The 72,089-nt window shown below is 44.3% G+C and overlaps 2 pseudogenes; both read left to right on the top strand.

The window, feature by feature from the left end:
• The first annotated feature begins 40,283 nt into the window (after positions 1-40,283).
• On the top strand, positions 40,284-45,832 carry LOC130682694 (putative olfactory receptor 3A4; annotated as a pseudogene).
• A 6,287-nt stretch (positions 45,833-52,119) lies between these two features.
• LOC118935791 (olfactory receptor 139-like) lies at positions 52,120-53,056 on the top strand (annotated as a pseudogene).
• The last annotated feature ends 19,033 nt before the right edge of the window (positions 53,057-72,089 follow it).

Raw genomic sequence — 72,089 nt, 5'->3', positions numbered from 1 at the left:
TTTATGTGTATGTGGTTTTGCTTGCGTAGTGTGCCTCATGTGGTGTGTGTTGCGTACGTGGTTAAACGTGGTTTGTGAGAATTGGGTGCCTTTATGTCCTGTGATGTTTGTGGTGTACATTGCTTCATAGGTTGTGCCGTTTGCGTGTTGAGTTCGTGTGTGTTCTCGATATCTTTGTGTTTGTGGGCGTTTCCCTGTGTTTGTTGTGGTTATTCCTTGAGTGTGTGTTGTGTGTGGCTTTATGTGTGGTATGTAGCGGTTGCGTCGGCCTGTGCGTTGGTTGTTAATGCAGGGTTCTTGTGGGCGCTATGAGTTGTGATGTTTAATTTGTGTGTGATGCTTGTGTGTGTTTATGTGATGTATCTGTTCCGTGATTTGTGTACTATTTTGTGTGTTGTGGTAATGTATTGATGTGTCTCTTTTAATGTGTGTGCGATGTTAGTGTTGTGCGTCTTTTTTGTGATGAGTTTTGTGTTTGCTGGGTTTTGTGTTATGTGTGAAGTGCGTTGTTGGTCTTTTGTGTATATGGGAGGGCGTGTTTTGCGGTGGTGCGTGGTTGTGTGTGGATTCTTTCTGTGTTGTGTGACATTTTGCATGCTGTTATTGTGTGCTTTTTGCTTTGAAGTCTGTGATTTGCTGGTTTAGTGCGTGTGGCGGTGTTTATGCGGGTGTGTGTGTGTGTGTGTGTGTGTGTGTGTCCTGTGTGTTGTGTTCTTTCTGTGCTGTGACTGTTGCGTATGTGATTTGTGCAGTTTGGGTAGTTTGTTGTTTGTAGTGTGCGCTCTGTGTGTATTTCTCTGTGGAGTGCTGTGTGACCGGTGTGGTTCTGTGTTGGGTGTTGTGTGCTTGGTTGTGCGTCTTCGTGTGCTGCATGTTTGGTGTCTTTTGTGTAGCGTGTTGTGTTCACGGTTGGGAATGTTATGTGGTCTGCGAAGGGTTTTCTGTTTCATGTTTAACGTGCGATGTGACCGCACGTGTGTTGCGTGATGTGCAATGTATTGTGTTCTCAGTTGCATGTGTGTTGAGTGTATTCTTATCGGTTTTGCGTATTGTGTGTGTGTGGTGTCACCTGTGTACTTTAAGGGTGGTGTGGGATATTATTGTGTGTTGTGTCTGACATGCTTTGTATATATGTTGTGTGCTCTGCATTGGGTGTTCTGTGAGGCTCTGTGTGCTGTACGTTTTATGTGTGCTTTGTGTGATGTGCGTAGTGTGTGAAACGTGTGTTTCATAATTTCGGTGTTCTTTATGATGTGGCTTGTGTGTTTCTTGCATGTCATTTTGTATGTGCTGTGTGCGGTGTGTGTTTTGTGTGTGTGATCGTGAACTGTGTGTGGTTGTGTTTGAGTGGTTGTGTGGGTGTTTGCTTGTTATGAGTGTGATGTGAAATGTGTCGTGTGCGTGTGGTTGTGCTTGTTTAGCGTGCCTCATTGTGTGTGCTGTGTGTACTCTGTGAAATGCGGTTCATGTGTTTTGTGGGCCATTATGTGCTTTGATGTGTCTGGTGTGTGTCTTGCGACTTGTGACATTTTGGGATTTGGGTGTGTGCGTTTTGCGTAGTGCAGCCCGTGCGTGGATATGAGTGTGGGGTGTCTGTGCGTGATTGTGTGCGTGGCGTGTAGTGGGTGAAATGTGCGCAATGTGGGTTTTTGTTGGTTGTGTGTTTTGCATGTGGGTTCGTACGTGGCGTGCCTGTTTGGCGTGTGTGATTGTGATTTGTGTTTGGCTGTGTTTGAGGGGCTGTGTGTGGGTTTGGTTGAGTTACGTGTGTGATGTGAGATGTGTTGTCTGTGTGTGCTTGTGCTTGTGTCGTGTGCCTCATTGTGGGTGTTGCGTGCACTCGCTGAACTGTGGTTTGTGTGAATTGTGTGCTTTTATGTCCTGTGATGTCTGCGGTGTGTGTCGTTCTCTATGTTCTGCTGTGTGCATGCTGAGAGGTTCGGTGCGTTGTGTACGTATGTGTTCGTGGGTGTGCTCTTGTGTGTGTTGTGGCCGTTCCTTCAGTGTGTGTTGTGTGTGGCTTTTATGTGTGGTACGTAGTGGTTGCATTGTCCTGTGCGTGTTGCCTTTTTAATGCAGGGTGTTGTGTGTGTTATGAGTTGTGATGCTAGTTTCTGTGTGTGATGCGTGTGCGTGTTGTGCGATGTGTTGTCCTGTGATGTGTGTCTGTGTTGAGTGTATTCTTCTCTGTGCGTTGCACATTGTGTGTGTGTTGTGTGTGTGGTCTGTGTGTTTTGCAAGTTGTGTGAGATATTAAATGTGTGTTCTGACTGACATGCTTTGTGTATATGTTGTGTGTCTGGCACTGCGCATTCTGTGAGGCTCTGTGTGCTGTATGTTTTATGCGTGTTTGGAATGATGTGTGTAGTGTGCGAAAATGTGTGCTGCACAAACTCGGTGTTCCTTCTGTTGTGGTCTGTGTGTGTGTGTGTGTGTGTGTGTTGCATGTGGCTTTGTACGTGTTGTATGTGTGGTGTTCGTTTTGCACGTGTGACTGTGACTTGTGTGTGGTTGTGTCTGACAGGTTGTATGTGTGGCTGGCTGTTGGAGTAACGGGTGTAATTTGTGACGTGTGTACTGTGTGTGGTCATGCTTGGTCAGTGAGCCTCACTGGGTGTGTTGTGTTTACTCTGAGAACCGTGTTTCATGCGTCTAGTGTGCAGTTATGTTCTGTGGGGGGGGGGTTCGATGTTCAGTGTGACGTGCTGTTTGTGCGTTGAGAGACTTCTGCGTTCAAGTGCACTGAAGACAGACTCGCCTGCCCGTCCGTTTTCTCCACAGGTTTGTAGTCCTCTGGGAGGGCCTTGTTTCCCGAGGGCGCTGCAAGAGGACGCAAAGAGCCACCTCGTCCCTTTCATAGCAATGCCCTGAGGATGCCTTGGTAGCAAAGTGTCAGAAACTGCCACAGGAGAGCCTTATGCCAGGCTTTGCCGGGGAAAGTATCCACCGTGCACTGAGGAGACCCTCCCTGAGAGAACACCAGGCTGCTTTCGCCTTGCATGCAGTTTGCTCCTATGTGATAATGGAAAACAGTGAACATTGCGGTAGAAGGCAGTTTTCTCTGTACGCCCCCCCCCATCTCAGAGACGTAAGTGGGCTTCGAATAGGCCTTAGCACTAGCCACACGGGAAGTTGCAGAACAAGATGCTTTGATATAACAGCAGTGGAGGCCTGTCAGCTTTGGATTCAGCTTACGTGGGTGAAAGGAAAGCAGTGCAGGATGCCCCATTCAAGGAATCATCGAAGTCGCTGCAGTGGATGCTGAAACTGAGCTAGCAGTGTGCTTTCTGTGTCCGTCCTGTGGGCCTGCACTTTAAGCGCCTGAGTGAAGTCTGCCGTGTAGAGCTCTCTTTTGCTGAGCGGCGGACGCTCACTTGCGTGTCCATTGACGTGAGGCCTTGCTGAGGAATCCTGGCTGTCAGGAAAATGCCTGCATATATTGAATTTGGCTTGGAAGTTTAAAAAGTCGCTTTTTTTCCTGCTACTACCTGGCTGCTTCAGAGAGGCCCAGGTAGGTCTGTGGGGTACGTAAGCCGGACTCCCGTGCCACAGTCTGAGCTCTGAAAGCGAAGCGCACATTGGCTTTCAGTGCCCCAGCATCATGACAGCAAGAGGTGCGCACAAGCTTCTGCAAAGCCTGGTGGCGGCTGGGCCCTAAAGCCTCAGAGCTGTTGTCCTGCAGAGAAGGCTCTGAGGCTGTCTCAGTCCAGGTGCTTTGCTGCTCAGACATATCCAGACTGACAGCCAAACACAGCTGTGTCAAGGCGAGCTTCTTATATATACTTGAACTCCCAGACACAAGGATACTGTACAGAAGAGGTCTTCTGCCCAGCCTCGGGGGAAGAGGCAGAGCAAGTGGCTTTCTGCACAGCATTGGAAGCAGGACGGATGGGCGTTCTGTTCAACAGGTGAAAAGCAGGCAGCACCAGGAGCCTGTGTCATGTAAGCTCCTCTTTTATGGCTAGTGAAGCTGAATTCAAACCTGCAACGGAAATTGTTCTGGGGTAACTGAGCTCCAACTTCACGATCTAACACTTTCAGTTACTTTCTCCTCACTCATACAGAGTGCAGTGGTGGCCAAACGTAGGTGTGCATGCTGTCTCCTCTGTGAATGCACCTTAAGTCCAAGAGATACGTGTGCTGTGAATAGGACTTGCAGCTAGGTTTAAGGGAAGATGCTGTTGGGACTCCTTCAGCTGATCATCCTTTCATCAGAACAAAGCTCTTCTCTGGGCCAGAACGCCATCAGCCTGAACTAACCATGTGCAGCACAGCTCTCCCTTTGTGATCTGCTGGGAGAAAGAATCCTTTGCTCTGATTCCAAAGCCAAATGCTTAAGGGCAGTCCTAAGACTTCTGCATTCCAGCACACTGAAGAAAGCCTTTCGTGCTTGGCTGTTTTCCCCACAGGTCTGGAATCATCCGGGACGTCCTTGTTTCCCTGGGGTGCTAGAAGAGGACGCACAGAACCGGAGTGTCCTGGGGAGTCAAAGCAATGCCCTGAAGATGCCTTTGTCGTAAAGTGTCAGAAAGTGCTGCGGAAGAGCCTTTTGTCAAACTCTGCTGGGGAAACAATCCACCGTGCACCGAGGACACCCTCCCTGAGAGAATGCTGCGCTGATTTCCCCTTGCATGCAATTCGCTCCTATGTGACACAGAAAACGTAGTAAACATTGCGCTACAAGGCTATACACTTGGCCTCTTTTGTGTTTTGTGGGTATGTTGTGTTTGCAGTGAGCTAGCTGTATGTGTGGTTGGTATATGGTAGTGAGTGATGTGTGGTGTTCTTCTGTGATTCGGTGTGTACTCTCTGCTGTCCGCTCTGTGTGCTGTGTTCTTGTGCGTTTTGCGTTGTGTTGTCTACGGTCTGCGGGTCTCGCTTGTTTTCTGTGTGTTGCGTGTTGTCTGTGCTGTGTGTTCTCTGTAATGTAATATGTGAGGTTCCTTACTGCTTGTTGAGTACACTGTTCTGTGTATTTTTCACTGTGTGGCGTGTTATCTGTGCGATGCCGGTATTTGTGTGTTGTGTTGTGCGTGTTGAGTGGTTCTTTGTGCAATGTATATTTTGCCTTCTATGATGAGTTACCTGTCGGCGGTTGTATATGTCGTGTGTTTGGTGTGTGGCTTCCAGTCTAATGTTTAGTGTGAAATGTGTCTGGTCTTTCTTGGGTCTGTTGTGTTCTGTACTGTGCTCTGGGTTGTGGGAGTGCTGTCTATATGCTTCCTGTGTGCTCCATAGTGGGTAGATGTTGGGTGGTCTGTGTAATTGGAGTGTTGTGTGTGATGTTGACTTAGCCTTGTGTCGGACGTGCTGTGTGCCTGTGCTTGTGGTGTGTGTGGTGGGGGGCTTTCGGTCGTGCTGTCTGCGTGTGCGCCTGTGTGTGCTCTGTACTGTACTGTATGCCTGTGGTTGTGTGTTGCTGCGTGTAGTGCGTTATACGTGTGTTGCATGTGTTTCCGTCAGCTGTGTGTGGATATGTCTGTGTTGTGACAGTTTTGCGTGTGTGATCGTGATTTGTGTGTTATTGTGTTAGAGAGCTTGTGTGTGTGTGCGTGTGGCTGAGCTATTCACATGATGTGCAATGTGTTGACTGTGTGTGGTTGTGCTTGTTTAGTATGTCTCTTGGTGTGTGCAGTACGTAGTCTGTGCAATGTTTCTCTTCTGCATTGTGAGCAGTTACGTGCCTTGGAGGGTGTGGTGTGTGTACTATTGGGTTGCGTGTTTCTGTGTTGTGTGGGTGTTCTGCGTTGTGCTCCTGTGTGAGGACGTACGTGTGGTGTGTCTGGTTGTGTGTGTAGCATGTAGTGTGTGACATGTGTGCCATTCGTCCTCTTTGTTGGTTACGTGTGCTTTGTCTGTGGGTTTGGGAGTGCTGTGTGTGTTTTGCGTGTGTGATTGTGATTTTCGTGTGGTTGTGTTTGAGTGGTTGAGTGTGTGTGTGAGGTGAGACGTGTTTTATGTGTATGTGGTTTTGCTTGCGTAGTGTGCCTCATGTGGTGTGTGTTGCGTACGTGGTTAAACGTGGTTTGTGAGAATTGGGTGCCTTTATGTCCTGTGATGTTTGTGGTGTACATTGCTTCATAGGTTGTGCCGTTTGCGTGTTGAGTTCGTGTGTGTTCTCGATATCTTTGTGTTTGTGGGCGTTTCCCTGTGTTTGTTGTGGTTATTCCTTGAGTGTGTGTTGTGTGTGGCTTTATGTGTGGTATGTAGCGGTTGCGTCGGCCTGTGCGTTGGTTGTTAATGCAGGGTTCTTGTGGGCGCTATGAGTTGTGATGTTTAATTTGTGTGTGATGCTTGTGTGTGTTTATGTGATGTATCTGTTCCGTGATTTGTGTACTATTTTGTGTGTTGTGGTAATGTATTGATGTGTCTCTTTTAATGTGTGTGCGATGTTAGTGTTGTGCGTCTTTTTTGTGATGAGTTTTGTGTTTGCTGGGTTTTGTGTTATGTGTGAAGTGCGTTGTTGGTCTTTTGTGTATATGGGAGGGCGTGTTTTGCGGTGGTGCGTGGTTGTGTGTGGATTCTTTCTGTGTTGTGTGACATTTTGCATGCTGTTATTGTGTGCTTTTTGCTTTGAAGTCTGTGATTTGCTGGTTTAGTGCGTGTGGCGGTGTTTATGCGGGTGTGTGTGTGTGTGTGTGTGTGTCCTGTGTGTTGTGTTCTTTCTGTGCTGTGACTGTTGCGTATGTGATTTGTGCAGTTTGGGTAGTTTGTTGTTTGTAGTGTGCGCTCTGTGTGTATTTCTCTGTGGAGTGCTGTGTGACCGGTGTGGTTCTGTGTTGGGTGTTGTGTGCTTGGTTGTGCGTCTTCGTGTGCTGCATGTTTGGTGTCTTTTGTGTAGCGTGTTGTGTTCACGGTTGGGAATGTTATGTGGTCTGCGAAGGGTTTTCTGTTTCATGTTTAACGTGCGATGTGACCGCACGTGTGTTGCGTGATGTGCAATGTATTGTGTTCTCAGTTGCATGTGTGTTGAGTGTATTCTTATCGGTTTTGCGTATTGTGTGTGTGTGGTGTCACCTGTGTACTTTAAGGGTGGTGTGGGATATTATTGTGTGTTGTGTCTGACATGCTTTGTATATATGTTGTGTGCTCTGCATTGGGTGTTCTGTGAGGCTCTGTGTGCTGTACGTTTTATGTGTGCTTTGTGTGATGTGCGTAGTGTGTGAAACGTGTGTTTCATAATTTCGGTGTTCTTTATGATGTGGCTTGTGTGTTTCTTGCATGTCATTTTGCATGTGCTGTGTGCGGTGTGTGTTTTGTGTGTGTGATCGTGAACTGTGTGTGGTTGTGTTTGAGTGGTTGTGTGGGTGTTTGCTTGTTATGAGTGTGATGTGAAATGTGTCGTGTGCGTGTGGTTGTGCTTGTTTAGCGTGCCTCATTGTGTGTGCTGTGTGTACTCTGTGAAATGCGGTTCATGTGTTTTGTGGGCCATTATGTGCTTTGATGTGTCTGGTGTGTGTCTTGCGACTTGTGACATTTTGGGATTTGGGTGTGTGCGTTTTGCGTAGTGCAGCCCGTGCGTGGATATGAGTGTGGGGTGTCTGTGCGTGATTGTGTGCGTGGCGTGTAGTGGGTGAAATGTGCGCAATGTGGGTTTTTGTTGGTTGTGTGTTTTGCATGTGGGTTCGTACGTGGCGTGCCTGTTTGGCGTGTGTGATTGTGATTTGTGTTTGGCTGTGTTTGAGGGGCTGTGTGTGGGTTTGGTTGAGTTACGTGTGTGATGTGAGATGTGTTGTCTGTGTGTGCTTGTGCTTGTGTCGTGTGCCTCATTGTGGGTGTTGCGTGCACTCGCTGAACTGTGGTTTGTGTGAATTGTGTGCTTTTATGTCCTGTGATGTCTGCGGTGTGTGTCGTTCTCTATGTTCTGCTGTGTGCATGCTGAGAGGTTCGGTGCGTTGTGTACGTATGTGTTCGTGGGTGTGCTCTTGTGTGTGTTGTGGCCGTTCCTTCAGTGTGTGTTGTGTGTGGCTTTTATGTGTGGTACGTAGTGGTTGCATTGTCCTGTGCGTGTTGCCTTTTTAATGCAGGGTGTTGTGTGTGTTATGAGTTGTGATGCTAGTTTCTGTGGGTGATGCGTGTGCGTGTTGTGCGATGTGTTGTCCTGTGATGTGTGTCTGTGTTGAGTGTATTCTTCTCTGTGCGTTGCACATTGTGTGTGTGTTGTGTGTGTGGTCTGTGTGTTTTGCAAGTTGTGTGAGATATTAAATGTGTGTTCTGACTGACATGCTTTGTGTATATGTTGTGTGTCTGGCACTGCGCATTCTGTGAGGCTCTGTGTGCTGTATGTTTTATGCGTGTTTGGAATGATGTGTGTAGTGTGCGAAAATGTGTGCTGCACAAACTCGGTGTTCCTTCTGTTGTGGTCTGTGTGTGTGTGTGTGTGTGTGTGTGTTGCATGTGGCTTTGTACGTGTTGTATGTGTGGTGTTCGTTTTGCACGTGTGACTGTGACTTGTGTGTGGTTGTGTCTGACAGGTTGTATGTGTGGCTGGCTGTTGGAGTAACGGGTGTAATTTGTGACGTGTGTACTGTGTGTGGTCATGCTTGGTCAGTGAGCCTCACTGGGTGTGTTGTGTTTACTCTGAGAACCGTGTTTCATGCGTCTAGTGTGCAGTTATGTTCTGTGGGGGGGGGGTTCGATGTTCAGTGTGACGTGCTGTTTGTGCGTTGAGAGACTTCTGCGTTCAAGTGCACTGAAGACAGACTCGCCTGCCCGTCCGTTTTCTCCACAGGTTTGTAGTCCTCTGGGAGGGCCTTGTTTCCCGAGGGCACTGCAAGAGGACGCAAAGAGCCACCTCGTCCCTTTCATAGCAATGCCCTGAGGATGCCTTGGTAGCAAAGTGTCAGAAACTGCCACAGGAGAGCCTTATGCCAGGCTTTGCCGGGGAAAGTATCCACCGTGCACTGAGGAGACCCTCCCTGAGAGAACACCAGGCTGCTTTCGCCTTGCATGCAGTTTGCTCCTATGTGATAATGGAAAACAGTGAACATTGCGGTAGAAGGCAGTCTTCTCTGTACGCCCCCCCCCATCTCAGAGACGTAAGTGGGCTTCGAATAGGCCTTAGCACTAGCCACACGGGAAGTTGCAGAACAAGATGCTTTGATATAACAGCAGTGGAGGCCTGTCAGCTTTGGATTCAGCTTACGTGGGTGAAAGGAAAGCAGTGCAGGATGCCCCATTCAAGGAATCATCGAAGTCGCTGCAGTGGATGCTGAAACTGAGCTAGCAGTGTGCTTTCTGTGTCCGTCCTGTGGGCCTGCACTTTAAGCGCCTGAGTGAAGTCTGCCGTGTAGAGCTCTCTTTTGCTGAGCGGCGGACGCTCACTTGCGTGTCCATTGACGTGAGGCCTTGCTGAGGAATCCTGGCTGTCAGGAAAATGCCTGCATATATTGAATTTGGCTTGGAAGTTTAAAAAGTCGCTTTTTTTCCTGCTACTACCTGGCTGCTTCAGAGAGGCCCAGGTAGGTCTGTGGGGTACGTAAGCCGGACTCCCGTGCCACAGTCTGAGCTCTGAAAGCGAAGCGCACATTGGCTTTCAGTGCCCCAGCATCATGACAGCAAGAGGTGCGCACAAGCTTCTGCAAAGCCTGGTGGCGGCTGGGCCCTAAAGCCTCAGAGCTGTTGTCCTGCAGAGAAGGCTCTGAGGCTGTCTCAGTCCAGGTGCTTTGCTGCTCAGACATATCCAGACTGACAGCCAAACACAGCTGTGTCAAGGCGAGCTTCTTATATATACTTGAACTCCCAGACACAAGGATACTGTACAGAAGAGGTCTTCTGCCCAGCCTCGGGGGAAGAGGCAGAGCAAGTGGCTTTCTGCACAGCATTGGAAGCAGGACGGATGGGCGTTCTGTTCAACAGGTGAAAAGCAGGCAGCACCAGGAGCCTGTGTCATGTAAGCTCCTCTTTTATGGCTAGTGAAGCTGAATTCAAACCTGCAACGGAAATTGTTCTGGGGTAACTGAGCTCCAACTTCACGATCTAACACTTTCAGTTACTTTCTCCTCACTCATACAGAGTGCAGTGGTGGCCAAACGTAGGTGTGCATGCTGTCTCCTCTGTGAATGCACCTTAAGTCCAAGAGATACGTGTGCTGTGAATAGGACTTGCAGCTAGGTTTAAGGGAAGATGCTGTTGGGACTCCTTCAGCTGATCATCCTTTCATCAGAACAAAGCTCTTCTCTGGGCCAGAACGCCATCAGCCTGAACTAACCATGTGCAGCACAGCTCTCCCTTTGTGATCTGCTGGGAGAAAGAATCCTTTGCTCTGATTCCAAAGCCAAATGCTTAAGGGCAGTCCTAAGACTTCTGCATTCCAGCACACTGAAGAAAGCCTTTCGTGCTTGGCTGTTTTCCCCACAGGTCTGGAATCATCCGGGACGTCCTTGTTTCCCTGGGGTGCTAGAAGAGGACGCACAGAACCGGAGTGTCCTGGGGAGTCAAAGCAATGCCCTGAAGATGCCTTTGTCGTAAAGTGTCAGAAAGTGCTGCGGAAGAGCCTTTTGTCAAACTCTGCTGGGGAAACAATCCACCGTGCACCGAGGACACCCTCCCTGAGAGAATGCTGCGCTGATTTCCCCTTGCATGCAATTCGCTCCTATGTGACACAGAAAACGTAGTAAACATTGCGCTACAAGGCTATACACTTGACCTCTTTTGTGTTTTGTGGGTATGTTGTGTTTGCAGTGAGCTAGCTGTATGTGTGGTTGGTATATGGTAGTGAGTGATGTGTGGTGTTCTTCTGTGATTCGGTGTGTACTCTCTGCTGTCCGCTCTGTGTGCTGTGTTCTTGTGCGTTTTGCGTTGTGTTGTCTACGGTCTGCGGGTCTCGCTTGTTTTCTGTGTGTTGCGTGTTGTCTGTGCTGTGTGTTCTCTGTAATGTAATATGTGAGGTTCCTTACTGCTTGTTGAGTACACTGTTCTGTGTATTTTTCACTGTGTGGCGTGTTATCTGTGCGATGCCGGTATTTGTGTGTTGTGTTGTGCGTGTTGAGTGGTTCTTTGTGCAATGTATATTTTGCCTTCTATGATGAGTTACCTGTCGGCGGTTGTATATGTCGTGTGTTTGGTGTGTGGCTTCCAGTCTAATGTTTAGTGTGAAATGTGTCTGGTCTTTCTTGGGTCTGTTGTGTTATGTACTGTGCTCTGGGTTGTGGGAGTGCTGTCTATATGCTTCCTGTGTGCTCCATAGTGGGTAGATGTTGGGTGGTCTGTGTAATTGGAGTGTTGTGTGTGATGTTGACTTAGCCTTGTGTCGGACGTGCTGTGTGCCTGTGCTTGTGGTGTGTGTGGTGGGGGGCTTTCGGTCGTGCTGTCTGCGTGTGCGCCTGTGTGTGCTCTGTACTGTACTGTATGCCTGTGGTTGTGTGTTGCTGCGTGTAGTGCGTTATACGTGTGTTGCATGTGTTTCCGTCAGCTGTGTGTGGATATGTCTGTGTTGTGACAGTTTTGCGTGTGTGATCGTGATTTGTGTGTTATTGTGTTAGAGAGCTTGTGTGTGTGTGCGTGTGGCTGAGCTATTCACATGATGTGCAATGTGTTGACTGTGTGTGGTTGTGCTTGTTTAGTATGTCTCTTGGTGTGTGCAGTACGTAGTCTGTGCAATGTTTCTCTTCTGCATTGTGAGCAGTTACGTGCCTTGGAGGGTGTGGTGTGTGTACTATTGGGTTGCGTGTTTCTGTGTTGTGTGGGTGTTCTGCGTTGTGCTCCTGTGTGAGGACGTACGTGTGGTGTGTCTGGTTGTGTGTGTAGCATGTAGTGTGTGACATGTGTGCCATTCGTCCTCTTTGTTGGTTACGTGTGCTTTGTCTGTGGGTTTGGGAGTGCTGTGTGTGTTTTGCGTGTGTGATTGTGATTTTCGTGTGGTTGTGTTTGAGTGGTTGAGTGTGTGTGTGAGGTGAGACGTGTTTTATGTGTATGTGGTTTTGCTTGCGTAGTGTGCCTCATGTGGTGTGTGTTGCGTACGTGGTTAAACGTGGTTTGTGAGAATTGGGTGCCTTTATGTCCTGTGATGTTTGTGGTGTACATTGCTTCATAGGTTGTGCCGTTTGCGTGTTGAGTTCGTGTGTGTTCTCGATATCTTTGTGTTTGTGGGCGTTTCCCTGTGTTTGTTGTGGTTATTCCTTGAGTGTGTGTTGTGTGTGGCTTTATGTGTGGTATGTAGCGGTTGCGTCGGCCTGTGCGTTGGTTGTTAATGCAGGGTTCTTGTGGGCGCTATGAGTTGTGATGTTTAATTTGTGTGTGATGCTTGTGTGTGTTTATGTGATGTATCTGTTCCGTGATTTGTGTACTATTTTGTGTGTTGTGGTAATGTATTGATGTGTCTCTTTTAATGTGTGTGCGATGTTAGTGTTGTGCGTCTTTTTTGTGATGAGTTTTGTGTTTGCTGGGTTTTGTGTTATGTGTGAAGTGCGTTGTTGGTCTTTTGTGTATATGGGAGGGCGTGTTTTGCGGTGGTGCGTGGTTGTGTGTGGATTCTTTCTGTGTTGTGTGACATTTTGCATGCTGTTATTGTGTGCTTTTTGCTTTGAAGTCTGTGATTTGCTGGTTTAGTGCGTGTGGCGGTGTTTATGCGGGTGTGTGTGTGTGTGTGTGTGTGTGTGTGTCCTGTGTGTTGTGTTCTTTCTGTGCTGTGACTGTTGCGTATGTGATTTGTGCAGTTTGGGTAGTTTGTTGTTTGTAGTGTGCGCTCTGTGTGTATTTCTCTGTGGAGTGCTGTGTGACCGGTGTGGTTCTGTGTTGGGTGTTGTGTGCTTGGTTGTGCGTCTTCGTGTGCTGCATGTTTGGTGTCTTTTGTGTAGCGTGTTGTGTTCACGGTTGGGAATGTTATGTGGTCTGCGAAGGGTTTTCTGTTTCATGTTTAACGTGCGATGTGACCGCACGTGTGTTGCGTGATGTGCAATGTATTGTGTTCTCAGTTGCATGTGTGTTGAGTGTATTCTTATCGGTTTTGCGTATTGTGTGTGTGTGGTGTCACCTGTGTACTTTAAGGGTGGTGTGGGATATTATTGTGTGTTGTGTCTGACATGCTTTGTATATATGTTGTGTGCTCTGCATTGGGTGTTCTGTGAGGCTCTGTGTGCTGTACGTTTTATGTGTGCTTTGTGTGATGTGCGTAGTGTGTGAAACGTGTGTTTCATAATTTCGGTGTTCTTTATGATGTGGCTTGTGTGTTTCTTGCATGTCATTTTGTATGTGCTGTGTGCGGTGTGTGTTTTGTGTGTGTGATCGTGAACTGTGTGTGGTTGTGTTTGAGTGGTTGTGTGGGTGTTTGCTTGTTATGAGTGTGATGTGAAATGTGTCGTGTGCGTGTGGTTGTGCTTGTTTAGCGTGCCTCATTGTGTGTGCTGTGTGTACTCTGTGAAATGCGGTTCATGTGTTTTGTGGGCCATTATGTGCTTTGATGTGTCTGGTGTGTGTCTTGCGACTTGTGACATTTTGGGATTTGGGTGTGTGCGTTTTGCGTAGTGCAGCCCGTGCGTGGATATGAGTGTGGGGTGTCTGTGCGTGATTGTGTGCGTGGCGTGTAGTGGGTGAAATGTGCGCAATGTGGGTTTTTGTTGGTTGTGTGTTTTGCATGTGGGTTCGTACGTGGCGTGCCTGTTTGGCGTGTGTGATTGTGATTTGTGTTTGGCTGTGTTTGAGGGGCTGTGTGTGGGTTTGGTTGAGTTACGTGTGTGATGTGAGATGTGTTGTCTGTGTGTGCTTGTGCTTGTGTCGTGTGCCTCATTGTGGGTGTTGCGTGCACTCGCTGAACTGTGGTTTGTGTGAATTGTGTGCTTTTATGTCCTGTGATGTCTGCGGTGTGTGTCGTTCTCTATGTTCTGCTGTGTGCATGCTGAGAGGTTCGGTGCGTTGTGTACGTATGTGTTCGTGGGTGTGCTCTTGTGTGTGTTGTGGCCGTTCCTTCAGTGTGTGTTGTGTGTGGCTTTTATGTGTGGTACGTAGTGGTTGCATTGTCCTGTGCGTGTTGCCTTTTTAATGCAGGGTGTTGTGTGTGTTATGAGTTGTGATGCTAGTTTCTGTGTGTGATGCGTGTGCGTGTTGTGCGATGTGTTGTCCTGTGATGTGTGTCTGTGTTGAGTGTATTCTTCTCTGTGCGTTGCACATTGTGTGTGTGTTGTGTGTGTGGTCTGTGTGTTTTGCAAGTTGTGTGAGATATTAAATGTGTGTTCTGACTGACATGCTTTGTGTATATGTTGTGTGTCTGGCACTGCGCATTCTGTGAGGCTCTGTGTGCTGTATGTTTTATGCGTGTTTGGAATGATGTGTGTAGTGTGCGAAAATGTGTGCTGCACAAACTCGGTGTTCCTTCTGTTGTGGTCTGTGTGTGTGTGTGTGTGTGTGTGTTGCATGTGGCTTTGTACGTGTTGTATGTGTGGTGTTCGTTTTGCACGTGTGACTGTGACTTGTGTGTGGTTGTGTCTGACAGGTTGTATGTGTGGCTGGCTGTTGGAGTAACGGGTGTAATTTGTGACGTGTGTACTGTGTGTGGTCATGCTTGGTCAGTGAGCCTCACTGGGTGTGTTGTGTTTACTCTGAGAACCGTGTTTCATGCGTCTAGTGTGCAGTTATGTTCTGTGGGGGGGGGGTTCGATGTTCAGTGTGACGTGCTGTTTGTGCGTTGAGAGACTTCTGCGTTCAAGTGCACTGAAGACAGACTCGCCTGCCCGTCCGTTTTCTCCACAGGTTTGTAGTCCTCTGGGAGGGCCTTGTTTCCCGAGGGCGCTGCAAGAGGACGCAAAGAGCCACCTCGTCCCTTTCATAGCAATGCCCTGAGGATGCCTTGGTAGCAAAGTGTCAGAAACTGCCACAGGAGAGCCTTATGCCAGGCTTTGCCGGGGAAAGTATCCACCGTGCACTGAGGAGACCCTCCCTGAGAGAACACCAGGCTGCTTTCGCCTTGCATGCAGTTTGCTCCTATGTGATAATGGAAAACAGTGAACATTGCGGTAGAAGGCAGTCTTCTCTGTACGCCCCCCCCCATCTCAGAGACGTAAGTGGGCTTCGAATAGGCCTTAGCACTAGCCACACGGGAAGTTGCAGAACAAGATGCTTTGATATAACAGCAGTGGAGGCCTGTCAGCTTTGGATTCAGCTTACGTGGGTGAAAGGAAAGCAGTGCAGGATGCCCCATTCAAGGAATCATCGAAGTCGCTGCAGTGGATGCTGAAACTGAGCTAGCAGTGTGCTTTCTGTGTCCGTCCTGTGGGCCTGCACTTTAAGCGCCTGAGTGAAGTCTGCCGTGTAGAGCTCTCTTTTGCTGAGCGGCGGACGCTCACTTGCGTGTCCATTGACGTGAGGCCTTGCTGAGGAATCCTGGCTGTCAGGAAAATGCCTGCATATATTGAATTTGGCTTGGAAGTTTAAAAAGTCGCTTTTTTTCCTGCTACTACCTGGCTGCTTCAGAGAGGCCCAGGTAGGTCTGTGGGGTACGTAAGCCGGACTCCCGTGCCACAGTCTGAGCTCTGAAAGCGAAGCGCACATTGGCTTTCAGTGCCCCAGCATCATGACAGCAAGAGGTGCGCACAAGCTTCTGCAAAGCCTGGTGGCGGCTGGGCCCTAAAGCCTCAGAGCTGTTGTCCTGCAGAGAAGGCTCTGAGGCTGTCTCAGTCCAGGTGCTTTGCTGCTCAGACATATCCAGACTGACAGCCAAACACAGCTGTGTCAAGGCGAGCTTCTTATATATACTTGAACTCCCAGACACAAGGATACTGTACAGAAGAGGTCTTCTGCCCAGCCTCGGGGGAAGAGGCAGAGCAAGTGGCTTTCTGCACAGCATTGGAAGCAGGACGGATGGGCGTTCTGTTCAACAGGTGAAAAGCAGGCAGCACCAGGAGCCTGTGTCATGTAAGCTCCTCTTTTATGGCTAGTGAAGCTGAATTCAAACCTGCAACGGAAATTGTTCTGGGGTAACTGAGCTCCAACTTCACGATCTAACACTTTCAGTTACTTTCTCCTCACTCATACAGAGTGCAGTGGTGGCCAAACGTAGGTGTGCATGCTGTCTCCTCTGTGAATGCACCTTAAGTCCAAGAGATACGTGTGCTGTGAATAGGACTTGCAGCTAGGTTTAAGGGAAGATGCTGTTGGGACTCCTTCAGCTGATCATCCTTTCATCAGAACAAAGCTCTTCTCTGGGCCAGAACGCCATCAGCCTGAACTAACCATGTGCAGCACAGCTCTCCCTTTGTGATCTGCTGGGAGAAAGAATCCTTTGCTCTGATTCCAAAGCCAAATGCTTAAGGGCAGTCCTAAGACTTCTGCATTCCAGCACACTGAAGAAAGCCTTTCGTGCTTGGCTGTTTTCCCCACAGGTCTGGAATCATCCGGGACGTCCTTGTTTCCCTGGGGTGCTAGAAGAGGACGCACAGAACCGGAGTGTCCTGGGGAGTCAAAGCAATGCCCTGAAGATGCCTTTGTCGTAAAGTGTCAGAAAGTGCTGCGGAAGAGCCTTTTGTCAAACTCTGCTGGGGAAACAATCCACCGTGCACCGAGGACACCCTCCCTGAGAGAATGCTGCGCTGATTTCCCCTTGCATGCAATTCGCTCCTATGTGACACAGAAAACGTAGTAAACATTGCGCTACAAGGCTATACACTTGGCCTCTTTTGTGTTTTGTGGGTATGTTGTGTTTGCAGTGAGCTAGCTGTATGTGTGGTTGGTATATGGTAGTGAGTGATGTGTGGTGTTCTTCTGTGATTCGGTGTGTACTCTCTGCTGTCCGCTCTGTGTGCTGTGTTCTTGTGCGTTTTGCGTTGTGTTGTCTACGGTCTGCGGGTCTCGCTTGTTTTCTGTGTGTTGCGTGTTGTCTGTGCTGTGTGTTCTCTGTAATGTAATATGTGAGGTTCCTTACTGCTTGTTGAGTACACTGTTCTGTGTATTTTTCACTGTGTGGCGTGTTATCTGTGCGATGCCGGTATTTGTGTGTTGTGTTGTGCGTGTTGAGTGGTTCTTTGTGCAATGTATATTTTGCCTTCTATGATGAGTTACCTGTCGGCGGTTGTATATGTCGTGTGTTTGGTGTGTGGCTTCCAGTCTAATGTTTAGTGTGAAATGTGTCTGGTCTTTCTTGGGTCTGTTGTGTTCTGTACTGTGCTCTGGGTTGTGGGAGTGCTGTCTATATGCTTCCTGTGTGCTCCATAGTGGGTAGATGTTGGGTGGTCTGTGTAATTGGAGTGTTGTGTGTGATGTTGACTTAGCCTTGTGTCGGACGTGCTGTGTGCCTGTGCTTGTGGTGTGTGTGGTGGGGGGCTTTCGGTCGTGCTGTCTGCGTGTGCGCCTGTGTGTGCTCTGTATGCCTGTGGTTGTGCGTTGCTGCGTGTAGTGCGTTATACGTGTGTTGCATGTGTTTCCGTCAGCTGTGTGTGGATATGTCTGTGTTGTGACAGTTTTGCGTGTGTGATCGTGATTTGTGTGTTATTGTGTTAGAGAGCTTGTGTGTGTGTGCGTGTGGCTGAGCTATTCACATGATGTGCAATGTGTTGACTGTGTGTGGTTGTGCTTCTTTAGTATGTCTCTTGGTGTGTGCAGTACGTAGTCTGTGCAATGTTTCTCTTCTGCATTGTGAGCAGTTACGTGCCTTGGAGGGTGTGGTGTGTGTACTATTGGGTTGCGTGTTTCTGTGTTGTGTGGGTGTTCTGCGTTGTGCTCCTGTGTGAGGACGTACGTGTGGTGTGTCTGGTTGTGTGTGTAGCATGTAGTGTGTGACATGTGTGCCATTCGTCCTCTTTGTTGGTTACGTGTGCTTTGTCTGTGGGTTTGGGAGTGCTGTGTGTGTTTTGCGTGTGTGATTGTGATTTTCGTGTGGTTGTGTTTGAGTGGTTGAGTGTGTGTGTGAGGTGAGACGTGTTTTATGTGTATGTGGTTTTGCTTGCGTAGTGTGCCTCATGTGGTGTGTGTTGCGTACGTGGTTAAACGTGGTTTGTGAGAATTGGGTGCCTTTATGTCCTGTGATGTTTGTGGTGTACATTGCTTCATAGGTTGTGCCGTTTGCGTGTTGAGTTCGTGTGTGTTCTCGATATCTTTGTGTTTGTGGGCGTTTCCCTGTGTTTGTTGTGGTTATTCCTTGAGTGTGTGTTGTGTGTGGCTTTATGTGTGGTATGTAGCGGTTGCGTCGGCCTGTGCGTTGGTTGTTAATGCAGGGTTCTTGTGGGCGCTATGAGTTGTGATGTTTAATTTGTGTGTGATGCTTGTGTGTGTTTATGTGATGTATCTGTTCCGTGATTTGTGTACTATTTTGTGTGTTGTGGTAATGTATTGATGTGTCTCTTTTAATGTGTGTGCGATGTTAGTGTTGTGCGTCTTTTTTGTGATGAGTTTTGTGTTTGCTGGGTTTTGTGTTATGTGTGAAGTGCGTTGTTGGTCTTTTGTGTATATGGGAGGGCGTGTTTTGCGGTGGTGCGTGGTTGTGTGTGGATTCTTTCTGTGTTGTGTGACATTTTGCATGCTGTTATTGTGTGCTTTTTGCTTTGAAGTCTGTGATTTGCTGGTTTAGTGCGTGTGGCGGTGTTTATGCGGGTGTGTGTGTGTGTGTGTGTGTGTGTGTCCTGTGTGTTGTGTTCTTTCTGTGCTGTGACTGTTGCGTATGTGATTTGTGCAGTTTGGGTAGTTTGTTGTTTGTAGTGTGCGCTCTGTGTGTATTTCTCTGTGGAGTGCTGTGTGACCGGTGTGGTTCTGTGTTGGGTGTTGTGTGCTTGGTTGTGCGTCTTCGTGTGCTGCATGTTTGGTGTCTTTTGTGTAGCGTGTTGTGTTCACGGTTGGGAATGTTATGTGGTCTGCGAAGGGTTTTCTGTTTCATGTTTAACGTGCGATGTGACCGCACGTGTGTTGCGTGATGTGCAATGTATTGTGTTCTCAGTTGCATGTGTGTTGAGTGTATTATCGGTTTTGCGTATTGTGTGTGTGTGGTGTCACCTGTGTACTTTAAGGGTGGTGTGGGATATTATTGTGTGTTGTGTCTGACATGCTTTGTATATATGTTGTGTGCTCTGCATTGGGTGTTCTGTGAGGCTCTGTGTGCTGTACGTTTTATGTGTGCTTTGTGTGATGTGCGTAGTGTGTGAAACGTGTGTTTCATAATTTCGGTGTTCTTTATGATGTGGCTTGTGTGTTTCTTGCATGTCATTTTGCATGTGCTGTGTGCGGTGTGTGTTTTGTGTGTGTGATCGTGAACTGTGTGTGGTTGTGTTTGAGTGGTTGTGTGGGTGTTTGCTTGTTATGAGTGTGATGTGAAATGTGTCGTGTGCGTGTGGTTGTGCTTGTTTAGCGTGCCTCATTGTGTGTGCTGTGTGTACTCTGTGAAATGCGGTTCATGTGTTTTGTGGGCCATTATGTGCTTTGATGTGTCTGGTGTGTGTCTTGCGACTTGTGACATTTTGGGATTTGGGTGTGTGCGTTTTGCGTAGTGCAGCCCGTGCGTGGATATGAGTGTGGGGTGTCTGTGCGTGATTGTGTGCGTGGCGTGTAGTGGGTGAAATGTGCGCAATGTGGGTTTTTGTTGGTTGTGTGTTTTGCATGTGGGTTCATACGTGGCGTGCCTGTTTGGCGTGTGTGATTGTGATTTGTGTTTGGCTGTGTTTGAGGGGCTGTGTGTGGGTTTGGTTGAGTTACGTGTGTGATGTGAGATGTGTTGTCTGTGTGTGCTTGTGCTTGTGTCGTGTGCCTCATTGTGGGTGTTGCGTGCACTCGCTGAACTGTGGTTTGTGTGAATTGTGTGCTTTTATGTCCTGTGATGTCTGCGGTGTGTGTCGTTCTCTATGTTCTGCTGTGTGCATGCTGAGAGGTTCGGTGCGTTGTGTACGTATGTGTTCGTGGGTGTGCTCTTGTGTGTGTTGTGGCCGTTCCTTCAGTGTGTGTTGTGTGTGGCTTTTATGTGTGGTACGTAGTGGTTGCATTGTCCTGTGCGTGTTGCCTTTTTAATGCAGGGTGTTGTGTGTGTTATGAGTTGTGATGCTAGTTTCTGTGTGTGATGCGTGTGCGTGTTGTGCGATGTGTTGTCCTGTGATGTGTGTCTGTGTTGAGTGTATTCTTCTCTGTGCGTTGCACATTGTGTGTGTGTTGTGTGTGTGGTCTGTGTGTTTTGCAAGTTGTGTGAGATATTAAATGTGTGTTCTGACTGACATGCTTTGTGTATATGTTGTGTGTCTGGCACTGCGCATTCTATGAGGCTCTGTGTGCTGTATGTTTTATGCGTGTTTGGAATGATGTGTGTAGTGTGCGAAAATGTGTGCTGCACAAACTCGGTGTTCCTTTTGTTGTGGCCTGTGTGTGTGTGTTGCATGTGGGTTTGTACGTGTTGTATGTGTGGTGTTCGTTTTGCACGTATGACTGTGACTTGTGTGTGGTTGTGTCTGACAGGTTGAATGTGTGGTTGGCTGTTGGAGTAATGAGTGTAATTTTTTATGTGTGTACTGTGTGTGGTCATGCTTGGTCAGTGATCCTCACAGGGTGTGTTGTGTTTTCTCTGAGAACCTTGTTTCATGCGTATAGTGTGCAGTTATGTTCTCGGTGTGTGTGGGATTTGATGTTCAGTGTGATGTGCTGTTTGTGTGTTAAGAGACTTCTGCATTCAAGTGCACTGAAGACAGACTCTCCTGGCTGTCTATTTTATCCACAGGTTTCTAATCCTCTGAGAGGGCCTTGTTTACCGAGGGTGCTGCAAGAGGATGCAAAGAGCCACCTCGTCCCTTTCATAGCAATGCCCTGAGGATGCCTTGCTAGCAAAGTGTCAGAAACTGCCACAGGAAAGCCTTATGCCAGACTTTGCTGGGGAAACTATCCACCATGCACTGAGGAGACCCTCCCTGAGAAAACACCAGGCTGCTTTTGCCTTGCATGCTATTTGCTCCTGTGTGATATGAAAAACAGTAAACATTGCAGTAGAAGGCGGTCTTCTCTGTACGCCCCCTATCTCAAAGACGTAAGGTGGCTTCGAATAGGCCTTAGCACTAGCCACACGGGAAGTTGCAGAACAAGATGCTTTGATATAACAGCAGTGGAGGCCTGTCAGCTTTGGATTCAGCTTACGTGGGTGAAAGGAAAGCAGTGCAGGATGCCCCATTCAAGGAATCATTGAAGTCGTTGCAGTGGATACTGAAACTGAGCTAGCAGTGTGCTTTCCGTGTCCGTCCTGTGTGCCTGCACTTTAAGCGCCTGAGTGAAGTCTGCCGTGTAGAGCTCTCTTTTGCTGAGCGGTGGACGCTCGCTTGCGTGTCCATTAACATGAGGCCTTGCTGAGGAATCCTGGCTGTCAGGAAAATGCCTGTATACAATGAATTTGGCTTGGAAGTTGAAAATGTCTCTTTTTTCTGCTACTGCCTGACTGCTTCAGTGAGGCCCAGGTAGGTCTTTGGGGGTATGTGAGCCGGACTCCCGTGCCACAGGCTGAGTATTGAAAACTAAGTGCACTTTGGCTTCAGGCCGCAAGCAACCTGTCAGCCAGAGGCTCTTCTCAGCCTGGTGGTGGATGGGACCTAAGCTTCAGACCTGCGGTCCTGCAGAAAAATCTCAGAGCCTCTCTCAGTCCCAGTTATTTGCTACTAAGACATATCCAGATTGACATGTAAACACTGCTGCAGGAAGTTGAGCTTCTTATATGTACTTGTACTTCCAGACACAAGGAGACTATGAAGAGTTCTTCTGCCCAGCCTCAGGTAAAAAAGCAGCATTGTAGTGAGGATTAAAGCAGTGACATGGATCTTGCCCTGAAGAAGTGCAGTGGAGGGCACACTGGAGTAGTGTCATGGAGTGAGGACAGACGAAGTGAGTTTAGGTCTCATGGGGGCATTCACAAGTAGGTGCAGTTCAGTGGAAATAGGAGTGGACAATTTCACTGGTGAAAGCACTGTACCATTTCACTGGATGAATGTCTGGAAAAGTGCACTGGAGGATCATGGGCTCAGTGCCATTGAGGGAAGTCTGGGGAGCCATGGAGGCAGGAATGGACCAGTGCATTTTTGCATTAGAACAGTGCCATGGAGGGAGCACTTGATCAGTGCAGCAGTTGAAGCAGTGAAGCCATGGACTAGATGTATGACAGGAGCAGTGCACTGGAAGTACACTGGAAGAGTACCTTGGAGTGTAGACTGGTTAGCAATGGAGGCAGGAATGGAGCAATGCATTGGAGTGAGGACTGTAGCTGTGCAATGAATGGAGCACTTTAGCACTGACACGGAGGTTCCAGGAGCAGTGCAGTGGCATGTGCACTAGTGCAGTGAGCAGGATGGTGCTCTGAAGCAGTTCAGTGGAGTGAGAACTGCAGCAGTGCAAAAGAGGGAGCACCTGGCAAGTGCCCTGGATGTATGTGTGGAGAAGTGCAGTAGAGGATCACTGGGACAGTGCTTTGGATCGGAGTCTGCAGAGCCATGGGGGCAGGAATGGAGCAGTGCATTGGAGGAAGACTGGAGCAGTGCAGTGAAGGGAGCACTGGAGCAGTGCCATTGAGTGAGGCCAGGGGCAGTTCTGGGGGTTATCACTGGAATAGTGCAGCAAGGGAAGCACTGGAGCAGAGCACTGGATGTATGACTGGATCAGTGCACTGGAGGAGCACTGGAACAGTGCCTTGTCTGAAACACTGGACAGCCATGGAGGCGGGAATCGAGGAAGGCATTGGTAGGAGGACAAAAGCATTGCAGTTTAAGAAGCTCTGTAGCAGTCCACTGGGTTAGGTACTGCAGCAGTGCAGTGGAGGCAGCACTGGAGCAGTGATATGGAGGAAAGCCAGGAGCAGTGCCATGGAGGAAGCACTGGAGCAGTGCACTGGGTGAATTACTTCTACACTTCATTGGAGGGAGCCCTGGACCATTGTGATGGAGGGAGTCTAGGTGCAGTGTAGTGGGAGGAGCATTGGAGCAGGGCACTAGGTGAAGTACTGCCTCAGTGCATTTGAGGGAGCACTGGAGCAGTGTGATGGAGGGTGTCCAGGAGCAGTGTAGTGGAGGGTGCTCAGATCAGTGCACTGGAAGTATGACTGGAGAAGTGCAGTCCAGGAGCACTGGAACAGTGCTAGGGAGGGAAGAATAGAGAGCTGCGGACGCGGAAATGGCACAATGATTTGGAGGGAGGACTGGAGTACTGCCGTGGAGGAAGCACTAGAGCAATGCAGAAGATGGGGCACTGGAGAAGTGCATTGTAGAGAGGACTGGAGCTGTGCACTGGAAGGAGCACTGGAACAGTGCCATGGAAGGAGGACATGAGAACTGCAGTTAAGGTTGCATGGGAACTGTGACCAGTAGGGTAGACTGGAACTGTGCAGTTGAAAGAGGAGTGGACAAGTGCACAGGAGGGAGCATTGAATTTGATGCATGTCTGGAGAAGCACACTGGAGGATCACTGGATCAGTGCCATTGAGGTAAGACTGGAGAGCCATGGAGGCAGCATTGGAGTGAGGACTGGGGAAGTGCCATGGAGGGAGCACTGGTGAAATGCAGTGGATGGAGCACTGGAGTAGTGCAGCAGTTGGAGCACTAGAGCAGTGCACTGGATATATGATTTGAGCAGTTCACTGGAGGACCACTGGAACAGTGCCTTGGCAATTAGACTAGGGAGCCATGGAGGCAGGAATGGAGCAATGCTTTGGAGGGAGGACTGGAGCAATGCAGTGGAGGGAGCACTGGAGCAGTGCAATGGAGTCAGGACAGGAGCAGGGCAGATAAGCATGCATGGGAACAGTGACCAGGTGGGTGCACTGGAGCAGTGCAGTGGAGGGATGATAGGAGCAGTGCTGTGGAGGGACAACTGCAAGAATGCCATCAAGGCAGCACTGGAACAGGTCAACAGAGGGAGCACTGGAGCAGTGCACTGGATGTATTACTGGAGCAGTGCACTGGAGGACCACTGGAACAGTGCTTTGGTGATTATACTAGGGAGCAGTGGAGGCAGAAATGGAGCAATGATTTGGAGGCAGGACTGGAGCAGTGCAATGCAGGGAGCACTGGAGCTGTGCCATGGAGGGAGGCCAGGTGCAGGGCAGATAAGGGTGTATGGGAACAGTGACCAGGTGTGTGCACTGGAGCAGTGCCATGGAGGGAGGATAGGAGCGATGCTGTGGAGGGACAATTTTCGCAGTGCCTTTGAAGGAGCAATGGAGCAGGTCAATAGAGGGAGCACTGGAGCAGTGCACTGGATTTATGACTGGAGCTGTGCACTGGAGGGGCACTGGAACAGTGCCTTAGGGGGAACACTGGAGAGCCATGTAGGAAGGAATGGAGGAATGCATTGGAGAAAGGACTGGAGCACTGCAGTAGTGGAGCTCTACAGCAGTGCACTGGGTGAGGTATTGCAGCAGTGCAGTGGAGTAAGCTCTGGAACAATGATATGGAGGAAGACAAGGAGCAGTGAAATGGAGGGAGGCCAGGAGAAGTTCCGTGGATAGAGTACTGGAGCAGTGCAGCAGTTCGAGCACTGGAGCAGTGCACTGGATATATAATGGTAGCAGTGCACTGGTGAAACACTGGAAGAGCACCTTGGAGGGTAGACTGGGGAGCAATGGAGGCAAGAATGGAGAAATCACAGATCAACACATCACACAACACACACAAACATCACACACAAAAATAAACTACACAACACATAACACATGCCACACCTAGCATTAAGAACACAACACAGAATGACACAACCACTGCATACCACACATAAAGCCACACACAACACACACTCAGAGCATAATCACAACACGCACATGGAATCATCCACAAAAGCACAAAAAACAGAGAACATACACAACCACTCACCACGCACACAGCACCACAAATGAAACAAAACACACCACAAATATCACAGGACATAAAAGCACACAATTCACACAAACCAGAGTTCAGGGAGTCACACAACACACACAATGAGGCACATTGCCCAAGCAAAACCACACACAGACAACACGTCCCACATCACACAGATAACTTAACCAGACACACAACCTCTCAAATAGAGCCAAACACATATCACAATCACACATGCAAAACACACACACACATACAAAATGACAGGTGAAACACACAACCAACAATAAATACACATAGCGTGCATTTCACACACTACACACCATGCACACAATCACACAGACACCCCAACACATATCCACACACAGTCAGCACGACGCAAAGCAAACACACATAAAACACAGAAAGTATCAACACAGCAGTCACAAAACACAAACAGGACACAACAAAGCACATGATTGCTCACAACACACACGAACCACATTTCAGAGAGTACGCACAGCACACACAATGAGACACACTAAACAAGTACCACCACACACAGACAACACATCCCGCATCACACACATAACAACCAAACACACACACAAACACTCAAACAGAACCACATGCAAATCACAATCACATACACAAAACACTCACAACATATACAAAACCACACGCAAAACACACAACCAACAAAAACACATATAGCGCACATTTCAGGCACTATACACTACATACACAATCACACACAGATACCCAAACACATATCCACAAGTGGGCAGCACTACACAAAGCACAACCACTCAAACACGACCACAAACAAATCACAATCTCACATGCAAAACACACACAACACACACAAAACCATAGGCAAAACACACATAACTAACAAAGAACACACGTAGCACACATTTCAGACTACACATAACCATGCACAGACACACCACATATACATCCTGATACGGGCAGCACAACACAAAACACACACACAACACACAGTCATACCACACAAGTCACAAGACACACACCACACAACTCAAAGCACATAACTGCTCACAATACACACAAAACATATTTCACAGACTACATACTGCACACACCATGAGGCACGCTAAACAAGCACAACCACACACAGTCAACACATCTCACATCATACACATAACAGCCAAACACAGACACAATGTCTCTAACACAACCACATGCAAATCACAATCACACACGCAAATCACACAGGACACACACAAAATCACACACAAAGAACAAAAACACACATTTAACTACACACAACACATACAACCTCAAACACACAGAACCATACACATACTGCACAACCCAAAACACACAACACATCACACACAACACACAATTAACATCACACACAATGCTCAAAATACACAGACCACCCAACACCTAACCCATTCATAACACACAGAAAAGCATATAGACACCACTCACACAACCCAGGACACAGTGCATAACCCAACACACAACACAAAGAACAGACACATTATACACTAAACATGACACAGGAAACCACACACCAAACACACAGCATATACAACCACCAACAGAAATCCCGTAAAAAAGACAAAATATACAACACACAAAGACCAACTCAATGCACACAACACACAACTCACAAACACACACATCACACACAACACACCACAGAGAAAAACACACAGATCAACATACTCAACAAGCAGAAAAGAACCCACACCACACATTACATACACAACACATACAACACAGACAACACACAACACAAAGGAAACAAAAAGACCCACAGATCACAGACAACCCAAAACATACAATAACACAGAACATATACAACATAACACAAAAGCAAATACATGCAGAATCACAACACAAACACCACAAATTACACAGAACATAATACCAGCAACACAAGCAGCACGCTACACACACAACAAACCCAACGAACACAACAGAGACCAAACACACACAATACACAGAACAAAATTACACAACACACACAACACACAAAACACAGAAACAACATGACACACAGCACACACAACACACCACACACAAAATATACATCACAACACATAACACAAGCAACACACACTACATACAAGACCAATACAATACACACAAAACAACACACACAGCCACACAAGAACACACGGAAACCACCAACACAACACATGCAAACACACATGCAAAACACCCACACCATGCAAAACCAGAGTATACACACAACCTCTCAACACACAACCACCACATCACAGTATACAACACACATCGAGCACATAACTGCACACAATACACATGAAACACAGTTCACACAGTACACACAGCACACACAATGAGACACACTGACTACACACAAACACACACAGTACACACGTCTCAAATTACACTCATTACTCAAACAGCCAAGCACACACACAACCGCTCAAACACAACCATGCACAAATCACAATCACACACAAAAAACACACAACACACACAAAACCATAGGCAAAACACACACAACCAACAAAGAACACACATAGCACACATTTTACACACTACACTCAGCACACACAACAATGCACAGACACATCACACATACATCCTCACACAGGAAGCACAATGCACAACACACATGCAACATACAATCACACAACCCAACAGTCAAAAGACACACACCACATACCCCAAAGCACATAACTGCTCACAATAAACATGAAACACATTTCACAGAATACATACTGCACACACCATGAGGCACACTAAACAATTACCACCAAACACAGTCAACTCATCACACATCATACACATTACTTATCCAAACACACACACAACCTCTCTAACACAACCACACTCAAATCACAATCACACACAAAAATCACATATGACACACACCAAACCACACACAACCAACAAAAATATATGCAACACACATTTAACACACTACAAACAACACACACAATCACAAATGCACAATATAGGAAGCACACAGATCCACACACAGACAGCACAGCCCAAACACACACAACACATCAGCACAATACACAATTAACTTCACACACAGCGCTCAAAATACACACACCACCCAACACTTTCCCCATACATAGCACACAGAAAAGCATATAGATAACACTCACACAACCCAGAACACAGTGCATGATGCAACACAGAACACAAAGAACAGAAACATTACACACTAAACATGACACAGGAAGCCACACACCAAACACACAGCATATACAACCACCAACAGAAAACTCATCTGAAAAGACAAAATATACAACACAAAAAGACCCACTCAATGCAAACAACACACAACTCACAACCACACACATCAAACTCAACACGCCACAGAGAAAAACACACAGAACAAAGTACTCAACAAACAGAAAAGAATGCATACCACATACATTACATACACAACACAGACAACACACAACACACAGAAAACAAGACCCACAGGGTCACAGATAACTCAACAAAACACACAATAACACACAGCACACACAAAGTAGCACAAAAGCAAATACATGCAGAATCACAAAACAAACACCACAAATCACACACAACCATATACCAACAACACAAGCAGCAGACTACACACACAACAAACCCAACGAACACAACAGAGACCAAACACACACAATACACAGAACAAAATCATACAACACACAACATACACAGCAACACACAAAACACAGAAACAACATGACACACAGCACACACAACATACCACACACAAAATATACATCACAATACATAACACAAACAACACACACTACACACAAGACAAATACAATACACACAAAACAACACACACAGCCACACAAGAACACATGGAAACCGCCAACACAACACATGCAAAACACCCACACCATGCAAAACCAGAGTATACACACAACCTGTCAAAACACAACCACCACATCACACTATACAACACACATCAAGCACATAACTGCAAACAATACACATGAACTACAGTTCACACAGTACACACAGCACACACAATGAGGCACACTGACCAAATACAAACACACACAGTACACACATCTCAAATTACACTCATTACTCAGCCACACACACAACCGCTCAAACACAACCACACACAAATCGCAATCATACACGCAAAGCACACACCACACACACAACACATACAAAACCACATGCAAAACACATAAGCCACAACACAAAAAACACCAAATTTATGCAACACACATTTCACACACTACACACATCACACAAAACACACATGAAACATACAACACATGGAGCCTCACAGACCACACAACACAAAAACACACAACACAAACACAAAGCACATTAGACCCAAAACACAATATCTCACACAACATGCAAAACACACAGACCACACAACCCACACATGATATGCAACACACAGATAAGCACACACATAACACACATGCAACTAAGAACACAATACATTGCACATCACACAACACAAAATATGGTCACATCACACACCTACCATGAAACAGAACAACATTCTCAGAACACTCAACATAAACAACCACGAACCCAACACGCTACACAAAAGACACAAAACATGCAATTCACAAAGACACACTCAATGCACAAAACAAAATACACAACCACCCCGAAACTCACCAATCATGTAGCACTCCACAGAGAAATACACACAGAACATACACCTCAAACAACAGAGAACCCAAACCACACACATCATATACACAACACAGAAAAAACACAACATGCAGGAAACACACAACCACATAAAAACCACCATGCACACAAAACCAACAGATCACAAACATCACAACAAGAAAACACACAATAATTCATCAGACACAAAGTAACACAACACGGAATACACACACAATCACACAACAAACATGACAAAACACCCCCTACCGTATACACAGAAGACAAACATTGCACTATAGGCACAACACAAAACACAACAAATGCAAAACAGATCATAAAAAAGACACACAACACACACCATCGCAAACACAACACACACATTAAAATAAACACATCAAAACATTGCCACAACACACACAAACATCACACACAAAAATAAATATCACAACACATAACTCACACAACATGCATTAACAACACAGCACAAACAGAATGACACAACCACTACATACCACATATAAAGCCACACACAACACACACTCAAGTAATAACCACAACACACCCAAGGAAACACCCACAAATGCACAAAGACACCAGAGAACATACACAACCACTCAACAGGCACACAGCACAAAAAATGAAACAACACACACCACAAACATCACAGGGCATAAAAGTACACAATTCACACAAACCACAGTTCACCAAGTACACACAACACACACAATGAGGCACATTGCCCAAGCACAACCACACAGACAACACATCTCACATCACACAGATAACAGCCAAATAGCTACACAACCTATCAAACAGAGCCAAACACATATCACAATCACACACAACACATACAAAATGACAGGCAAAAACACAACCAACAATAAACACACATAGCACACAATTCACACACTATACACCACACACACAATCATGCACAGACACCCCAAACACATATCCACTCACAGTCAGCACGACGCAAAGCAAACACACATAAAACACAGAAAGTATCAACACAGCAGTCACAAGACACAAACAGGACACAACAAAGCACATAACTGCTCACAACACGAACCACATTTCAGAGAGTACGCACAGCACACACAATGAGACACACTAAACAAGTACCACCACACACAGACAACACATCCCGCATCACACACATAACAACCAAACACACACACAAACACTCAAACACAACCGCATGCAAATCACAATCACATACGCAAAACACTCACAACATATAAAAAACCACACACAAAACACACAACCAACAAAAAACACACATAGCGCACATTTCAGGCACTACACACCACACACACAATCACACACAGACATCCCAAACACATATCCACACATGGGCAGCACTACACAAAACACAACCACTCAAACACAACCAGAAACTAATCACAATCTCACATGCAAAACACACACAACACACACAAAACTATAGGCAAAACACACACAACCAACAAAGAACACACATAGCACACATTTCACAGACTACACACAACACACACAACCATGCATAGACACACCACATATACATCCTGACACAGGCAGCACAACACACAACACACAATCACACCACACAAGTCACAAGACACACACCACACACCTCAAAGCACATAACTGCTCACAATACACATGAAATACATTTCACAGACTACATACTGCATGCACCATGAGGTACACTAAACAAGCACAACCACACACAGTCAACACATCACACATCATACACATTACTCATCCAAACACACATACAACCTCTCTAACACAACCACACTCAAATCACGATCACACATGCCAAACCACACACAAACAACAAAAACACACTCAACACACATTTAACACACTACACACACCACAATCACAGACATACAATATAGGAAACACACAGATCCACACACAGACAGCACAGCCCAAACTCACACAACACACAAATAGCACATCAGACGCAACACACAATTAATGTCACACACAACACTTAAAATACACAGACCACTCAACAGCTACCCCCATATGTAACACACAGAAAAGCTTATAGACATCACTCACACAACCCAGAACACAGTGCATGATGCATCACAAAACATAAAGAACAGACACATTACACACTAAACATGACACCGGAAGCCACAAACCAAACACACAGCATATACAATCACCAACAGAAATCCCATAAAAAAAGACAAATATACAACACACAAAAACCCACTCAACACACACAACACACAACTCACAAACACACACATCACACACAACACCTGGATTTACTGATAATTTATCAAGCTCTCTCCCTTTCTCATCCCTGATGGCCACTGCATATGAAGGGTCACAGTGCAACTACAGACGCCATAGGGAAGTGGAAATAGAAGAATTTGCCAATCCTATATCAATATACAAAACATGCAAACATCAAAACCAAAGGAAGGTAAAGTAGAAGCTAGTCGTTTACCCTTTCACAAAAGGTCTCCAGGTGGTTGCTGCAGACAACGAACTTTCTGCAATGGTTTGTAACACCAGCTACCCTGAGTGCAGCCAAACTTCACTGGTGAGGGGTACAGGACTCCACAAGGCTGCCCCCCCCTTCAGAAACCCACTGCAAGTTTAGGGTCCCCAGAACCAACACTCTCACTTCTGATGATCTGGCTATAGAATTAGGGGTTCCTATGAATTTCCTTAGATTCAATAATTCATTAGAATGACTCAGAACTCAGGAAAGCATTATACTTAAAATTACAACTTTATGATAGCAAAAGGATGCAAGTCAGAACAAGCCAAAGGGAGAGAGAGGTAGAGTGCGTTCTGGGAGGGTCTGAAACATGAAGCTTCCTATCATGGTCCACAGAGTCCCTGATAGCACTGCCTCTTCCTGACTCTGATATGTGAAGACCCCAGAGAGTATTGCCTACCAGGTAGGCTCATGCATCCTTAGTATACAACGTTTTTTACTGCATAGGCATGATTGAATCATCAGCTAGGTGATTGAGCTCCGTGTTCAGCCCCCTCCCCTCCCTGGAGGTTGAGCTGGTATAACACAGCTCAAAGCCCCAGCCCTCTAACTCCAGGTTGGTCTTTCCTGTGGGGCCGGCCCCAGTCATCTCTTAGCACAGGCTATCCGACTTCTAGGGTCCCACCCGGAGTCATCTCACTGGCTTAAGATGTTGGGATTGATCTGAGTCCCCCCATGAATGATAAAGACACTATTGTCACTTGGTGATATCACAAGGATTTAGGGGTTCCCTCCTAGGAATGGAGGACAAAGGCCAGTCAAATCGTTTATTATATATTCATTTACACATACAATTCATCTAAGATGGGAAGAATAACAATGCCCCCTACAGGAAAGTTTTATAGGGGTTAAATAAAGAAACATGTTTCTGCTGTATAGTGCTCATTTAGTGAGTGCTAGCATTGTTACTTGTAACTCCAAGGGGAAAGTTCCAGGCAAATACCTTTGAAACTGAAATCAGTCAAAGGGAAAAATAGTTTATTTCTTACAGGCAGTTGTCCACTTCTGCTCCCCCATGTCTCTCATGACCAAGCTGCTGAGGAAGAGGCCCCCACCAACTCCAGTCCAGATAAGCCCTCCTCACCCTTGTAATTACCTTTTCATATGGAGATGGACTACTTCTCTCCACCCGCTGAAAGTGCCTATTGTATGGAGATACACTAAAGCCAGGCAAGAGATTCTGGAAATATTGCAATTTTACCCACACTCTTATTCTACTGAATTTGTGGCTCTGAGTGTCTTGAAAACACATCCACTCTTAACTCCACTCTGTACCTCAAAGGCAAGGGGAACGTTTCATTATTTGGCAATATTACACAATAACTGTGTCTTAAGAAAAATACTTCCAATCCATATTTACTGGTTTATTCTAAAGAATCCATCAATCCTTCTTTAAGGATTAATATCTATTTGACCTTAGTTGATTTAAATACCAGAAGTCCTTCATTAGAGGGATCAGAGGAACAGCAGGAAATGCACTGAAGACAATTAGAGCAAGAGGGAACCCCCAAGATGACTGCAGGGTTGCTGGGGAGAGAAGACCAACTTGTTGTGAAAAAATGTTTGTGTGCATTTGTGCTCTTCAGGCTTTGAGACATGTCCTCAGCATTGAAAGAAGTATTCTTCACAGTGGAAATTTCTGCGATGAAAAAAGAAGTAGTCTCTTCCTATATACTTGCAAAACACAATTGAAAAAATATACCATTACAACAGTGACAAAACTATAAAGCACGTTGAATAAATTTTATCAAGATGTGCAAGACCCTCTTAGAGAAAGCTACAGAATATTACTAAAGATTCTTTCTTGTTGGGTATGAGAAGTTTTGATATTTATAAACATTCAATTTTCCACAGATTAATCTGTAAATTCAATGCAATCCTACTGAAAATTGCCAAGTTATTTTTTACATATCTTGGCAAGATCAGACTGAAAGTCATATGAATGAGTAAATGCACAGCAGTTACCAAGGATTTTGGAAATTAAGAACAAATTCTGGGACTTTTCATTTCTAATATCCAACTTCATTGTAAGCTACAGTAACCTAAACAATATAGCATTGGAACAGGAATAAAATGGCTCTTTGGACTAGAACAGAAATTCCACATATATATGGAAATTTAGTATATACTAAAGATGGCATTTCAAATCAGTGAATGCATTATTTAATAAATGGTGTTAGGTCAACTAGATATACGTTGGAAAAAAAGATATATCTTTATGTCATGCTAGTTACAAAATAAATTCCAACTGGATTAAAGAAAGTCCTTAAGATAAGATTAAAATGCATAGAAGTATTCAAAATGAATAAATGAAAAATCATACATGACCTTGGCTAGAGAGGTTGTTCTTATAAAACACAAAATCCTAAGGGAAAGGACTGATAAGGTTAGCTACTTATGATGCCCGGGTTCTTGCCAGTGAGGCACTGAGAAAAAGAATGAATTTAGCAAACAGTCAAGGTAGGAGAGCCAGGGAGACTTTTAATGAGAGACACAGTGAGATGACAGATACAGCTCCCTGCTCATGCCAGGAAGGGACAAGAGAGCCCATAGTGGTGTGTTGTCTAGGGGTTTTATAGGTAGTTGAGGATTTGGGGAACTGGATAAAAGTCTTAGGGGTGTGGACTTGTAAAGTGGTCCCTGAATATTAAAAATTAACAGCACAAGAAATTTACTTCTCTGATTTCTCCCTGGGATGCTGGCATCTTGGTCTAGGAGCACATCAAAAGGCCATCTGCAAATAGTACTTTCATCAGTTAATAGTTGCTAAATAAATGAATGGCATATTCCCATCTCCTCTAAGCAGTGTGAGAAGGAGACTCTGGTTTGGAAGATGAAGAGATCTGGATCCTCATTTCCTCCTCCCTTTCTGTAGCTTGGCAAGAAGTTGGTTCAGCAGCTCAATAGAAGAACAGGCTGACAACCCAGGCTGAGCTTCACTGGACGCACCCCTTTTAACAAGCTTATTTCCTCATCTGAGAGTTACTGGCTGTTAGGTGGTTGCCTAGATGTTTCCACTCCCACTTCCAAGTCCTATAAATATATATAGTGTTTGTGTGGGATGGAGTGCCCCCTGCTGAAAAGCTGCCATTATGTGTGCAGTCTAGTGATGCTCACTCTCAACCCCACCCATGTGGGACAGGGACAAGTCAGGGGATCACCCTGCTCTACTGCTTCTCTGCTTGTAACCTTCCCACAATAAGCCATGTGGTTCTCTGTGTGTGTGTATGCATGCACATGTCTATGCCTTTTGGACAATGGGGCAAATGTGATGTACTTTTTGTTTGTCTTTGATTATTTTATTGAAGTATAGTTTGAAATACAATTATTATATTGGTTTCAAGTATATACAACATAGTGAGTTGACAGTTATATATATTATTAAATCCTCACCCCAACTAGTGTAGTTACTATCTGTCAACATAGATGTTACAGAACTATTGACTATATTATCTAGGCTGTATTTTCATTCCCATGATTAATTTATATTATGATTGAGATTTTGTGCCTCTTTATCCCCTTATCTATTTCATTCACCCATCCCAACCTTTCTCCCATGGTAACCACCAGTCATTTCTCTGTCTATGAAACTACTGCTTTTTTATTCATTTTTGTTTTGTTTTGATATTCTTCAAATGAAATTTGAAATTATATGGTATTTGTCTTTCTCCTCCTGGCTTATTTCACCTACGCTGAAGGTCCATCCATGTTGCTGCAAATGGCAGGATTTCTTTATTTATGGCTGAATAATATTCCATTATGCATATGTATGACATCTTTATCCATTCATCCATTGATGGATACTATGGTTGCTTCCATATCTTGGCTATTGTAAATAATGCAGCAGTAGACATAGAGGTGCGTATATCTTTTCAAGTCTGAGATTTTTGTTTTCTTTGGGTAAATTCCTAGAAGTGGAATTACTTGGTTGTGGAGGCCAGCTCTGTAATCCAGCTGAACCTGGGAGGAGTGGATGAGGAGATTAAGAACACGGAGATAGCAAGAAAGACACAGAAACCAAAGTTGGGATGACAGGGGTTCACTGACTGCTGATGGTGGACAAGTGATACAGATTTATTTCACAGCACAGTTTATATTCACAGGCTCACTTCCTGTGAACCACCCACAATGATGTCACTTATGGTGCTGTCACTTCCCGCTGATCTCACATCTGGTGATCTCATGACCGGTGATATCACTTCTGGAAGAGATCTTATTCTGGCCCTCCACACTGGGTCAATTGGTATTTCTAGTTTTAGTTTTTTGAGGAATCTCCATATTATCTCCCTCAGTGGCTGCATGAATTTACATTCCCATCAACAGTGTAGGAGGGTTCCGTTTTCTCCACATCCTTGTCAACGCTTGTCATTTCTTGTCTTTTGGATTGTGGCCATTCTAACTGTTCTGAAGTGATATCTCATTGTCATTTTTATTTGCATTTCCCTGATGATTAGGAATGTGAAGCATCTTTTTATGTGCCTGTTGACCATCTGTATGTTCTTCTTTGGAAAAATATCAACTCAGGTCCTCTGCCCATTTTAATTGGGTTATTTGGTTTTTTGATGTTGAATCATATAAGTTCTTTATATATTTTGGATGCTAGCCCCTTATCAGATCTATCATTTGAGAATAGATTCTTTCATACTGTAGGATGCCTTTTTGTTTTGTTCATGGTGTCCTTTGCTGCACAGAAGCTTTTTAGTTTGATGTAGTCCCACTTGGTCATTTTTGCTTTTGTTTCCTTGCTTGGGGAGATATAACCAGAAAAAAATTACTTATGCTTATGTTCATGAAATTTTGCCTGTGTTTTCTTCTAAGAATTTTATGGTTTTGTTTCTTATATTTAGGTATTTAATCCATTTTGAGTTTACTTTTGTGTATGAAGTTAGTAATCCAGTTTCATTCTCTTGCATGTAGCTGTCCAGTTTTTCCAACACCACTTATTGAAGAGACTGTCTTTTCTGCATTTGTATATTCATGGCTTATTTGTCATATATTAATTGTCCATATATGCACGGGTTGATTTCTGGGCTCTCTATTCTGGTCCATTGATCTATGTGTCTGTTCTTGTGCCAGTACCATACTGTTTTGATTACCACAGCTTTGTAGTACAGCTTGAAGTCAGGGAGCTTGATGCTCCCAGTTTTGTTCTTCTTTCTCAAGATTGCTCTGGCTATTCAGGGTCTTTTGTGGTTCCATATAAATTTTAGGATTATTTGCTCTAGGTCATTGAATAATGCCCTTGGTATTTTGGTAGGGATTGCACTGAATCTATGAATTGCTTTGGGCAGGATGGTCATTTTGATAATACTAATTCTTCCTGTCCATGATCATGGGATAGATTTCCATCTATTTGTGTCTTCTTCAATTTCTTTATGATGCATTCAGTTTTGTACATGTTAAATTTGAGGGTCCTATGGGGTGTCCATGTAGAAATATCCAACACACAGGTAGGCACCAAGGACAGGCTGCCCTAAGATGTGTCACTTGGGCATGCAACTTATTTTGAGCTGAAAACCATCAAGGCCCAAAAGTCTCGGGAAGGTACTTTGACCTCCCCCTACACACACATACACACAATTGTGTGGAAAGAACTTAGAGGAAGGAACTGCTCCAGGAAGAGAGCTGTTACCATAGGTAGCTAATCATGTAAACTAAGTGTGACAGATAGGAAGGAGTGTGACAAAGCCTGGTTGTTAAAATTTCTGTGTCCCCTTATTTTTGGTCCCATCAAGTATTTTGTTTACCAAACACTTACTCTTTTCATATTCCTGTGATTACTTGCATTTTCCTTTGAAGTCTCAGATACCTACCACCTTCCCATTGGTTCAGGATGACACATAACCCTCATTCTCCCTGACTGTCTTTAGCATCTATACCTCCTGTTAATCTGTCTTATGTCAACTTGAGTCTTAGACCAGCTAGAAGAACCTAAGGGGTGGAGGAAATTTGTTTCTCCCCAACAAGATCACCAGTTTAGTATGTGGGATGGAGATAAAAATTGAGGATCATCTGCATGCATTGCCTTCAGATAGGGAGGATAGAGGAAGGACACCCAGCCCAGGAGCTCATGAGCAGTTTACTGTTTAATGAAGAGGGAAGACCTGTGATGAGTCGTCAAGGATGGAGGACCCTGGGTTAACAGGGTATGAGATATGACTTCCCAGGCAGAGAACATAGCCTTAGTCATGTCAAGGGGAGGTAGTAGGGCTCCCTTTGGGCTCTGTAACCTAGAGTTTGCCTTCCATGGACAGCTGTCAACAGAGATCTCAACTCATCCTAACTCTCTGCCAACTCCTCCTTAGACCATGGCAGCCTTGAGCCACTATGGAGCTTCTCACTGATCTGCAAGGAGCATCTCCCAAACTTGCTGATGAGAGCCAATGGGAAAGCTTTCTTAGCAATGAACTGATTGGTAGAGGTTTTACTTGATGCCTAAAGCCACCTTCATGAGTTAGCAAAGGGAGGGTTGTCCTGGTCCAGGAGATATTCTAAACCTTTATCTTCCTTTATGGTGTTGGGGGCCCTGAGGCTGGAAAACATGTAGAGTCAGGGTAATACAGGGTCTAGATCATACTGTGGAAGCAGAGAAAAGGCAAGAAGAGAAGCTGAGTTTGAGGGTGGCTAAAGGGAGCTGTGATAGGAGATGTGACCTTGTGAGATGACAGAGGGGATGTGGCCCAGGGATAATGCAGGTGCCAGTCCTGCCCCGGGCCTGGTTTCCATCCAGGCCCCACGCTGCAGGCAAGGCCATGGAGTCACAAGTCACTGCTGCTCTCCCCTTTCTGAGATGACAGGCTGGGTGAAACCAGAGACCCAAAGTCCCAACCCCATCCCTAACATTGTGTCACCTTTATTGCACCATAAGACTTTCTGAGAATAATTTTGACTCCATAAAATGCTGATAAGAGAGTAGGTTTATATTAGGTACTCAAAAATTATTTTGTTAAATAAGTGAATGAAGTTTCCCATATCCATGAAGGTCATACTTGGAAACATCTTGAAGAAGCACAAAACATTTTAAAGGTCCTAGAGATCATTATGTCTGCAGCAAAGGCAGGCATTTATATGGCTTTGGCTCCCCTGGAAGGTGCTGAGGCCCCCAGTGGTCAAAAAGGAGAGGAGGAAAAAACCCCAAAGTGAAAATGACGTCAGCCGAGTTGTTTGGCTCTTTGTCTCTCTGTCCTTCACAAAAGCTCTCTCCTCCGTGGGGGCTTCTGGGCTGGCATGACCAGCTCTCCTCTTTGCCCAGGGTGTGCCCATTCCCTTGACTGGGTGAGTGCCCTTCCGAGACCCCTCGCTGTAACCCCACAGCTTGATTTCCGTACAAGTGAAGCTCATCTTCTAGGCTCTGAAATGGCTTCTCCCTTCCCCACAAAGTATTAAGTGGGACTTGAATGCTTAGGTGTGATAGGTCAGTGCGAGAAGGAATCAGTGTTGACTAAGGTGTCCAGCTTCAGTAAGTGGGAGGGGTCCCAGGCTGTTACCAAAATATTTCAGTCTAGAGAAGACTAAGAAGAAGGTCAGTTCAGATGTGGGGAGACTGAATTAGAGGTGATGGTCATGTTGTCGGACAGCTGCCTCTGGGGAGGCCTCTCCCTGTGCACCAGGTGAAACTGCAACCTGGACAGGGGAGGATTCTTGACTCTGACCAAGAAAGAATTGTCAAGCAGGTCAGATGAGTGTAGGTAAAGAAGAAATTCATTAAAGCAAGAGCAGCAGGGATGGCAGCTGCCTTGCAGGCAGCAGAGAACAGGAACGTGCAGAGGGAAAGAGGGAAAGTCCTTGGCCTAGGGCAGGTTCCCTTGCCAACTTGTACAGCCAGGGCCACCTGGCATCCTGTGTCTGCTTGGATCTGCATGGTGTGGGTCCAGCCCCTGCCACCCCAGGATTCAGGAAGCCATGGGGCACAGGATGGAGTGAGATTATATTCTGAAAATGTCCCAAAGAAAGGAGATTTTCAGGCAGGCCCCTGCAGCTGCAATTCCCTCTGTGTCACCTAGGTGACGGCAATCTGCAGGCCCAAATCTGAGCTCTCAGCAGCCCCTTCCTACTTTTCAGGGGTTAAATGGAGACTTGGAAATAGAATGAAATAGTAAAAAGACAAAATGCAGTAAGGTGAGCAGTGAGAAACCTTTATTTAAAAGTAGGCACTTAAAGAAAGAAAAGTGCTGGTGTCCTCAGAGAGGAGTGTCCTGAAAGGTTGGGGATTCTGTCTTTTTAAGGCTTTCAAGGAGGGGTAAATGGGGGGGGGGGTTGTTGGGTGTAGGCTTCACTTGTGCTCTCAGGATGCCTCTCTTACAGAAGGACTGTCCTCGTCCACAGGAAGTCCTCTGGATAATTCTGTAAGATAAACTTAACACAAGGGATTTGTTGATTCTGTTCTTCCCCAAGATAGTGGTTTCCCTCCAGCAGTGGGGACAGATCAGTTAGGACTGCCTGCCCTCCCTTAAGATTAGATGGCTTATCATCTGATTACCAGAGAATATGTAAGGAATCCTACTTCTCAACTCTCTGCTTTTTAAAATGGAACCTTAAGATGGGGTCCCTCCTGTTCTTACTATACTGTTTGTATCTCAGCATTTTTCATCATAGGCAGGAAAAGCTCATCATGACGCTTGCCCCATGGCCTGCCCCACCCTAGTCAGAACCACAGGTCCATGTAGAAGGGGCCAGAGCTTTAGATGGTGGTTGCCACACTGTGGCCTTGGGGACGTAGTTCTCAACATCAGTCATCAGGAAATGTCTTCCTCTGCTCATGCCTTTTGCCCTTTGAGGAGCTCCAACTCCAACCTTTTCCTATTCAGGGTAGACTCCATGTAGTGACTTAAATATCCATCCTTCAGCCAGAGGTTGAGGCAGATCACTGTGCATTTTATTAGATGGCCTGCTGGGGAAAGGATTATCTAACTGATCATATGTATGGGCAGGTCACTGCACTGTCACCTGCTTTTACCTTATCTGGAGTTTAGGTCTGTGATGGTAAGGGGGTTGAGGAAGGAAACAGAACAGCAAGAAAATAAGTAATGGTAGAATTGGAGGCAGAAGGGAAGGCAGGGTATCTGAAGAGTATGGGCATCTGTTTATCTAGTGTGAGACAGTTCAACTGGGAACCGGTGAAGCAATGTGACTTGGTATCTGCCTACCACATCTGCAAGCTTATGCCTGGAAGGTCTCACCCTGCCCAAAAGCTCTTTTTACATTTTTCTTATTCAGTATAAGGTTAATACTTTGAAGTCCAAATTTCCCAGACTATTTATGGAGAAATACAGCATAACCTTTCTATTTAGAAAATTTAAAAGGCTGGTTGTCACCAGCTCTGGTACTGGAGATGTCCTGAATGATATCTTCTCATTTAGTTTTGCTGTTTTCATTTCATTTCATTTCACTTTTTTTTGAAAAGCCCAGTCTAAGTCTCATGTCTTCACAAATTAATATCTTAATGATCTGGGCAATGGCAGGCATCGCGCCACTGCCACCAAATATGATGACATCTGTATGTGGAGAATGTGGTGACACAGGTTGGGGGAGCGTGTCTTCCCCTCCCCATCCTCTGAAGCCTACCTCTCATCCTCTGGGAACCCAGATTCTAGCCAAGCCACCATCTGTAGCCTTGGAGTTTTCTTCCTGAAACTTTGGTCTCAGAAAAATATCTTTCCCTTTAATTTTCAAACACTACATTTGCCCCTTTTTATGTCAGTTCATCTCTCTCAGTTTGAGTCTCTCCAGTGCCACTGTCCTTACCCATTAAGTGTCAAAATTATCAAGACTTTTCCTACCATGTCTCAATCTTTAACTTCCTGTTAAATTTTCTGTGTCCTTGCATCCCAGCCCTGGGCATCATTATATGTGGTGCTTGCTATCAAGATCTTATTCTCCTGTTACTGCTACCAGCACCTTCTAGCTTTGCTCAATCCTACTGCTGCTGGAAAAGGGCCATGGGTCTGGGAGCCTCAGGAAATGGTTCAGTTGTCACCGAGTTTGTCCTGCTGTGCTTAACAGAGACTCTGGCTCTCCAGCTCATCCTCTTCACCATCTTCCTTCTTGCTTATGTAGCTACTGTTGGTGGCAACCTCAGCATCCTGGCTGCCATCCTCGCTGAACCCAAGCTCCACACTCCCATGTACTTCTTCCTGGGGAACTTGTCCTTGCTGGATGTGGGGTGCACCAGAGTCACTGTCCCTGCCATGCTGAGGCATCTCCTGTCCAAGAACAGAAGCATTCCTTATAAGGCCTGTCTCATGCAGCTCTTCTTCTTCCACCTGCTGGCTGGCGTGGACTGCTTCCTGCTGACAGCCATGGCCTGTGACTGCTACCTGGCCATCTGCCAGCCCCTCACCTACAGCATCTGCATGAGCTGGCAGTCGAGCAATCCCAGGCAGTCATGTCATGTGTCTTTTCCTTCACCAATGCACTGACCCAAACAGTTGCCTTAGCTACTCTGAAATTCTGAGGTCCCAATGTGATCCATCACTTCTACTGTGACCTGCCCCGGCTCTCCTGCTCCAGCACATACCTCAGTGAGAAGCTGCTCTTTGTAGAGGCAGCCTTCATGGGTGTGGCGCCCTTGGGCCTCATCTGTGTCTTTTACACACATGGCAGCTGCAGTCCTGCAGATCAGCTTCACCGCAGGCAGGAAGAAAGCCTTCTCTATGTGCGGCTCCCACCTCACAGGGGTGGGCATCTTCCACGGGACAGGCGTTTTCAGCTGCATGCAGCTGGGCTCAGTGGAAGCCTCAGACAAGGACAAGGGGATTAGCATCCTCAACACCATCATCAGCCCCATGTTGAACCCGCTCATCTACAGCCTCCGGAACCCTGACATGCAGGGCGCCCTGGGCGGGTACTCACGGGGAGGCGAGCCCCTGAGTGAGAGCCCTTCCCCAGGCCCTCACGAATGTCCTGGCTCCCTTACTGTTTCCAAGAGGTACTGTGATTAGTGCAAATGCAATGTGAATATCAGATGGGGTCAGAGACTGGCTTAGGAAGGAAAGTATAATAAAAATGAAAAGTCACTTACATTGTGATAACCCCACGATGGCCACCGTTCTAAGTGACTGACATCTGTTAACTGATTTAATCCTCATAACAACCCTATGAGGTATATACAGATTTATAGATTAAAGATTTAGCAAGATAAACCTCAGAGAGGTTAAGTAACTTGCCTAAAGTCACATAGCTAATGAACAGTAGAGCTGGGGATTTGAACCTAGGCAAGCTACATTTTTAAGTACTGCCTCCTCAAGAGTGATAATAAGTCATTTCAAGGAGGAAGGATACCTATAAAGTGTGGTGGGTATATGGGCAACAAAGGGAATGAGAAAGAAAAGGAAGGTCAGTGTTATGGAAGAACTATTTAAATAAAGTGAAAATATGACTTGAGAAGTTTTTGTTCCTTTCACCAGTTTATAGTTTATTCCAGGGCAGCTGGTGGAAGTGAAGGAATTGGTGAAAACCACTTTTAACAAACAAACCAACAAACAAAAACAAATTTTAAAATTCAAGCCTGAAAGAATTGGTACTATTTAGAAAAATCATAGTGACAAGGTAGAGCATTTTCATTATTGGACAAGAAAAACAAAAATATGTGTATAAGGTTAGTTAGAGAAAGGAATCTGGCTTATTTGGAAGAATTGCTGAATGAATGGAGATCTTTGCCATCTCTGATGTAAACCTGAAACCAGTCCTCTCACTCTGCATTGCTAAGATACTCCATTTATTCAGCTTATTACTTTAAACAGCTTTTTCCATAATGCAATGAAAATACATGTTTCATAAAACATTAGAAAGTTCAAAAAAGAATAAAATCAGAATTTCCCATAAGCTTTTCATTTAGAGATAATCCTATGGACATTAAGCATATAACTGTTTCAAAAATTGTCCTACTTAATATATGTTCACAAAAATATACCTAATGTTCTGTAATCTACTTTTTTCACTTACTGTAGGTGGACATTTTTCTTTGACATTAAATACAGATCTTCCTCATCTTTTTCTATGGTTGCAGTATCTTTTGAATGGATGGAACAAAGTACATTTAACAACAACCTGTTAAGTAAATCTGTGTTGGTTCAAGTAATCTCATTATATGGAATGTTGCAGTGAGCATCCTTGGACATTCATCTATGCAGTATTTGCTAATGATAAATTCCCAGGAGTAGAATTCCCAGGTCAAAAGATATGAACTTTTTCAAAGCACTTGAAAACATAATGTCAAATTGCCATTCAGAAAAGTTTGAACAAACTGACACCTATCACCAACCACTTCTCTTTGCTAAAATGATAGGCCAAATGTTATAACTCAGTGCTTCTTTAATTCTAAATTAGTTCATCACTAGTAAAGTTTAATGTGTATTTCTAAAATCTTTTTCTTATAAACTTGGAAGAACATGTAACTTAGTGATATCACTTCTTTGGCTCATAAATATTGCAAATATGATGTTCTCTTCCTACAGAAGGTTTAAATGAACTCATGGTCAAATTGCTCAATCTTTTCATCTATAAGGTTTTAGTATCTGGTTTTGGCATCACACCTAGAAAGCCCCTTAGTTATGTCCAGAGCACAGAATTGAAGTTTACAATATTTAAAAATAGAAATAATCATATTTCCCATGGTCTCCAGATCTTCTTATAAAATGAAGCCTGCCAACAGCAGATCCACATTCTCATTGGCAGCAATTATCTACAGCTGTTTCCATGGCCCTCTTTGGAGAGAGCAAGTATTTGCCAGTTTGACAAAGTCTCTCACCTCCTGTATCATCTGCCTGGCCCTTGCAGGCATTTGAGTTCATCATCCTTGATCTAGACAGTTGGTGTCCTGTTCTTTGGGACATTTGACACTATTTAAAACTGTTTTTATTGGTAATGTATGTTTGTTTGCTTGAGTTTCCTGGTTCTGTCTGAACCCTAAACTTACAATACAGATAACTTCCACCAGCACATAAAATGGACTCAAGTAATACTGATGGAATGAATCATTATCTTGCTTTTGGGAAGATGATCTCAATAGTTAGACATTATCTAGGGAGAGAAAAGAGACAGAGACTTGTCACTAAATGGGACCTGATACTAAGCTGGACCTGGCATTTCCATAAAAGCATGACTCAATGAAGTTATTGACTTGAGAAACTTATATTATTAATTGATTCAAAAAACCTTCATTGAGCACATAAAATAATATTGAGATGGAGAGAAATGTGAAGCACAGCTCTGGCCTCAAGGGGATTTCTTGATGTCAGGGGGGCCACAAAGGCCAAGTCACAGAAGCACATACAGGGTCATAGGTGGTGGGCACTGGGTGGCTTCATGCATGGTATCAGGCTTTCCTGCCTGGAGAATGAGGGTGTTGAGAAAAAGTATCTGAGATGAGCTGGAGGTAGAGCCATGTGGTAAGAGATGCGTGGACATTTGCCAGGCTGGTTAGGTCACTCCAGGCAGAATGTGACCTCTTTCAGGGCCCTCTGGCAGGGGTGGGAGGTCAGTGCAGCAGGGTTACTGAGTGAGTGAGAAGTCAGGAGAGGAAGCAAACTCTTGAGAGAAGTTCAGCTGTAACTGGGCAAATGGAAGTACTAAGGTAGGCGATGAAGAAACAGAAGACTAAGGGGGAATTTAGACCTTGTTTGGGTTTTGTTTGAAGGTGAGAGGAGCTGAGTGTTTATATGCTGGTACTCGAACACCAGCAAAAAGGAAGAGGGTTAAGATGCCCCCAGAAAAGATATAGCTGATGACTGAGATACAAAAGAATGTGACAAGTGAAGTGGTTATAGCAGAAATGATTGATTCCTTGTGTATTGATACAGGGATTGATTAGGAAAAGTACTCATTGAAGTATTTCTTGAAGGAAATACAGTAGAATATAATAATTAAGTACTGAGTTCTAGTAATTTTTTTACCTCCCAGTCATTTATTTTGCTAACAAATTATTTTGTTATTAATTGATTCAATTGTTAACAATGAATTGTTAAAGCTTGCTGTACTGGTTTAACACTTGCCCTCAGGGAACTTAAAATGCACAGAAAACTATAGTAAAATGTATGGGTTGCAATGACAGAGTTATACGGAGCTTATTATGAAGCCCAGAAATTTAAGAATCTCTTACCTATGGAATCTTTAAACACTGAAAACCAGCCCTGACTATCTTGCAATGCTCATGTGAGGTTTAAATTAATAAATGTATATAAATTTTTTTCATTTATTCATTTAGTCAACAAGTGCTTATTGAAGTACTATTAAATATCCAGCACTGTACTGGACAATGGGGAGAAAAAAACTCAGCCTCTCTACCCTCAAAGAACCCAGGTGTCACAATGTTAGTTACCAACATATAATCACTATTTTCATTTAAGATTTCAGGCAACATTATTGTCAGAGGCATACATTTCTCTCTTGAAAGCTAGTATGAAAATTGCAATGCATTCATATAATGGAATATTGCTCAGTGAAAAAAAGGGCTGTACTGCTGGTACAACCCACATGGCATGAATCTCAAAAGGACCATGCTAACTAAATGAAGCCAATTATAAAATGTCTACAGACTGTATGATTCCATCTATGACAAAACCATAGGACCAGAAATCAGATCAGAGGTTGCCATGGGCTATGGTGTGGAGAGGTGATAGCCTGCAAAGCGGCAAAAGGGAACCTTTTGGAGAGGATGAAATATTCTATTTATTGATGGAGGTGATAGATACGTGACTGTATACTTCTATCAAAACTCATCAAACTTTACAATTAAAATTATACCTTGTCAATCCAAACTTTTAAAGTTATACTTTTTTAAAAACTCAACATGAAAAATAAGTGAGAGGAAAAAGTACCAGAATCAGCCTAGTCAGAGCCCAGACTGAGCTCCACGTGGACCTACATTATGGCCTTAGCAAGTCAGCTAAGTCCCAGGACATTATTTTTATCTGTAATATGGTGTCTACACACCTTTCCTTCTATCATGGAGAACTTAGAAACCTGAAATGATGTCAAAACATTGCTGAGAGAAATATAGAAAGACCTAAAAGATGTGTCATGCTCATGGATCAAACAAAACTCAACATTGGTAATATGTCAGTCCTTCCCTAATTGATCCACAGATCTTGGCATGTGTTTCGTAGAAGTTGGCAAGCTGATTCTAAATTTTATATGAAAGAACAAAGGATTGTTCTATATTGACCTACTGTTTCTTTGGACTTTAGAGTCCAAAAAATTAGGCAGCTGAGAGAAACCCTTGAGAACTGAGGTTGTTTATGTGCTTCCGGCTTCTTGTCAATCCCTGAGAGAGTTCTGTTTAGGGCAGGGTGCTCGTGGCTCCCAAAGGGAGAGGGCACTGGGACAAACATCCTCAGCCCTGCGTCACTCCTTTATGAACCTTCCAGAGACAGGCCACCTGGGGTCGGCTTAGCACTCACTCCCCTCTCTAAAAACCCCTACTCCCAGAAACCACCAGGGTGATTGCAGGAAGGTGGGACTTCCCAGCCCCCATGTGGTGAGGGTGGGAGAGGGTCATTCACGGTCTTCATGGAGCTTTTCCTTGTTGACAGGAGAATGTGGGGCTGAGTGATACTTAGATTTGGGGAGCAGTAGTGAAGTAGAATGGTGAGGTTCTCCACTCTGGACAATGGGAAGACTGAGGGACAGAACCAGAAAACAGAGGAGGGTCAGAGGGTAAGTGATTGGGGTAAAGAGGTGGGAATGAAGAGTCTGGGGAGAGACATGGAGGCTATTTAGGTGGATCAAAGCAGAGGAATCTATATTTACAGGCTCTTATACCTCTAGGTAAACCTAGATATGATACAATGCAGCCTCTCATATTACAGAAGGGAAAAGGAATAGCTAATGGATAGATAAAGATAGAGATGGGTGATGGCTTAGGGTCTTGGGAGATGGCAGGGGTTGGCAGGAAAATAAGTTCTCCATTTAGAAGAAACTCTTACATATGTGAACTTAAACAAGTTAACTTTTTTTTTCACTCCCATCTCTTTTTTTATTAAGTTATCATTGATATACACTCTTATAAAGGTTTCACAACAAAAATAATGTGGTTATTACATTCACCCTTATTATCGAGTGCCCCCCATACCCCATTGCAGTCACTGTCCATCAGTGTAGTAAGATGCCACAGAGTCCCTATTTGTCTTCTCTGAGCTACACTGTCTTCCCTGTGACCCCACATACACCATGTGCACCAATCATGATACCCCACAATCCCCTTCTCACTCCCTCCCCCACCCCTCCCCTTTGGTAACCACTAGTCCCTTCTTGGAGTCTGTGAGTCTGTTGCTGTTTTGTTCCTTCAGTTTTGCTTTGTTGTTATACTCCACAAATGAGGGAAATCATTTGGTACTTGTCTTTCTCCGCCTGGTTTATTTCACTGAGCCTAATACCCGGCAGCTCCATCTATGTTGTTGCAAATGGTAGGATTTGTTTCTTTCTTATGGCTGAGTAGTATTCCATTGTGTATGTGTAGCACATCCTCTTTATCCATTCACCTACTGATGGAAGAAGTTAATTTTTTTAAGACTTCCTTTTCTCATTTGTAAAATTATTATCTTCAAGAATTTTTGTAAAGTTGAAATGTAACATGTAGTGTAGTAACATACAATGGAGTTAGATGGAGTGATGAGCCTGATCAAAAGTTTATATTCAAGTAAGTATTAGCTTCCTATTTTCTTTCTCTTTTCCTTCCTTCTTTCTTCCATCCCTTCCTTCCTTCCTTTCCTCTTTTTTCCTCTCTTCAAGATTCCAAAGCTAGTTAGTAGTAGAAAATTATGTATAAGACAAAAAACACAAGCATCTGGACTCCAATTCCACGCCTCTTGCCACTGTGCTGAGTTGTCATCCTTATACACTGGAAGGATGGGAGAAGGAAAGGAGGAGGGAGGGAGAGGGAGGGAAGAGAGAGAAAGAGACTATGGCTTGTGCATGGCTTTGTGGAGAGACAAAACTATGTAATAGGGCAAGTTGGACCAGAGAACCTGAACCCTGATGGACAGGCAGTGAGGGAGGTGGTTGGAGAAGTGGAGAGTGGACGAATCTCTATGTCATCCAGGGTGGAGAGATGCAGCTGCTGCTCTGAGCAAGAGTGAACTCCTGCCCCTGTGCTGTGTGACATTGTAGACAGACAGATGGATAATATGCCACTGCCATGATTTCAAACCCAGACTGGGCTTATGTTAACCCATAGGGAAGTCCTTCAATGAGGACATTTCCTAAGGTGCCAAGGGCTTCCTACAAAGACCTTCTGCCTTCTCACCAAAGCAACTAACCTAATCAACAAATTGTGTGTCCCAGAGGTTGCTGGTGTTGGGGTACCCAGATGAGTCCCACCACTCCCATGGATCAGACTTCCTGGCTTAAATCCTGGCTCCACCACTATAGAGCTTTACAAATCAGCCATTCACTCTCAGAGTAAAGTATTTAAGATCATGGACTTACTCCAGATGGCCAAGGGTTGAATCCCAGCACTTCCTCCAATTAGCTACATAACCTTGAACAAGTTACCTACCTCTTAGTGCCTCAGTTACCTCTCTGTAAAACAGGGATTAAAATAGCATCCACTATTGTTTGCGAGTAAATGAGGTAATACACATAAAATACTTAGAACCATGCTTGACGCGTAGTAAAATCTAATCAGGTCTCAGTTACTATTATTACCAACCTTACAGGCTTTTATAGAGATTGAATGAGGTGATACATAAAATACCTTGCATAGAGAGTGTTTAACAGGTGTTACATGTCATTGGCTGTCACTGATCCCCCACCTCCAGGAAACTCTCATTACTCCTAGGCTAACTTCAAATGCTACATTTTGCTGGGCCTCCCCAGCTCTCAGGGAAGGGTTGCATGCATGGGACACACTCATAAAAGAAGAAATCTATCTTGTTCAGTCATGGAACAGGAAGGGATGAGCTGTAGGGAAGGATTATTGCCTGTCTGCTTTTTATAGAATGAAGGGAAGCGGGGTTGAGGTAAGCCCTTGGGCACCGGCACCCAGCACCAGTCACCAGGCTGCTGATCTCTGCCCAGAAGGCCTCCTCGGCCACAAACAAAATGCTCCCAGACCCTAAAGAAAATCCTCACCAACCTCAGAGGGAAGTAAACGGGGATGGGGAAGAACCCTACTATGCTCAGAGGTCTGTTTCCTATGCTTTTTCAATGTGGCAGAGAATATGTTATTTTTTTCTCTATCTTGTATTTTAGTAAATGCATAAATTCCCCTGTTTGAAGCAAGCCCTCTTTCTTAAGGAAGTTTGTTAAATTGACTTAACTGCTGACATGGATGAAATCTGAAGTCATGTTACCTTCGTGTCTTGTCTCCTTCATCAGACCGGGATGGCTTCCACGCAGGCCCTCTGTTTCCTGTAGCCCAGAGAGCTTTCTCCTGGTTCACTGTCTCCTCCCACCCATTCAGCTGAATGCTCTCTTCTTCACAGGTCATTCTGAATCTGGGTGGATTCAGCCTGCCAACCTCTCTGAGAACTGCGCATTCACAAGCCTTCCTGCCCAGCTAGGTGATGTCCTTCAAGGTAAGGGAACCTTTCCTCCTATGTTGTCACTTTAACAGACCCTGGCCAGGAAAGCTGCCTCTGATGGAGAAACCCTACCTGCTCTCCTTCCAGCCTTCTTGGGGGGTAGCCTCCAAGAGAGGTGTATCTCCTGTTCAGGGCGAAGCAGGCTTGCACTCTGCTCTGTATCTGCATAGCCCTTGGTAGAGCTGAGGTTTGCCCAAGCATGGGGTTTGGATAGAAAACATAACCAAGAAACACCCCTGCACCTTATCTTTCTCTCACACCTCATGCCCAGGCTGTTAGGTATACTATCAAAAATACATCCAGAATCCTACTACATTCAACAAATAGACTGGATGTATTCTTGAATGAAATTGTTGAATGAAAGGATGAATTTGTGGGTCCTTGACTTCCTTGAATAGCTGTACTGATGCTAAGACCTAAAATCTTAGGAATACCATTCTTTGTCACACCCAGTGTCATTTATAAAGTCTCAGTAACAATACATATCCAAGTTCTTTCTGTTTTTGTTTGTTTCTGGATTGTTTTTATTGAAGTATAGTTGATGTACAATATTATACTGGTTTCAGATGTACAACATACTGATCCAACAATTATATACATTACTAAATGCTCATCGCAATAAGTGTAGTTATCATCTGTCAACATACAAAGATATTACATTATTACTGACTATATTCCCTATGTTGCACTTCTATCCCTATGACTAATTTATTTTATAATTGGAATTTTGTACCTCTTTTTCCTCTTCACCTATTTCACCCAACCCCTCCCTTCTCTATGGCAACCACCAGTCCATTCTTTGTGTTTACAAGTCTATTTCTGTTTTGTTTGTTTATTTGTTTTGTTTCCACATATAATTGAAATCATACAATATTTGTCTTTCTCTGCCTGGCTTAACTTCACTTAGCATAATATCTTCTAAGTCCATCTGTGTTGCCAATGGCATCCAAGTTCTCTAAGAGGTGATATACTGTTAGGGTGCAGGCTTGGGGAGTAAGGCAGCCCCGGGTTTGAAACTGAGCTCTATCAAGAGCTTTACAACCTTAGGCTACCCTTGAATAATAATAAACCTTAATTAACCTTTCCAAACCTCAGTGCCCTGGTTACATAGAGATAATAGTAGTTACCCCATAGGGCTTTATGAGAATTAAATGAGAAAATTAATATGAAGTGCTTAGCACAATACTCAGTATTAAATACTCACACCTTAAAAATGTGAGTACACTCTTAAATCACTTTCATGTCTTCCGTTTTCAGCCTGTGTGTTTCTGGGCTGTGGTTGGCTCCTTGCTCCTCTTCGCTCACTCTCTTTCCTAATACTTTTTGACTTTGTAAGATCTCGTCCTCCTACCATTACATATATAGTTACTTTCCCATATGATGCTTTCTAGAACCTTATTATACACTTGTTAGCTAGTCAGAGCTGCTACTGAGTCATTATACACTAATATGGCCTTAATAGTTGTTAAAATACTGAGACACTTCTGGACCATTTTCATAAATAGCTACTGCCTGGGTCCCCAGAGTAGTTACCTGTGCCCCAGCCCCTTCCCTGGGATTCCCAGGGTCTCAGTGCCAACCAGCAATGAGAGGGTTAGTGTCTGCCTCACAGGGACCTCTAGGAGCCCATTCCAGCTCTAGGCTGGTATCCATGACCCTCTGACTGGCAGGTGCCTATGCCATCTTACCATCCAGGGGACATGGGTTAAGTGCCCACTATGTGTCTCTCCCACTTTGGCAGGTCCAGGTCTCCTCCCACTACAGCTCTCCACCGTAGTCCATGGATCTAGGTGCCTTGGGGAACAGGACAACGGTCACTGAGTTCATCCTTCTTGGCCTAACAGAGGACATATGACTGCAGCCCATTCTTTTGCCATCTTCCTCTTTGCCTACCTGCTCACAGTCGGGGGCAACCTCAGCATCCTGGCAGCTGTCTTGGTGGAGCCCAAGCTCCACACCCTCATGTACTGCTTCCTGGGGAACCTGTCCATGCTGGACGTTGGATGCATCACTGTCACGGTCCCTCCAATGCTGGTATATCTCTTGGCCCATCAGTGCAGAGTTCCCTACACTGCCTGCATTTCACAGCTCTTCGTCTTCCACCTCCTGGCCAGTGTGGACTGTCACTTCCTGACAGCCATGGCCTATGACCACTACCTGGCCATCTGCCAGCCCCTCACCTACAGCACCCGCATGAGCTGTGAGGTCCAGGGTGCCCTGGTGGGCATCTGCTGTGCCATCTCCTTCATCAATGCTCTGACTCACACAGTGGCTGTGTCCGTGCTTGACTTCTGTGGCCCTAACGTGGTCAACCACTTCTACTGCAACCTCCCACCCCTTTTCCAGCTCTCCTGCTCCAGCACCCACCTCAATGGGCAGCTGCCTTTTGTGGGGGCATCTTCATGGGGGTGCTCCCCATGATCTCTGTGTCCTATGCCTATGTGGCAGCTGCAGTGCTAAAAATCTGCTCAGCCGAGGGCAGGAGGAAGGCCTCCATATGTGGCTCCCACCTCACCGTGGTCTGCATCTTTTATGAAACTGGCATCTTCAGCTGCATGCGGCTGGGCTCAGTGTCAGCCTCAGACAAAGACAAGGGGATTGACATCCTCAACACCATCCTCAGCCCCATGCTGAACCTGCTCATCTACAGCCTCTGGAACCCTGACGTGCAGGGCGTCCTGTGGCTGGTGCTCATGGGGAGGCAAGCCCCCGAGTGACAGGCTGGTGACATCAGAGGCCCCTTCCTCATTGAGCACCCCCTGACTTTCTTAGGCTGTAGGCGTACATGTGGGCAGAGGGACTCTTCAGGGTTGAGTTGAAGGATGGGAGGAAAGTACACCATGTGGGCCAGGGTAGAGCATGGTTTGCCCTGAATTGGGAAGAAAAACTAAAGCTTAGGAAAAAGAGTAAGTTGCTGATAGAGAAAAAAGGCAGGTGGGAGAATTATAATGTGGATCTGGATACGGGACGAAAACTTTTTAAAAAATGTAATGGCTGTTCACCTGAAGTATATTTAAAATGTTAATAAAAACAAAATGTTTGCCCCCTCCCACCACCACCTTTAAAGATAAAATACATTTGTAACAGAATGAGGGGTCTGTTTTAAAAATATTCTTATTCATGAAATAAACCTAGGATCATGCAATTAAACTGGGGTTTTGTATGCTGCCAGCATCTTCTTCAGAGCAACATTATCAAATACCTGTTCCCCAGCCAGTGTCCCCATCCTGACTGATCACCCATGGGAGCAGCAAATCCAATGTCATTGCTGACTGTCAACAGCTCCTTCACCTAAAACATGAAAATGTAGCATCATATGTCTCAGGCACTAAGAATAGCTAAGCTTTACAAATAATCTGATTTCAAAATGGGTAAAGGACTTGAATAGACACTTTTCCAAAGAAGAAATATGGTTGGCCAACAGTCACATGAAAAGATGCTCCACATTGCTAATCATCAGGGAAATGCAAATCAAAACCACTGTGAGATACTACCTCACACCAATCAGAATAGCCACTATCCAAAAGACAAGAAACAAGTTTTGAAGAGGGTGTAGAGAAGGGAGAACCTTCATGCACTGTTAGTGGGAATGTAAATTGGTGCAGCCACTGTTGAAAGTAGTGTAGAGGTTGCCCCCCAATTTAAATATAGAAATGCCATATGACCCAGTAATCCCACTTCTGTGTATTTACCCAAATAAAACAAAATCCCAAATTTAAAAAGATACATGCACCCTTATGTTTATTGCAGCCTTATTTACAATAGCCAAGATATGGAAGCAACCTAAGTGTCCATCAATAGATGAATGGATAAAGATGTGCTACATATATGCAATGGAATGTTACTCAGCCATGAAAAGGAATGAAATTTTGCCATTTGTGACAACATGGGTGGACCTAGAGGATATTATGTTAAGTGAAGTAAGTCAGAAAAAGAAATAGCATATGTTTTCACTCATATATGGAATCTAAAAACAGAAACAAAAAAACAGACAAAAACAGAAACAGATTCATAAATACAGAAAACAAACGAGCCATATGGAAAGGGGGCTGGGGATTGGCAAATTAGATGAAGGGGATTAAGAATTTTTAAAAGAAAAGTAAATAAATAAATGATAATATAAATAAAAACCATTCAGATTCTGTCCCCCTCCCATGCTATGAAAAAAAAGAAAAGAATATTAAGATTCATTTTTATTTCTAATGGCAAAATATACTGATTTATACTGGGAATTCTGTTTAATATGTGTAGGTAATTAGGAAAGGTGAGGTAGGAAGGGAAAATAGAGAGAGATGTTGTTTGCAATTTACCAGTGAATGAATTCTAGAAATCACGATTTTACCATAGGAGCAGAAATAGGGCAATCCAGAGGCATGGCCAACAGAATGATAGCTGCTTTCACCTGCTGTCATGGCCATTTCTACAATATTTTCTGTGAACTATTTCAGACTGGTTCAGAAGTTGGAAGTCTGAGAAGAGTGACCTTACCTGGCATGCTTATTCATTGCTTGAGGAACCCTGAAGGTATCTGAGAATATTTCCAGTCAAATGGAGGCATCTAGTCCTTCTCCAAATCCAGCCACCCACTGGGTCCCTGCGAATTCTCTGGGAGTCTCTCAGGCCCATGCTCTGGTCTTTGAGCAGGGAGCTGCCTCCACATGCCAGCCCGGGTGTCCAGGTCCACTGGGCAGGAGGGGGGTGCCCTGTAACAGTCCCTGAGCCTGTGCCCCTGCTCCCCTCAGTGCTGCCCATACTGCCAAATTAACCCCCAGAGAAGTGTCTGTCCTATGTAATTCTGTCCTGAAAGGCTACCCATTTCTTTGGGAACACCACTGTGTCAGATCCAGACCTCACTGTGTACACCCCACCCTCCATCATTTCTTCCTGGCCTCTCCACTCAATCTTTGTCTCTCAGCCACAGCCTCTCCCTCAGGGAAGGCTTTTGCTTGTTGGGTGACTCACACATCCCTTCACTTTTATTCATTGTTCCTAATCTCCTTGGAAACAGGTTATAACCCAGGAACAATTCATGCACATGGGTGAAAGTTGGCTCTTAGGCTTTAGCATCTGGAGAGATGCCCACATTGGAGGTGGCAGCAGTGGGCCAGGTAGGGATGTGAAGGCTTGAGAGGTAGGTAGCAATGATGGAAGCTGAAAGATGTGAGCTTGGGAAGGAATCTTGGAACATCAGTCAGAAAATATCTAATCCTGTTTATAGAGTTTATGTTAGTAGGATCTGGGAAGATAATGAAATGAGGGTCCTAAAAGACTCTAGACCTTTATTTGGTATTTACAGGTAGTTGTCCAAGCCAGGATATAAAGAAAAGTAAATGTAAGGCAAGCATTTTCTATGCCAGGCAGCTGGCTGAGAAGCCCAAGCTCTTGCTGCATGCAATCGGCTGTGGTCCGTCAGGCAGCACTGGTCTGAGGGGTCTGGAGAGCTGCCGGCCAGGCTAATACTGCTACAGCGAGCTGTATGACGTCAGCCAGGGCAGGTCCTCTCTGCGGGCACCAGTTTTCTCATCTATGAAACAGGAATTATAACATGCACTTCAAATGATTATTCTAAGCATTAAGTGACTTGAAATACAGAATTACTGAGTTGACAAGTATAGTGTAGAAGGAGATGATAAAATTCCAGTTCAGAAGCTAATACAAGTGTTTAAAAACATTTCATATTTGACCAAAGGAGGTACTTCGAATGACTGAGAAAATTCTTGGGACAAAAGCTATAGAGTTAAGAAAATAAACTCGTATCCCTATATCACATCATGTACTAATGTGAGTTTTGGATGTAAAACATAAAATACAAAAAATAAAATCATAAAATAAATAGAAGAAAACAGATGAATATTTAATAAACTTGAGATATGGAAAATAATTTCAGGTGTGACAGCAAAGGCAGAAGCCATAAAAGTAAAACATTTACATTCTTGACTGCAGAGCCTAAGCAAAGCTTGTATGTCAAGAACACCATGAGCATTAATGAGAGACAAATGTAAACAAGGAAAATGTTTGCACTGTTGCATGCTGGGATACAGCGACAAAACAGGCAAACGTTCCTTCCTCCATGGACCTTATGGGAGTCATGGGAGACACATGATGAATACATCATGACAATATATAGCACTTAGTAATTTCTGTGCAGAAAAGCAAAATGGCAAAAGGTGCATATGATGAAGTGGTGAGGGGAGTAAGACGAAGAGAGTGATCAGGGATATTGTACTCAGAAGACAAGATTTGACTAGGGATGTAAATGAGAGGAAAGAAACAAGGCTGAGAAGGAGCAGCCATGAAGTAGGATGAACCAGCAGGGACAGGCTTTCTGGGCACTAAGTGAAGAAACTGAGTGACCAGGAAGTTGCTCACCAGTTACTAGTAGGTCAAGTGAGATGAGTAATGAAAATTAACTCTTCACAGAAGCAACACAAGGTTCAGCAGTGGTGTTGACAGGAGCTGTTCCAGTGGAGTAGTGAAGACTGAAAGTCTGACTGGAGTGTTCCCATGGGATAGAAAGAGTGGTTAGAGAGAGGAGAGCGAGCACAGGCACCTCATTTGAGGAGTTTTACCAAGAGAGAAGGGAGAGACACGGGTGGTGACTGAGCAGCTGTTAAATCGGGCAGAGGGATTTTGCTTTCCTAAGATGGGAGAAACTATGGAAAATCTGTTAGCTGATGGTGATGATCCAATAGAGGTAAAAAAAAGTTGATGATGCATAGAAATAGTGAGGAATCCTGGAGAGGTATGCTTGAGCAATGAAGGGGAAGGGCTCAAATCTTCTGCCCCAGTGGAAGTTCCAGCCTTATATCAAAACATGACCAGTTCATCCATAGCACTAGGGAGAGGCAGAGTGTGTGGATGCTGACATAGGTGGGTAGTAGAGGTAGTGGTGGGGATTTCAGTGGAAGTAAGGTCACCAACTGAAAAAGAGCATAACAAAGAGGCGCTGGAGGCATGAGGGAGATGGGAATGTTTAAATATCTCTAGTTGACAGAGAGAAAGGGAGAAAAGAGAAGAGAAAGGTACTGAGAGATTGAGATAGGGTGGAGAGAAATATAGCAGAATTACTAGCATCTTGAATGAAATCAATCCTGCCAACACCTTGACTTCAGCCCAGTGAGACCCATGTCAACTTCTGATTCCACAATGGTAAGGTAGTAAGTCTGTGTTGTGTTAAACCATTAATTTTCCAGCAATTTTTCACAGCAGCAATAGGAAATAACACACCATAAAAACTGGAACTATACTGAAGGCACAGAATCAGAATTCATGTGGGACATGAGATAAGCATATAAGTTGGAGATTTATGCTAATAGAGAGAGGGAGACAAGTGAGAAAGTTAGATTGGGTGGGAAGGAGGAAATTATGAATGTCTTTGAAAACAATCTGAATTTTATCTTGCAGATTATAGCATTTGAGCAAGAAGAGCAACATAATAAAAGTGATGTGTTTCATCAAAATAAATCTGATGACATTGTAGAAGGTAAATTGACAGGAGAAAAAGTAGTTAAGGTTTTATGATAATCTGAGCATAAAGTGATATGAGTCTGGACTACTGTGGCAGCTTAAATAGATAAGGAAGCTCAGTCATGAGATACATTATAAAGAACAATCCACATTCATGATTTTTCTTGTGTTTGAGATCATTTTATAGATTTAGCCTAATTCCAAATTGTCAAGTGAATGCTAATGATTTAAATTACAAGAAATCAGAGTCTCTCAGAGCTCTCAAAAGGGAACATATATCCTCTTTTTTAAATCTATACAGTTCTATATTAAAATATTTTATAAAGAGATTGATGCCTTCTCTTTTGTTTGACCCTGTAAATACAGATGACTAAAATTCTTTATTCTCTAGTGAAAAGGAAAGGTGAAACAAATTACTTATCATGAACATCATTCCACCTATCTAAGCATATAATCAACTCCAAACAGTGGGAAACTTCTTTTTTCAGGAACTGGTTTAGACTCTGTCTTCACATAGAAAATATTTTTTCCAAGAAAATTAAAAAACATTTAATTCTGTTTTCAAAAGAGCCCCTTAAACTGAACAACTTGTTTTCCTAGTACTTCTTATCAGTATATATTGCTTAAGTCACTAGAATGATAAAGTAGCTAGAAAAATGGCCCAGTTCCCCCTTGAAAGAGAGAGACAAAGAGAATGTGTATATTCATTGGTCTACTTTACTTAGAATAACTCTATGGAAATTGCATGAAATCACTTGGGTGTCAACTTGTGAAAAGTAATGTATTTGTTGAAATGCCCTTTTCATATTTTGTTCCTATCTAGTATTCCATTCTTCCCTGTAATGGAAATTTTCTTAGGGTCTGGTCACAGAGCAGCTGCCCAGTTAAATTTTGAAGAATGGGCAGATACATGAATTGGTTGATAAATGTATTAGAATCACAGGGTCGAATAATGCTTACATTATTTAAGGACTGTGATATGCATATTGCCTAAATGCTTCCTAAAATGAGATTACATCTCACCACTAGATCATACATTCTTCCAGCTTACTTTTACCTGCACTGATTAATATTTGCTTCAATAAATTTTTGTGAATTTGATATATCCATCCATTGAATAAAAGTGAGATTAAAATACCTTCTATGTTCAATATATTTGTGTATTTTCTCTTGCTAGCTGTCTCTTCATTTCCCTGGTCCATTTATATGTAGAGTCAGGTATATATTTTAGGTAATTTATGCACACTTTTTAAAAATAAGACTATTTGAGCAAATATTTTCTTCAGTTTGTTATTTGCACTTTAATATAAGTGATTTTTAACATGCAGAAATTCTACATTTTTATATGCTTGAAATCTGTTTTTATATACTCAGAAATTCTGCCCCAGGCCCGTTTTACCTCCCTTTCCTTATATGCTGTCATCTACTAGCCTTTTTACATAGCTTTCATCAGGCCTAGGTCAGCCCATCATGGCTTTAGCACATGGTGTTTCCTTTCTGAAATGTTCTCCCTTCACGTCTTCCTGTCTGCCCCTCCAAACTGCTTACTCCTGCAGGCCCTTCATACCCATACATTTCAGTAACTATATCACTTCCTCAGCGATATAGGCCATGTTAGGTTTTTTGGTCAACACTCTTCAGAGTAACTAATTAGTAATTATGTAGTCATTAAAGTTAACATTGAACTAATGTCTGCCTGGGTTAGTGTCTATGTCTTTTCAGCAGAGACTTGTTCTCTACTGCTCATCCTTAAACCCATAATGCCTTAGCAAGATGTCTTGCAAATACACACTCTGTTAATATTTGTTATATTAATTAATTTACTGCATTTAGAATTAGTCTTACCCTTATAAGGGGTGGCATCTAATCTATTTTTGTGTGTTTGTTGTGCCCAAAGTCGTGAATCCCAGAAGACCACCAAGGAGCCAACACCAATGCAAAAGCAAAGAGCCTTTATTCGAGCTAGCTCGAGCTCAATCTCTCATCTACACCAACGCAGTGGCAAGATGCCAGAGAAAAGAGAGAGCGCATTTTCCCCAGAACAAAGGTTTTATGGGTTTCCAGGGCGGTTTGGGGGGGTGATGGCCGTGGCTCTGGCTGATTGGCTGGGCCTGGGGGTAGTTGGGGGGGGTGATGAGTCATGGCTTTGGTCAGTTGGCAGGGTCTAGGGGTGGTGGGTGTACTTCTTGCTGACTGGAGAGAGACTAAGCTCCGATTGGCTGAAATAGGATCTGGGAGCTTGCCCTTTCATTCCCCCCTTTCTCTGGATTCTAAGGGACCCAATCATGGGTCTAATAAGACTTTGCTGTTGTAAGGAGATAAAGGCTGATACTGTTGTCTTAGCACTATTAGCTTGACTGTATTAATTCTATCTTTAATAAGTTATCAGGTAAGCAGGAGTAACAAGATTACTAGGGGCTTGTATTGAGCAAGGAGGACTATCAGTTGGACGGCCCCCATGTGGTCTCTGACAATCTGGACCAGCCTGTTGATGATACAAGGCCTAAGGGTTAGTAAAAGGAGTAGGATGGCAAGGGGTCCTTGATTAAAGATAATCTCCTGCCTTGACACTGGCGCCTTGGTCCAGGCACACATTAAAAGACTGCATGCCCAGCCTCTAAGGTGGGCTGAGATATTGTATATTTGCTAAAGAATCCTGCCTTTTACTATGCCATCCATCTACAGCTGGGTCTGCATGCTAAGTCAGTTGCTCAGCTTGTAAAATTACTTAGATCAGAAGGAGGAAAGACAGCACATAGGCCTGGGCTTTTTAGTATGCTAAAGTGAATCTTATACACGATTACAAATGATTAGCATAATAAAACATGTGCTACTCTTCTTTATCTGGGGAACATTAACTGATCTCACTGAAAAATGATTCTAGAGCTTAATGTTCAACATAGTTTTAGTAGGAGAGGGGTTTCCAGCATGTAATTACATTGCTCTGATTGCAAGAAAGCCTTGCTTTCTTCAGAGGCTCTCACTTTATTCTGTCTAAGCCTATGGACCCTGTCTCATTCTCCCCTCTAAAGATAGAGACTCTAGCTGCTTCTAGGGAAAAGGGGCGATGACCGCTCTGGCTGCTTCGTGCTGAGAAGGGGGCGCAGTAAAGGGTGCAGCTAGGTCTCCATCACTGGTCAGTTGAGAGGGCCTCAGAAGGTTGGTGCTTCTATTCTGGGTTTCATTTCTATTACTATTTGCAGTTTTGTGGCTTCTAGGCAAGATAAAACAAATTGTGTTATTAGGTTATGTAGCAACATCTGGAGTTGGATTTTCCATTCTGGAAGGACAAACTTGATGAGATTAAGAATGCATGGTTGAATATGAGAACTAGAAATAGTAAAATTTTAATTGCAATAACAGGAGAAAACTTAAACATAGCTAGATATTTTGAAGAAGCTGGAATTCTGGATCTAGTTTATGTCCCAATAACTAGTATTAGTATTTAGTATGGATAAGGCTGCGTTATTGAGACAATACTTTCTCTAAAATTACCCTCATTTTTATTAGAAGTAACCAGGTTAAGAAAATAATTAACAGCTGGCTTGATTATTTGCATAAGTGCAGCAAGAAGAGCAATTGATTACACAGGCTCTTTCAAATATGCTTTGCTGGAACTTTTTGTAAGGAATTTCAGATTGAATTTTTAAGGGCTTCTTGAGGCCAGAAAGCCAAGCCAGACTTGCCATGAGGTTGTGCCTTCAGTACCTGTAGATTTGGGTGAACTCTTCTTGAGGTTCCTGCACCTGCCAGGAAGTGACCTTCCTTACTCACCTGGTAAGGCTGCTGGGAACTCTGTAAGCAAGGTACCAGGCCAGTTCTTCTAAGGGGCTTTATTGGCTCTATAAAGTCAATCTTAGTTCCTTAAAGTTGTTCATATCTGAGTTTACACACGTGTCTCTCAGGTATGACATTCCAGTCAAAGCCTTCGTAGTATAACCGGTGTTTTTAATTAGTCTTCTTACAAGGAAAGCAGATTCTTATTGAACTTGTGCAAATAAACATACTGCCATGGAATATAAAAATAGTCACTGAAAGTTTTTTAATTCTGGAGGGATCAGGTAGAGAGAAAGATAAATGTTTCAATTCTGCTTATAAAGATAGTCATTTACTAAACTGTTATCAGCTTAAGAGAACAAGCTTAAAACACTTTATCAGCAATATTTGAAACAAAAAGACACAAAATCATTTTATTTAGTTTATGGAATCTTATGTAACTAATACCTGTTCTGCTGAAATCTAGTTCTTTACTAGTTTAGGAATAATAAAACAGTGACTATAAATGACAAAAGACTTACAAATGACAATGGTTAAAGACTTGATGAGAACTTACTATAAGAGTTGATATAAGAAAATTTGGATATTTCTGTAACACAAAACATTCAGTAACAAAGTTTAGCATCATTCTCTTTGACAGTGCTTTCCTGGTAAATATATATATATCAGATAAATAAGCCAAATTAGTCAAATACTTTCTCCAATGAGAAAAAATTCCTCTGACATGTTCCAGGGGCCCTCTGGAAAATATCAGTTAACTAGAGGTAAAAGCACCTTTTTGCATTTGATTTTTTTTTTTTTTTGGCACTTGCTTAAATAGGATTATAGGTTGCTATGAAGCAATACTTATTTATTTAACCAGAATGATAACAAAATATTTCAAAGGCAAATAAAGGTTACACAGTTGTTAACAAACTTTAGCTTTTAGTCTTTTTAAGATTTCATTTTTTAAAAAATATTCCAGCAACTCCCTGAGACTTTAAGCATGAGAAACTGCTTTGATAAAACAATTAGAGAAACTTTTGCAATCTTTCAACATTAAGAGCAGACTAACAGTTAATGAAAACTTTGTTTTTTTTTTAACTGGAAACAAAATTCTAATTTTGCTGTGCACTTGATATCAAGACTCCCTTGCTTTAATTTCACATAGCACGACTATATCTGTAAGAATATAGTAATTTATTCTTCATTTGCCCCATGGTCCCAAGCACAAAAGATGGTGAATATTTTGCCTGGGCTTGCCTGGGGCTTGCCTGGGTTTATCCTGCCTTATCTCTAAACATCCTGACCCTCCCCCAAATCCGCCACAACAAAAGGCACCACACTGCTGCACCACACTGCTCTCTCTCTCTCTCTTTGTCTCTGTCTCTCTGTCCCCCTTTAAATAAATAGCTGTACTTTAGAACAAAGTTACTTTCTTTTATCAAAAAACACATTCTTTAGCATGCAGACGAGTTTTCATTCTTTATACCTTCTCTTATTAAAACATACATTTTTTAGCATAGAGAAATGTTTTCCTTATTTAAGTAGTTTTAATTAGAACTTAAAATCATTTGATACTTTAACTTTCAGTGAACACTGAAAAATAGGCCACCGTAAACTGTTACACTAGCATTCTTCAGATTGATAAATCTATGAACATATGTTATCATTTTTGGAAATGTGCTTTACAACACAATCTCTCATTAGGCACAAAATATGTCTATATAACTTAGCAAACTTTAAAAATTTTGGTTACCACAAAAATTCTCAGGCTGTTTGCATATATACACACTGTTATACATTAATACAGTATTATTAAGATGCTTATTTGCTACACTTGTTTACTTATTTTTAGCAACCATGCTAGGTTACTTAGAAAACTTTTACTAAACATTAGACAAAGTCAAGCTTTTCTTTAAGCATCTTCTTGAAATGTTTAACAGGTAACATCAACTTAAATGACTTAAAGTAAACTTTGGCAGCTGATAACTATAAGGACATGCACGCCTCAGCCAAACCCAAATTAGCATTAATGCTTAACATTTTTTATCAGATTTTCTAGAAGTTTTAGAATGCCTAATTTTCACAAGCGCTTGTCTTTAAATCAATTTCATTAATACCATCCAGAGGTAGAAAGATATTTTCATGTACACACTTAGACACACAAACATACAGACTGAGTATTAATGATAAGGTTCCCTCTGGCAGCCATCCGACATTGAAAACTGGCTACTCACTAGAACAAAAAGTCTGCCACCGACCCTTCTGGACTTCCACACTGAGGTTGTAAAAGAGTGGTTGGATTAAATGTTCCCTCTGGCAGCCAGCGAACGTTAAAGGATGGCCACTCCCAGGTGCAGAAAACACGAAATTTTCCCTGACGTCCGTGCTCAAATTGTGAGCTCTCTCCCTAACATCTGAGAAAAATGGTCTGTCATGAGAGAGTAGGGGGTCGTCTGAGTCTGTCCCATTTCTTCTGTCAACAAGACTAAGACAAACATGACAAACAACAAACAGGCACCTACAGAGAAGAATCTGCCACGGCCACGGAGGCAAAACTGAAAGTAAGTTGAGGGCCTGTTGGACTGCAGCGGCAGCCGACTTTCCTCACAGATGAGGACTTCATCCTCCAGACGGGGGCAAGGGATGTCTCCCAAGACCCCCAGTCAACGACCTGCCAGCGCGTCCGCCTAAGTCAATGCAGACCCTGATAAAGATTGGAGCTCCTACAGGCTTATACAGGCGTCAGGCTTGTTCACGAACAAAAACAGTGAGACACAGACAGACAAAGACAGACAGATAACTGAGTGCACTCACCAGCCGGCACAGGGCTCTCTGGGTCAGGGGTCCTGGAGGTGTCTGGGATCCCGGACGAGCCCCCAAATGTTGTGCCCAAAGTCGCGAATCCCAGAAGACCACCAAGGAGCCAACACCGATGCAAAAGCAGAGAGCCTTTATTCAAGCTAGCTCGAGCTCAATCTCTCATCTACACCAATGCAGTGGCAAGATGCCAGAGAAAAGAGAGAGCGCGTTTTCCCCAGAACAAAGGTTTTATGGGTTTCCAGGGCGGCTTGGGGGGGTGATAAGTCGTGGCTTTGGTCAGTTGGCAGGGTCTAGGGGTGGTGAGTGTACTTCTCACTGACTGGAGAGAGACTAAGCTCCGATTGGCTGAAATAGGATCTGGGAGCTTGCCCTTTCATGTTTGTTACATTTTTTTCCATTTAATTCTCATTCTATCTGGGTTGTATATGTGTGGTATGGGATATAAATACATTTACTGATGCTTTGATAATACATTCTATATCTGATTGATAAAGCAAGTCTCTCCTTATTACTCCTTTAAGGATATTGTAGAAATTGTTTCCAGTTTATCATTGTAGGTGAAGTGAAGTACCGCGTTCGCCCCTTGTGGCGGTGACGACAGCGATACGTACACAGACCTGGTTCACTTCAGTTGTTTATTGTTGCTCGGAAGGCCGGGAGAAGGTGAGTGAGAAGAAGCAACAGCCGGGGGGAGCGAATGAGAAGAAGAATGAGGGGAGAGAGGGAGACAGAGATTGAGAGAGTGGGAAAGAGAGTGAGTGAGTGCTTCTCTTTCCTGCTTATGCCTTATATAAAGGAAGCTGGCCTATGGTAATCAAGATCATGCAAGCCTATAGGAGCAACTTCCTTATGCTAATGCCACCAAACCAGGCAGGGTGGCGCCCAGGAAGCGTGCGCCACCTTAGGGCATTGGTCAACTAGAGTGGAAGGGTGGTGTTCAGCCATAGTGGGACTCAGCCTCGGCCGTAGGCCGGCCCCTACATCTCCCCCTTTTTTGTTTTTTAGCACAATGAGGCTCGGGGACCATGCCTGTCTTAGGTTGTCAGGGAGGCACAGCATCCTTACCCGTCATAGGGCAACAGACAGCTAAGGTCTGCGCCCTGTCTTAGGTTGGTATGCGTACCTCCTGATCTTACCCGTCTTTGACTACTGGTCCAACATATTGTGCTACACCCTAGGGGAGATGCCTTCTTCTATAGCTGCCATGGCCTGCACCAGAGCCATCCGCACTTTCCGATGTTGCCGTTGCATGGAACAGAACACCCATGCCTGACCAGGCTTTGGTGGCATTTAGCATGGCTTCAGCAAACTGAGCTACAGACAACGCCTCTAACTTTTGGGGACTAACATTCAATATTTCTAGCCATAGCTGAGTGGTGAGCACATCAAACTCACTGGACCAATTGGTGGATAACATCTTGCCTAATTTCCTCGACAGATTGGCAGCTTTAGAGAGGTTATGAAAGGAATGCCAGTAACACATAGAGCTGTCAAAAGGCAGATATGGGAGATTAAGTGTACTATAGGTAGAGAAAAAGGCAGGAAAGGTATGTGCAGTTTCAGTCACCGGGAGTGGAATAGGCCAAGCCTTCACCAGACCCCATAGTTCTCTGTGTTCCGCTATCGCCTGCTGAAGAATCAGTAGCAGGATGAGCATCAGTGGCATTGGCATCTCGCACTTCCGGTTCTGGTCTTGCCACTCTCCGTGTCAGGCGTTCAGGCACCCAGATGGGATTGTTTCGGTCCTGTGGGAAAACACAAACAGAGCCTCGGCTCCAGATTAACACTGGATCCGGGCCTTTCCATGATCCTTCCAATACATCCTTCCACATAACTGCGGGCATGTCTTTAGGCCTGGAACGGCGATTATGCCGCTCTGCTGCACTGTGGCCATCTTTGTCCAATGTTAAAAAATTTAAAATGAACAATATGATGTTAAGTTTGTCTCTGGGGGATCTGAAGTCTGCCCCTATTCCCCCTTTTTGTTTATAGAGAACATTTTTAAGGGTCAGGTTGGCGCGCTCTACCACGCCTTGCCCTTGAGGGTTATAGGGAATGCCCGTGGTGTGGGTGATATCCATTGTTTTTAAAAAGCTGAGGAGCGACTGGGATGTATATGCTGGCCCATTGTCAGTTTTTAAATGTTTGGGCTTTCCCCAGGCCGAAAATGCCTGGAGGCAGTGAGATATGACATCTCTAGATTTTTCTCCTGTATGGCAAGAGGCAAAAATGATGCCTGAGCAGGTGTCTACAGACACATGGACATATTTCATCTTACCGAATTCTGGAATATGGGTAACATCCATTTGCCAAATGTGATTGGGGAGTAGCCCCTTTGGATTAACTCCTGAGATGGAGGGTAGGAGTGTGACACACCATTTGCAACTGACTACTATGGCTCTTGCTTGGTCTCTAGTAATATTATATTTTAGGCGAAGGGTATGTGCATTGACATGGAATTGTTTGTGAAATTGAGCAGCTTGTTCTACATTGTCAAAAAGAGATTCTCTAAGATGTACACAGCATTCACTACATACTGACTATCTGCTAAAAGGTTAAAAGGTTCCTGTGAGAAAAGCGTAAAGGCTTGTGCTACAGCCAACAGCTCTGTTTGTCAGAACTGTAGCCAAGGATGTTTTGGGTAGTGGTTGTCAAAGGAAGCATTGGTGATGCTGTAAGCAACAGCCCATGCATCACAGCATGCAGTAAGACATTCAATCTGCTCAGCAGTATAAGGCGTTATTATTATGTTTGGGGGAATCCCAAATGTTTTTATAGCTGTCCTGATTCCCTTGATGATCAAATCAGCTATACTCTGAGGATACCATCTTAATGTTTTTCCTGGAGAGTGGGCCAGATATACCCAGAGAATTGGCCCTTCCTGCCAAAGTACCCCTGTTGGGCTATTATTACTGGGTATCACTATAAGGAATAGCAATTTGCCATAGTCTATTCTATCTACCTGGGCAAACTGCAAGCGGGATTGGACTAGGCTCAAGGCATCCTTGGCTTGCTTACTGAGAGAGCACGGAGATGATAAATCAGAATCGCCCTTCAGTGTCTCATATAATGGACTGAGCTCTTCATCTGTAAGCTTTAGGAATGGCCTTACCCAATTTATATCTCCAAGTAGTTTTTGAAAATCATTAAGGGTTTTTAATTGATCTGTTGTTATGGTCATTTTTAATGGCCTAGCAATAGTATCTTCCAATTTAATTCCTAAATACTGTTTGGTGCAAGTTGCCTGTATTTTCTCTGGTGCTAGTTCCAGACCCCATATCTTAAAGTGTGCTTGCAAGAAGCAGAGGGCTTCTTCTACTTTACTATTCTTTTCATGACATAAGAGAATATCATCCATATAATGATAGATAATTACATCAGGGAACTTTTTTCTTACTTCTGCCAGGGCCTCATGCACATACAACTGGCACATAGTAGGGCTATTTGCCATGCCTTGTGGCAACACTTTCCACTCATACCGCTCATCTGGGCAATCATGGTTGATGGCTGGTACAGTGAAGGCAAACTTTTTACAGTCCTCAGAATGAAGAGGGATGGAAAAGAAACAATCTTTGATATCTATTACAATTGATTTCCAACCTTTTGGCAGGGCCATAGGCAATGGTAAACCTAATTGCACTGATCCCATGAGAATCATCTGATTATTTACAGCTCTTAAATCATGCAGCAATCTCCATTTTCCTGACTTCTTTCTTATGACAAATATGGGTGTATTAAATGGGGAAGTAGAACTTTGAAGATGCCCTGCGGCAATTTGCTCTTGCACTAATGTGTCATTGATGTCCCTGCAAACTTTGAGGTACACATTTAAATCTTTATTTTTCCAAGGCCTGATAGCCTCTTTACACCATTTATTTGCTTGCTCATAGGCCAACTGTTTTACTAGGGGCATTGCTGTGTCAACATCTCCAAATATACGGCCTGCAGTTTGCATTAACTTTACCAAGAAGTCTGCATAAGGCTCATTTGGTCCTTGGAGTACTTTAGATAATTGACCCTGTAAATCACCAATGCCCTGGAGTGTTTTCCAGGCCTTGACAGCTGCTGTAGCTATTTGCATATACACAGCAGGAGGGTAATTTATCTGATTATGCTGTCCTAGGTAAGGTCCTGTGCCCATTAGCATCTCTAGGTTCCACTGATTGTTCCCTGCGGCAGCGTTGTGCCTGGCAGTGTCTTGAGAAAGCTCTGCCCACGCAGTTTTGAATAGCAGGTACTGACCTCCAGTAAGGCGTGCTCTGGCTACATTAGCCCAATCATCTGGTGTTAGATTCTGAGTGGCTAATGACTCCACTATGGCCACAGTGAACGCTGCTTGCACTCTATAGGTGATGGCAGCTTCCTTTAGGCTTTTAACAAGCTTAAAATCTAGGGCTTGATGGTATCTTTGCTGGGTGTTTGGATCTTCTATTACTGGGAAGGCTGCATTCCCCTCCATGTTTAGCCATTCCCTCCATCTATTCTTGCCCAATTGTTCTTGGCACCCCTGGCCACCACAATATGAGTAACTCTGGTAAAGGGGTGGCTCTGCTCTATAGGTTGGAGAGCAAAATGGATAATTTGGGGCGGTTGGCACAATCTCTTCTACCTTACTGCTCTTATTGGGGAGAGGGGCTGAGCTAGTCTCTCCTTCCTCTCTGCTTATTCTCAGTCGGCTCAGTGAGGAGCACAATGTGGGCCGATGTCCTCTCTGAGCAGCCCTAGCCTCTAACTCTTCTCCTGATAATTCTTGGTCCTCTTCCTCATCAGAGGAACCCCCCTGTGTAGATCCACTTTCAGATGCTCTCGCAGAGGCTCTTTCCTCTTTCACTTCCTCAAGAATCTCCTCTCCCTCCCTTATGGCTTCTCTACAACTAGGTTTATTCTCCTTTAGGCAGCTCTTAACCAGCCCCCATATGGGGAGCGTCCCAGCCGGGAGCGGCTCCCTGCGATCTGCGCTGCGCAGATCCTCGCCTAACTTTTCCCACACGGGGGTAGTGATTCTTCCTGCATCTAGGAACCACGGAGCATGCTTCTCCACCGTGTGGAGGAAAGCCCTTGCGGTTTTTGTTTTTAATGAGGTTCCGTTGGCCCTCAGGAGTGCTCTCAAAGGCTCTTCTACTCTAATTCGAGACTCTTCAGATCCCATGTTAGCGATTAAAGGATAAAAGGCTACTTCTAAGTTTATGGGTAAAGGGAACTCTTATCGCTAACCTGCATTCGTCGCTATACCGCGAACTTTCCTTGCTTCGTCGCTTTCCCGCGAACTTTCCTGGCTTCGTCGCTATCCCGCGAACTTTCCTGGCTTCGTCGCTATCCCGCGAACTTTCCTGGCTTCGTCGCTATCCCGCGAACTTTCACTGGCGCCCTAACTTTTCATAACATTTTTGACAAAACAAAACAGTACAACAAAGAACACTATGACGGACAGACAAAACAGAAATCCCCACCACAGCCGCTTGCCATCTCCTTTCCTACTCCTACATTTGATTTGCTCGTTGGTCCACTCACCCTTCTCATCTGAGGCGCCTTCCCGAGCAATCCCTCCGAACGGGGTCCACAGGTACTGCTTCAGGGTAAGAAGCTCTATGGCGTCTGCGTCCACTAGTTTCTCCTCTGGGTGGTTGGAGAAAAACTCCCGGGTTTCGGCACCAGATACCGCGTTCGCCCCTTGTGGCGGTGACGACAGCGATACGTACACAGACCTGGTTCACTTCAGTTGTTTATTGTTGCTCGGAAGGCCGGGAGAAGGTGAGTGAGAAGAAGCAACAGCCGGGGGGAGCGAATGAGAAGAAGAATGAGGGGAGAGAGGGAGACAGAGATTGAGAGAGTGGGAAAGAGAGTGAGTGAGTGCTTCTCTTTCCTGCTTATGCCTTATATAAAGGAAGCTGGCCTATGGTAATCAAGATCATGCAAGCCTATAGGAGCAACTTCCTTATGCTAATGCCACCAAACCAGGCAGGGTGGCGCCCAGGAAGCGTGCGCCACCTTAGGGCATTGGTCAACTAGAGTGGAAGGGCGGTGTTCAGCCATAGTGGGACTCAGCCTCGGCCGTAGGCCGGCCCCTACAGTGAAGTTCATTCTAAGCAAGATCAGCCTGCTTGGGTATGAATGTTGGTAACCCCACTTACTAATTTTGTTCTCTAGAACAAATTGCATAATTTCTTTTTTTTTTTTTAGATAATTCTTTCTTATTGAAGGGTAGTTGATGCACAGTATAACATTACATTAGTTTCAAGTGTACAACACAGTGATAAAACATTTATATACATAATTCTAGGTTCCAGCTATCACCCTACCAAGCTGTTACAATATTTTGACTATATTCCTTATGCTATACATTACATCCCGGTTACTTATTTATTTTACCATTGGAAGTGTGTACTTTTTTTTCTTTGTTTGTTTGTTTGTTAGTGAGGGCATCTCTCATATTTATTCATCAAATGGTTGTTAACAACAATAAAATTCTGTATAGGGGAGTCAATGCTCAATGCACAATCATTAATCCACCCCAAGCCTAATTTTCGTCAGTCTCCAATCTTCTGAGGCATAACAAACAAGTTCTTACACGGAGAACAAATTCTTACATAATGAATAAGTTACATAGTGTACAGTACAAGGGCAGTCGTCACAGAAACTTTCGGTTTTGCTCATGCATTATGAACTATAAACAGTCAGTTCAAATATGAATACTCATTTGGTTTTTATACTTGATTTATATGTGGATACCACATTTCTCTCTTTATTATTATTATTTTTAATAAAATGCTGAAGTGGTAGGTAGATACAAGATAAAGGTAGAAAACATAGTTTAGTGTTGTAAGAGAGCAAATGTAGATGATCAGGTGTGTGCCTGTAGACTATGTGTTAATCCAAGCTAGACAAGGGCAATAAAACATCCACGTATGCAGAAGATTTCTCTCAGAACGGGAGGGGTGAGGTTCTAAGCCTCACCTATGTTGATCCCAAATTTCTCACCTGATGACCCCCCCTGCGACTGTGCCTGTCTTAGGTTGTTCCTCCCTTGAGGAATCTTACCCGTCTCTGGCTAACCAGTCATCTTCCGGGGCCATACAGGGAAATGTAAAGTTGGTAAGTGAGAGAGAAGCCTTATTGTTTGAAATGGTTAGCTTTTTATTTCTTTGCATAATTATGCCCTGTAGCTTCTATGCCCAGTATTTGTCTTGAGGTATCTTTACCACTTGGAAGAATTTTGATACTCGGTAAATTTGATATGAGGCACGAATTCTATTTAAGGGTTGTAATTAGGAAGGAAGAAGAAAAGCTATAGAAGTAGCAGGTGAAAGAAAACATGGGAAGATTGATTATTTTTTGACATATCTTCTTGTAGAGTAACTTCAGCATGTATAGGTTTTGAGCTACTACTTAAATTGCGCACACACATTAACATAATAGGAGTATAGTTACATAACCAAAGCATATCTGTAATTACCAGCCATCTCCAGTGAAACCAAGAAAACCAGTTAGGCACCTAAGGCATTTGTGAAAACTTATCTATGATATGGTGGATATTGTCCAACTGAACTTGAACAGTCTGAGAGAAATCAGACAAATTAAAACAACCCATTCCTGGGGAATGTTCACATCCCTTATGTTCTTTTAACAGTAAATAGTCTGTAGTTGTAAGATTTTGGAGCGCTACAATTTGCACTTCTCCTAATTCTTGGTTGAGTTCCAACA

This window comes from Manis pentadactyla, chromosome 2 (assembly GCF_030020395.1).
Source record: "Manis pentadactyla isolate mManPen7 chromosome 2, mManPen7.hap1, whole genome shotgun sequence".
Lineage (NCBI taxonomy): Eukaryota > Metazoa > Chordata > Mammalia > Pholidota > Manidae > Manis > Manis pentadactyla.
Note: the sequence above shows the minus strand (reverse complement) of the source record. Positions and strands in the feature narration are given on the sequence as shown.